The 72,089-nt window shown below is 38.7% G+C and overlaps 1 protein-coding gene and 1 non-coding gene across 2 annotated transcripts; one reads left to right on the top strand and one right to left on the bottom strand.

Moving 5' to 3' along the window:
• Positions 1-15,712: 15,712 nt before the first annotated feature.
• Positions 15,713-15,850, bottom strand: LOC131515651 (U4 spliceosomal RNA). Its single transcript, XR_009263692.1, has one exon. It is a non-coding gene; the product is annotated as a U4 spliceosomal RNA (small nuclear RNA).
• A 9,085-nt stretch (positions 15,851-24,935) lies between these two features.
• MCHR2 (melanin concentrating hormone receptor 2) lies at positions 24,936-52,603 on the top strand. The gene is made up of 5 exons (XM_058734812.1): positions 24,936-25,126; positions 34,228-34,437; positions 41,767-41,961; positions 44,334-44,453; positions 50,467-52,603. Exons 1-5 carry the CDS (start codon positions 24,945-24,947, stop codon positions 50,780-50,782), a joined length of 1,023 nt encoding a protein of 340 aa, XP_058590795.1. The 5' UTR covers positions 24,936-24,944; the 3' UTR covers positions 50,783-52,603.
• The last annotated feature ends 19,486 nt before the right edge of the window (positions 52,604-72,089 follow it).

Below are 72,089 nucleotides of genomic sequence, written 5' to 3'. Positions count from 1 at the left end.
TCCAAGGTAAGAACGGCAAGACAAGCTCCCCCTTGAGTTTACTTGGAAAAGACTCAAAGCCTGGTCTGGGATAATAATGTTGCACAGGGAAAAAAGCTTCAAGAATTTAATGTGGAGAACACATAAGGTGTATGAACTCAGTAGACTGTGTTGTTATATTAACAGAGAAATAGTAAAGGCTTTGAGACAAGGGCATTGCAGTGGAAGTTTCCATAACAGGTAAGAATCAGACTAAGAGACAGGTGGGGTGGGATTTTTTTCCCTCTTCCCTCAAAGGTGCTGTGATAAAATCTCAGATATCACATTTGCTAATAATCACACACCCTTCTAGGATCTTGGCTGCGAAGTCTCCCGCTCTGCACTCTCTTTAAGTTCTCTTTAAATTTCATTTCCCATACTCATCCTCTCGGCTTTTCTGCAAAAGATTTTAGAGCACATACTCATTTAGAGGCAGTATCTTTTTGCGTAAATACTAAGGCAACTTCCAGTTCTAAACTTTATGATCAATGACTCCATACTTGCTTTTAAAAATGCTGGTCTGTTGAATTTTTTAATCTTTCAAGGTTTCTTAATTTTTCTAATATGTAAATACATGACATTCACCACGGCACACTCACCACTCAGGTTATAGAAGGAAGGGGGATTCAGAAAGGTGCTGTAATCACTATTAATTATCATTGGGACTATTTATTCAACACTTACTACCTGCCAGGCATGGTTTAAGTACTTTGCATATGCCATCACAATGAAGCCTCCCAGCATGCCTAGGAGGGAGGTACTTACAACCCTCATTCTACCCAAGGCGCAACTGAGGATTGACGACATTAACAAATCTGCCCAATTTCATATGCCTAATAGTAAATGATAAGGCTGGGACAGAATCAGGGCTCTCTCTTCATGACCCTGTGTGACTCTCTTGGGGAAGAAGTGATCCAGGTCCAGCTGTATAAATGTCACCTTATTTGCTAAGTAGCAACTGGTCAGATTTGATCAATAGGAAAGCATGATGTTCCTGGTTACCATCAAGCAGCTTTGTTGGGTTGGGTTTACAGTTTGGGGGATACCAGAGAGATTTAATCCGGCTAAGCGAAAGTTCCTGAAAAGAAACTAGCTCCTTGGTGATATTGTAGGTTTCTTCTCCCTCCTTCCCTCTGAATCTTTGGGACATCAATAAACATTTGTTGAAATACAAAGTCAGAATTCTATTCTTTCACTCCTTAGCTGAAAACACCTACAAATGTTCACAGGAACCTATGTGATTACCGGTCACTAGAAACAACAACAGCTCCGTGAAGAGCAGAGGCGTTTTAACATTGTATTCGTTAGGGCCTCCCAAGCTCCTATAAGCTCTCAAGGCACACCAAAGGTGCTCAGTAAAGGTGCTGATTGAATAAAATGGCATTAAGTGGTAAAGTAAACCCCCGTTTGGGGCTGCGGCTGTTTTTCTCCTGACACGCCCTTTGGAAGTAGAGGTGGGTTTGGCTCCAGACCTGTCTTAGATCGCGCTCCCTCCCACTCCTCCCCACCTTTCCCCAGCTGGACCGCTGGCTGCTGGCGGCTTTGCATCAAGGACTTGTCTGCGAGGTCTCCAGTCCCGCACAGAAGGGCGCTCGGGCCGCTTGACGCCTTGTCACTCCATGGGGAAGACAGTGAGCACTCAGGTGACGTTTCAGCTGGCCGGAGCTCGAAGGCACAGGTGCCGAAAGTGGGAGCGCCCAGGGTGCAGCCGTCTGCGTTGGGGGTGGGGGGTGGGGGGCGGTCCCTGCCGGCTCCACCCACCCGCTGCTCCTCCCAAGGGGAGGGTTCAACTACAGGTGTCGGATCTCTGTGAGCATCTTCTCTTGGCGGAAGGTACAGAGTGTGCTTCTACGGAGGCATCTGCGGGACACAGGGGGCGGGCGGCGACTAGTTTCATACTCGGTAAAGAAAATGGAAACAAAAATGGGAAAAGAAATGCAGTATGGCTTTCAGGGAAGCGTCAGACTCAGCTCAGAGGGATGGAGCACAAGGAACTTGTGCACCTGCCTTTCCGGTAGTAAAAAGGATGGAATAGAGTGGCGACGGTGAGGAATTGATCACTGGGTTGTTTTCCTAACCAGGAGTTCAGGCATGCCTTTTCTGAACTAGAAAAGCCAAGTACAATTCCACACCCTTGGTAGATCTCCCTCTCTGCCTCTGTGTCCATGTTCACTCGCCCCTTTGGGCAGCCTTCTGTGAAGTCCCCGCCCCACTTGGTTAACTTTATATTACTCATTGGTCACATGAGGCATGCAGGGTCATTTGAACTCCTCTGATGGCCTCCGAGTTATCAGGGAACTGGGGTGAGAGGGAAGGAGGTAGCGTGGACTTTTGCACATCAGCCTGGGGCTTCTTAGAGCTGTTGAGAAATTCTTTCTGAAAGTTCTTTCTTTAGCAATTGAGAGAGCTATGTGCTTTCTTATGCTTCTTAATAAGGTTTTGCCCCAAAGTCTGGTATCTTCATGTGTAGTGGAATCTTATTAAAATGCCCCTGAAACTACTAGTAAAGAATCTGACATAAACATGAAATTGTTTTCACTTGAGGTATGCACAGAACTTTCACTGAATTTAGCTCAGCATAGATTTGGGGGTGGGGTGTTTTCTACCTAAATATGTTTGTTAGTATAATATAGTGGGTAGAGATGTGGGGAGGGGGGCGCTGACTGGCTGGTTATGACTGGGTTGGGTTGGTAACCCATTATTTGTATTTCATTTGGATCATGACATCTGTTTAAATGTCACAATTGAAACGGCATTTTGCAGAGCAGACATGCCCTCATCTATTGTCTCATGCCATGACAAGATAATTACAAAGGCTATATTGTTTGACTCTTAGCCTGGCACTGGTTGTTAAACTGCCCAGAGCAATCTCATTCCAAGAAAAGAGTTTTTCTAGCCTAGGGAATAAAGTACCATTGACACACAGGCCACCTAATGTTTCTGGAATGAAGATCAAGTTGGGAAGGTAAACCATCAGGCAGTTTAAAGAGAAGCCAGGAATAGTCCTGTGGGTCCAAGAGGCTATGACAGAACCGATTTCATTTTTAGTATCAGCTCAGCTTTTCCCAAACACCAGAAATGGATTTGGGGAGAAGGTCTACTGCAGTATAGTGCTGAGTACAGGCTCAATCAAGAAGTGAGCCTATAGCACTTAACACAAGTGATGAGCTAAATGCATAAGGTGCAGCAATGGTCCTCTCAGACACCCCAAACTCCCCAGCCTACTATGTTAGTCATAGGGTAGGATACAAGGCTTTCCCTAGACAGGACTTTTGGAAGCACATTAGATCTCATGGATGGGGCAGAGGCCCTAGGTGCCTTGGGAAGGACGGCATCCACGGCACCCACTCCACAAAGGACAGAAGATGGAAAATGGTCCTGTGCCCTGAAGACACCCTACCTTTCACCATGACAGCCTCTCCAGCACTGTAACACTCCCTTCTGCAGCCCACTGGGAAGGAACCAGAGGCTGTCACTTATCTTCTGTCTCATACGTACTCACCCCCAAAACTCTGCACACTTATTTTTAACATTCTGATCCTCAGAAGTGAAATGATATACATATAGGTGGGGAAAACTGAGGAAAGCTGGAGATGGTGAAAGATCACGATGGGGCAGGGTGGGAAGCCTTCTTAGTACTTCAGGGGAGGAAAAAAGAAAAGAACTTTTGTCAAGAGCCAACTTTGTGTTAAACAATGTCTGGATGCTTCATTTCATTAAATCTTCACAAGAACTGTGTAAGATAGAGAGTATCCCTGTTTCACCAATGGGGAAACCATCATTGGGAAAAAAAGAGGTTTGGAGAGGGTGGTGACTAGTGGGAGTTACACAGGTAGGAAGTGATAGGACTAGACTGGGCCCTAATCTGCCTGATTCCTCCAGAAAGGTGAGCATGCGAGGGCTGGTGAGAAAAACCCAAGTGGCTCTGTTCTCCTGGCCTATCCATCTCCCAGCTTTCTCCAAGAGGAAGAGTTATGCCCCAGGGACATGTATGGACATAGGGTCTCTCACAGAGGTAGTGAACCCCAGAGGCTGCTCTACTCACCTCCCTTCCCCCGTCCTTTATCTCCATCACTGTGCTCATTCCTCTTGCCCCAAACTGTCAAATGCATTGGCACAGACCCTCTCTCTCCCTGTTGTACCACGTTCTCACCCTGTGAGAGGTTTCTTCTTTCTGTCCCACACCAAAATATGGGGATGTCATAAAGATCCCTATAATAAAGCAGGAGATGTACATTTAAGGGCCCAAACTAGGCACAGCTTCAAGATCTGCAGAATCCAGGGCCTGGCATTTCCAAGCAGCTGGATCCCTGGATGAGGATGGGAAGAGGGAGGGAATGATGAGCGGGAATGCTGAATTGAGGGTCAGAATTGGGGGACCCTTCACCTTAGGAAAGGACAGTAGGAAAAGCAAAAGGAGACAGAGAAGAAGGGAGAGAATGATTCTTATCCAGGGAAAATTGTATGATTGTAGAGAAGCTTTTAGAAACTAGATTTGACTGTGTAAAATTAGTTAGTGCTGACAAAAAATTCATGCTGGCAAAATGACAGTCATTTTAAAATTTCTTATGACTCGCAGCTAATTACCATGCAGCACATTAACAATTGTGTATTGCGTTAAGTACACATCAAAGTAACTTTGGTACATTTTATTTAATTAAAATAATAAAATTCTTATCTCTCTCTATACTCAAGTATTTTTTATGTTTTCATTTAAATTCCAGTTAGTTGACACACAGTGTAATATTAGTGAAGGGTGTAGAGTACAGTGATTCAACAATTGTGTATATTACTCAGTGCTCATCAAGACAAGTGTGCTCTTCATCCCCATCATGTATCTCCCCCACCCCCACCAACCTCCCCTCTGGGAAGCATCAGTTTGTTTTCTGGAGTTCAGAGTCTGTTCCTTGGTTCACCCTCTCTTTCCCCCCCCCACCCTTTGCTCATTTGTTTTGTTTCTTAAATTCCACATGAGCAAAACCATATGGTATTTGTCTTTCTCTGACTGACTTATTTCACTTAGCATAATATGCTGTAGTTCCATCCATATCATGGCAAATGGCAAGATTTCATTCTTTGTTATGGCTGAGCAATATTCTATTGTATACATATACACCACTTCTTCCTTATTCATTCATCTATTGATGGGCAGTTGGACTGTTTCCATAATTTAGCTATTGTAGATAATGCTTCTATAAACATCAGGCTACTTTTATCCCTTTGAATTAGTATTTTTGTATTCCTTGGGTAAATAGCTAGAAGTGTGACTGCTGGATGGTAGGGTAGTTCTATTTTTAACTTTTGAGGAAACTCCATACTGTTGTCCAGAGTGGCTATGCCAGTCTGCATTCCTAGTAACGGAGGGAGAGTTCACCAATATCTGTTGTCTATTGCGTTTTTGATTTTAGGCATTCTGACAGGTATAAGGTCATATCTCATTGTAGCTTTCATTTGCATTTCCCTGGTGATGAGTGATGTTGAGCATTTTTTATGTGTCTGCCAGCCATCTGTATATCTTACTTGGAAAAACATCTATTCACCTCTTCTGCCCACTTTTTAATTGGATTATTCATTTTTTGAGTGTTGAGTTTTATAAGTTCTTTATATATTTTGGATACTAACCCTTTATCAGATATGTCATTTGCAAATATCACCTCCCATTCATAGGTTGCTTTTTAGTATTATTGACTCTTTATTTTTTATTTTGATGAAGTCCCAATAGTTTATTTTTGCTTTTGTTTCTCTTGCCTCAGAAGACATATCTAGAAAGAAGTTTCTATGGCCAATGTCAAAGAAGTTACTGCCTGTGTGCTCTTCTAGGATTTTTATGGCTTCATGTATCACACTTAGGTCTTTAATCCATTTTGAATTTATTTTTGTGTATGGTGTAATCAAGTGGCCCGGTTTCATTATTTTGCATGTTGCTGTCCAGTTTTCCCAACACCATTTGTTGAAGAGACTGTCTTTTCCCACTGGATATTCCTTCCTGTTTTGTCAAAGGTTAATTGACCATGTAGTTGTGGGTTCATTTCTGGGCTTTCTATTTGGTTCCTTTGATCTGTGTCCATCTTTGTGCCAGTACCATACTGTTTTGATTGTTACAGCTTTGTAATATAACTTGAAGTCTGGTATTGTGATGTTTCCAACTTTGCTTTTCTATTTCAAGTTTGCTTTGGCTATTCAGGGTTTTTTGTGGTTCTAGACAAATTTTAGGATTATTTGTTCTAGTTCTGTGAAAAATGCTGGTGATCTATATATTCAAGTCTAAGAGAATTGCTCACAAATGCAAATATTTGGCATGATCATCCATTACAATAAATTTACACATACGATAGTGTGTTTATTTTGTGACTCTAACATTCTGAGAGACCTAGATGGAAATCATGCTTCCTAAGAAGTTTTATCCTTAGGGATTTATATAAAGCATGTAAAACACTGGCAAAGCTTTTGCCACACTGAACTCTAGTCACATACATTTAGCAGCTCATTGCCACAATTTTAAAGCATGTAATGTGAGTACTATTGGGTTGCAAAGCCATCAAATACAGGAAGTCTCATCAACTAGTTCCCACTTTGTCCTAAATGTACCTGATGTCCCAAGCCTTCTAAAAAAGTTGAGCTACTCATTTTACAATCCTCTGATCACTCAAGTTCATTAAGATGGTAGTTTGGGGTTTTTTAAGCCTATGAACTTGCAAATAAACTGGCATAAAAATGCCTTTTAATCTTAAAATTTTTTAAAATAAATTCATGTACTGAAGCTCTTTTTAAAGTCCAGGTGAATATTTTCCTCCAACAAAATTATTCATAAATTTAAAAGAAAGGCTGCACTCTTTGGTGGAGATTATTTCATAGAACACATATGAAAACATCTTTTCAAATAGAAAATGGAATAAAATTATTTACTACTAAAGCATTTAATTGTATAAATTTTACCTAAAATATTTTATATTTTCAAAATCTAGAAGGGAATTTATAGTTTGTTCTTTATATAGAGCTTCTATATGAGATATGTGTAATTTTCTCAAAGTGTTTCTTGATTCTTTTCAAGCAGCAATGATCATGATAAGCTATTAACCCAATGTCCCATGGGCTCTTGGGAGCAGTTTGGGCTCCTAACAAGAAGGGAACATTTCAGGGGAAGTGTGTCTATTGTTCACCATCTTTTCAGTAGAGACCAGTCACCCAGCTTTGGAAGCCGACAGAAATAGGAATAATTTTTGACCCTACCACTCATTATCAGGGTGAACTGAGTAATGTCCTTGTCCTCTTAGTGTCAGTAGTCCCATTTGCAAAATGAAGGTAATAGTAGTATCTGCCATGAATGTGACTATAAGAATTAAGTGAGATAATATAGTAAGGAGCTAAGTACAATATATGGCACATTATACATATTCTATACATTTGCTTATTATTATAATTGACACTTTACTTCTCTGTGTTCGTTTTCATGAAAATCTAGGCAGTAATTTTAAATTTGGGGTGTATTTCTGTACATACGATATTGGACCCTCTTCAGCCATTGGAAATGCTTGTTTTTAACATGTACCTTATATTTATTTTTTCTCACTGGAGTCACAGGTGTGTTTGTAAATATGACTACACATGCGTGTATTTGTAAATATACATTTAGATCATGCAGACACTAAGCTTGGTCTCTTCAGTGACTCATAAATACCTTGATAATTTCACATTAGGGGTGCCTGGGTGGCCCAGTTGGTTGAGTATCCAACTCTTGATTTCGGCTCAGGTCGTGATCTCACCGTTCATCAGTTTGAGCCCCATGTCAGCTTTTGTGCTGACAGCACAGAGCCTGCTTGGGATTCTCTTTCTCCCTCTCTCTCTTCCCCTCCCCCACATGCTCTCTCTCTCTTTCTCTCTCTCTCTCTCTCTCTCTCTCTCTCTCTCTCTCTCTCTCTGTCTCCGTCCCTCCCTCCCAAGATAAATAAACATTAACAAAAAGAATTTCACATTAGTCATGGGTAAATATTTATTATGGCCATTCTTGGAGACAAATCAGTATGTCATTCATTATATAAAAAAATTATACAATTATAGACCTAATAATAGGAACTTGTGCCCCAATCAGCTGTTGCAAGCAAAAAAAAACCCAAAAAAAACATGAAGTTGTATGTCTTCACCCAGCCCATCCTGATCCTCACTGGTACTTGAGAGTCAAAAATGAGAGGCAGACAGGTCAAAGGGAAAGGGGAAAGTCTTTCTAGTGTTTCTACCTATGACAAATGCTGTTGGTTGATTATGCTCTTCTTGCATTGGGTTTGGATGGCTGTGTGCTTCTGGTGAGTTTATGTCCATCCCTAGACCCAGGGTGGACAGGAGGAAATCTAGATTATTTTAGACCAGTCACTGTAATTGGACTCCTCTTACTATGTATGAGTTTATCAATGAGCAAATGGTACATTTCCAGCCATTGATACTTGTGGGGAAGTCTGCAGGAGAGGTTGCTTGGAAAGGACTGCACATTCACCAACATGTCCACAAAAAAGACATGGTTTCTTTTCTGGTCTTTGTGGTTATGTGAGGATATGGTGTTTGGAGATGCTGCCTCCTTCTTGTATCCCTGAAGGGACCAGCCTTGGAGAAAAGCTCACCTGATGAGGGGGCTGCAGGGGAGAAAGATGGAAAGGACCTAGAACCTGATGTCAAATGAGATAAAATAGTTTAAATACTTGGCTAGAGTCTATAGCTGCCTTTGTTCAAGGAATGTAGATTACCTCTAATGATTTTTAACCTATTTTAATGCGTTTAAAAATATTAACCCTCTCTAGGCTTATTAATCTCTTGTTTGATTTGATTTTACTTTATTATTGGCTTGTGAATATCTTATCAAAATACATATATATATATATATATATATATATATATATATAATCATGTGTACCCACATATAATTTTTTAATAATTTTTATTGCTACATGTTTTATGCCAGTGAAGTGAATTTTAATCTCTTTCATATATCTATTTCTATTTTATCACGTTTCTTTTTTATCTTTTTATATTTTTGCTTACTTTCCCCATGTACTATGTTGATCTCTTTTGCTTTCAGTATAATTTATCCTTTATTTTTTTATTGTGTGCTTATTTTTGGGAGAGACAGAGTGTGAGCACGGGAGGAGCAGAGAAAGAGGGAGAAACAGAATCTGAAGAAGGCTCCAGGCTCCTAGTTGCCAGCACAGAGCCCAACGTGGGGATCGAACTCAGGAACCACAAGATCATGACCTGAGCTGAACTTGGACGCTTAACCAATTGAGCCACCCAAGCACCCCTGTTTATCTTTTAAATATATATGTGTTTCTCTTTTCAAAAGAAGCGGGATGTAGTAGGAAAAAAAAAACACAAAAATTTGTGTCAAACTTTGGTTTAAATACTAGCCCTGCCATCTACTTTTTGTAGGGCTCTTGGCAAATTCCTCACCTACAGCAAAGGAATGGCAGGAGGCCCAGAACGTGTTAAACTGTAGAACCAATCCTAAAGTTGAGTATAAGGGTTAGAATGGCACACTGTATGGCCTGAAAAATTTTAATTGCACACCTATCAAAAATTGGGAGAGGAAGGGGGAGAGAAAATGGGAGGTTTCACATGTGATACATGTGAGTCAAAGGGTAATATACTCAAGTGGACAAAACAAGAATCCAAAGTATAAAAACATTAAAACGTACAAAGCTAAAAACTAAGAGTATAATATGTGGACCAAAACGGAGTAAAGAGGAGAGGCCAGATACTTAAAGGCAAAGGGAAGGGAGAGTGTGAAGAGACAAAGATGAAGCCGTTTGTGGAAGGCTCCGGGAACTGCACAAACACTGTGTGAGGAACAGGTGCACACGCTGAGGCAGAAGAGAGAAGCACATGTGTGTCATGTAGCCACACTGAGGCGTAAGTCTCTGGCCTGTGGTCAGCGTGGAGGCACTGAAGGGTATTTAAGCAAAGCGTATCATCTGTTTAGTACTGGCTGCAGAGGGAGCAAGACAAGAAGCAGGGAGATCAGTTATGAAGCTATAACAGTGACATAGACGAAAGTAGCATCAATCGAGGTAGTAGCAATGAAGCTAGAAAAACATGGTTGGATCTGGGGAAAGGAAGAGAATGGAGAGAATCTGCTGTCTGATTAAAGAGCAGGTGAGAATGAAGGCAAAGAGAAGGCCAGCTGTGCAGCTCGGCCAAATGGGGGGAATTGGTGCCATTCTTGACATAGGGGACACAGGAGCAGGAGCAGTACATGCAGGATGGTAAGTTTAGTTCTTAATATATATTACTTATTTGAGGTGCCTGGGTGAAATCCAAGAGTGATATTCTGGAATAAGGACAGAAGTGTAAAACTGAAAGAGGCAGTGCATGATCCAAGGCCAGACGGTTTGGTCAGCTCCTAACTCTGCACTTACCTGTAAAACAGGATTAATAATCATTCTACCTCCTAGTCTTACTGTGATGATTAAATGACTTCATGCAAATGAAATCCTTAAAGTGCATATAACAAGAACTCAGTACATATCATCTTCATCAACACCATGATTATCATTTGGGCAGCAATACAGACACAAACACACACAGTCACTGACATCAGGAAGAGATAAGACCTTGCAGGGGATGAGGAGGGCTAAGAGGCAGTGGCTTAGGACCCAACATTAGGGAGTGTCAACACTTCAAGGACTGGCAAGCAAAGAGAAACCAGCAAAGGAGACTGAGCAGGACATTCAGCCAGTAAAAAGAGAACCAAGTGATATTAAGAAAGTCAAGAGCAAAAATTGTTTTAAGGAGGAACTATGCAATGATGCTAGCTATTGCCTGGAACTCAACTAAAATAAGAATTCACTGTATTTAGCCAACCTGACAAGCATGGTTTCATTGGAGTGATGACACAAAAGCTAGAATGAGGATCTCAAATTCTCTTTTTGGAACAACTAGGAGAAGGCTTGCTTCTAGAAGTACAGAGTAGCAGACACAGCTGTGTAATAAAAGAGGAGAGGGTCCTAATTACAGGAAGGATGGGTGCCATGCATATTCTGCTGGCTCAGATGGTGCTTTGAGACATAATTCTCTACTCATGACATCCTCTATGAACAACATCTAAGCATGAGGACCCAGGAGCGAGAGAAATCCTTTTACCAAGCAGGGTTGCTAACATCTACATAATGCTACATACACCTTGAGAAGGACCACTGTCACCACAAAGCACCTTTTGAGATGTAACATTTGTAATATGCATTGGTACTGTTACATTTCTAGACAGCCATCCTGAGTACAGTTGAAGAAAGGTGAGTTGGGGTGAGTCAGAAACTAAGACTTAACTTAGGAGGCAGCCTTGACATGGACTATGAAAAACGGAGGAGGGATTCTGCTGAGGTGGCTCAGAGGAAGCTACCCTAACTGAAGGAAGCAGTGGGGCTATGAGAAAGAGAACCCAAAGAAGGCCCATCTGAATAGAACACAAAGATGGGCGGGGAGCTAGGGGTCTCAGGGGCCATGAAATTAAGAGTCCAGAATATGAAAATAGATGCAAGGTATATGGGAAGTGGTCAGGAGGAATAAGGGTTGGAGAGAGAAACTGTTAATTCAGTAAAGAGTGGATGTTAAACATATGCCATGTGTTTACAGTAACTTACAGTTTGGGGGGAGGGACATGTGAACACAGCACTAAAAATCATGAGCACGTACAAAACCTGACAGCAATGGATGCAGGTGAGACTCACAGCACTGGAAAAAAATCAGAGGATAGTTCTCCAAGAAGGTGAGCCGTTCCTAAAAAGAAGAGTCCTCCACATCATCCAGGAGGAAAAGGTACATTCATGCAGAGAGAACATGAGCAAAGGCATAGGTAGAGAATTAATAGTAACAACAGCAAGAACCAGCACTTGTTTCATGGTTACTGTCTGCCAGGTGCTTCATCTGTACCATGTCATTTTCTCAAAACAATCTGATAAGATGGGCTGTATTATTCTCATTGAACAGGTAGGAATCTAAAATTAAAAGGAGTTAAGTAATTTGCCCATGTTCTCACTCCTGGCAGGGCAGAACCTGGATTCAGTCCCAGCATCCCCAGTCTTATACCCCCAGCCACTGGCCAGGTCCCCATCAAGGACAAGGATTTTTCCAGAGGCCAGACCACAGTTTTGAGGAAAACCACTCCAGTCACAGGCTAACACCCAGCATTAAAACATCTTTTCTTTGTGGCCACCCTCTTCTTTGTTCTTGAAACTCTTACCTCTGCAGGGGAGTGTTTAGCAGAAAAATACCAATCAATTTCATCTCAACTCTAGTAAATAAAACAACTATCAAACCTCCTAAATGTCATTCCCCAGCAATTTCCTAGATACACAGAAGAAGGAATTACAGAAGATGGTGATGGGGCAGGAGATGCTTATTTAATTGACTAGTCCCTTTTTGCCCTCTGAAATCTTAAAGCAACACAGTGTACTTGTGTAGGGGCAAGTGTGACTGAGTAAGAGAGGAGGCAGTGATGGTGACAGCAAAAGGAAGGCAGAACCCCAAAGTTTGGAGAAAAGAGGAGGCCACTATAACAACAGATATCTTCACATCACTGGAAATGCAGCAGATTAAGAACGTGTTACGGAAATATATTAAAGAAACAAATAGTTGTCAATTTCATTTTCTGCACAAATACTTTAAAGACTTGGGCATAGAGCAGTGAGAAGAATTAAATTATAGCTAATATTCATGAGCACTTACTCCACATCTGGCATGGGGCTTTAAATGCATTATTTCACTCAATCCTCAAAACAACCCTTATGAGGTAGGTACTATTATTATTCCCCAACTTACAGATGAAAATTCTAAGGCATAGAAAAGTAAAATGACCTGCCCAAGGTCACAGATAGTGTCAGAGTCAGGTTCAGTCTCAGGCATTCAGGCTCCAGAACTTTTAATAGTGACACAAGACTCTAAATCCTCTTATCCTTTGTGAAATTATTTTAATAGGTCAGTGGCTTCAGGCTTCCGAAATGTTTCCTAGGCTGTGACTGGGTTCATATCAGGAATTCTTTCCCATAAACACCCCTTATCAGGGGGCACCATTCAACTCACTCTAAAGACAGAAGGGTCCAAGTCTTAAAAAGCGGGGATGAAAATCAAATGTGTGCTAAACAACAACAACAACAACAAACACTATTTTCATATGAATCTACTTAAATAATGCTAGCAGATTTTTAGCAACAAGCAACTTTTTTTTTTCTTTCCAGGATGAGAGCTCAGGTGCCTGAGATGGGGAGGTTAGGTGCTCATGGTTATTATTTTATTGTTAAATAAAATATCTTTGTTTTCTGCCTTCAATATAGAATAATGAGTGATAGATATATGAACTGCTACCTTTTTATTTGGACCACAGCTTAGGGAAGTCTGTACTTTTGAAATTAAAAATAATAACAATAATAAAAATAAACAAGCAGATGAAGCATTACCTTTGACGACCAAGTAAGGATCAGCAGTTAGGAAGACCCTTGTTTTTACTGTAGTAGATTTCCGATTGTCAGACTAAAATGTCTCTTCTTCTATGAGCACCTGACCTATTTGAAAGAAGTGTAAATTTTTTTTAACATACGAAATTTCTTGTCAAATTGGTTTCCATACAACACCCAGTGCTTATCCCAAAAGATGCCCTCTTCAATGCCCATCACCTACCCTCCCTTCCCTCCCACCCCCCATCAACCCTCAATTTGTTCTCAGTTTTTAAGAGTCTCTTATGCTTTGGCTCTCTCCCACTCTGACCTCTTTTTTTCCCTTCCCTTCCCCCATGGGTTCCTGTTAAGTTTCTCAGGATCCACATAAGAGTGAAAACATATGGTATCTGTCTTTCTCTGTATGGCTTATTTCACTTAGCATAACACTCTACAGTTCCATCCAAGTTGCTACAAAGGGCCGTATTTCATTCTTTCTCATTTCCACGTAGTACTCCATTGTGTATATAAACCACAATGAAATAAGTGTAAATTATCTAAGGGTTTCTTTTGTTAAATTCACAACCCCATCTTGACATCTACTCAAATGCGTAATAACTTTTTATCCTAAAACCTAAAGCAGAAATGAATACTAAATATTTCATGCATCCCTTCTGGGATTGTACCATCTGAATGAACATATCTTTTCTTTGATGTTTTGGAAATTAGTGTTATGTGAGCATTACCTATATGTGGAACACTGAATACTGACACAATAAAGAATTCTTCTACATTGTCATTTCTGCTACACACCTCACTTCCAATTTTTAGGACAAGCCAGGGTTTGATTCAACCCTGAAAGTCCCAATATAGATGATGTTTTATTGGTGCTAATAGTCCTTAGAAAGATTATATCAGAAAGTTCTCTTTCTCTCCCTCTCCCTCTCTTCTGTTTTCCTCATCCAGTTCCTCTCTCTCTCTCTCTCTCTCTCTCTCTCTCTCTCTCTCTCACACACACACACACACACACACACACACACACACACAACTTCCACACAAAAGCAGCTTCAATCTCAGCCTGACCTGGCCTGGCCTGGCCTGGCAACCAGATACTCCCAGGCAAGGTTATCTCTACTTAGCATGAGACCAGTCCATATTCAATGAAGTATATTGACCTTCCTTTGGTCCATCTCACTCATGCCCTTAGGAAAAGCTGTGGTGCTGAGGAAAAGTCACATATCTAGAAGCTACTATTCAACAAAGATCCCTAGTTAGTTGAGTAAAGCTGGCTAGTATGCTTTTACAATGCTTACTTTCTCATCTTATAGATAAACTACAAAACAAACTATTACAAAATAATACAACTGTAAAACCATAATCAGTATATAAATTGAAGTGATCAAATTAAACAAAAATCTTATACCAAACATGAGTCACTATGTTCATATGAAGCTACTTAAATAATGCTAGCAGATTTTCAGGAACAAACAACACTCTTCTCCAAATAAAAGCTTGTAATTATCTGGGCAAAGTGCCAAGCGATAAAAAAATGATTTTTTTTCTTTTCAACTTAACATCTTTGCCACGAAGAAACATACATTTTTCAGAAATGTTCTTCTTTAACCCTATTTAAGATTATGCCTCATGTAACTCTTAAAAATAATATGAAGTGGATCAGAATACTATTAACCAAAGGGTACTAAATTGGAGATAATGTAAATGATTATTGTATACATTATTACCAAGGATTTTTTTTTCTAGTCAGCCTTCTAAGGCAGAGCTCTGTACAGCAGAAATATTAGCCACCAACGCAAGCCACATATGTAACTTAAGTTTCTTGTAGCCACATTTAACAATCTTTTTATTTTTTAGAGGAACAGAGCACACAAGTACACACACAGGAAGTAAGGGGGGGGGGGAGAGAGCAAGAGTGAGAGAGCAAGAGGGCGAGAGAGCGAGACAGAGAATCTCAAGCAGTCTCCACGCTTAGCACAGAGCCAACATGGGGCTTGATCCCAGTGCACTGGGTTCACAAACTAAGCGGAAATCAAGAGTCTGATGCTCAACTGACTGAGCCACCCAGGTGCCCCTCTAGTAGGCACATTTAAAAACTAAAAATAAACAGGTGAAATTAATTTTAATATATTTCATTTAACCCATTATATTAAAAATTATCATTCCCATGTATTTTCAATATAAACTTGTCATTGAGGAACTATTTTATATTTTTCACACTTTGTCTTAAAAATCCAGCGTGTTTTACACATACAGTGCATCTCCATCCAAACAAGCCATATTTCAAATGCTCAACAGTCACATTTGGCTGGTGACAACGATGGTTCTTGGGAAAGTTCAATTTCAATTAGCAATAATCGCGCCTCAGATAGACCTCATTGGCTACAATACTGCCACTGCACAAAGCTTGGGGAAAGTTCAGTTTCGTCGGTAAACTGTGCTCCTATATTATGTGATAGGAAAAAAATCATGGGGGCGGGGAACAAAACAAAACAGGACTCCTGTCCTCAATGAGAACAAAATGCAGGAATTTTTTCAAGCTAAGGAACTTCCTGAGGGGGTACAAGGATACTAAACAAAATGTGCCTTTCTGAAATTTAGAGACTCTCTTCTTCCCATCTGTCAGAAAATGGACAAAATATGCCAATTTAATTAAAACAAAGTACTCTACTACCATCAGCCAGAAAACTGTTTTAATAAATATACAAACTTATGATGTCTACAAATAAATAAACCGCCCTCCCTTAGATGTGGCACCCTTGAGCTGTGCACAACCTGCACAATTGTACCAGGAGCCCTGCTGGTTCTCTTGGCCTAATTTTAGTCATGGCACCTTCTCGTCTCCACAGTCCTATCCCAGTCTACACTCCAACCAACATCAAAAGACCAGGACTCTCTAACACTGCTTTAGAAAGTCCACTGCCCTCTTACTCTGATTATAGTATCAGTTGTGAAGAAGGGTACTTGTCCCCCTTTGTATCTTCCCCATCCCACCCCCACCACGCTATCTTCTTCCTTCAGGGAAGGCCAGTGGATGACCTATGCTTCTAACGAACCATCTTGAGCTCCCATAGCCTCTTCTAGATTCTAAAAGCTAGGCAAAACCAGAACATTTCCCCTCAACACAACCTGCTTTCAGAGAAAGTTCAGGTGGCGATCTTTAATTCTGCATCATACGTTTAGTACAATACTTTATTTTCTCAGGAGTTTTCACATTAGAAGCAATATTTTAACTATGGATTTGAAAGTCTGCATTCTCGGTTAAATTAGTTTCAAGCATCATCAAGCAAGTAGGTGGAGGGTCATCTTCCTGAGGCTGCTGAAACGTTGCCTTTGGTTGTAGCTCATCAGACAGGCTGTCCCATTGCTCTTTCTTCCTTCACAAATCTCCATACCTTTGTCACATAACACTGGAATCTGCTGAAGTTGATTCTCAGAGTGTGTTTTTTTCCCTGCCCACTCAATTTTTGGCTCTAATTATTGAGTTCACCACATATTAGAAGTGTTTACATTCAGTTTATATTTATTTCCAGAAATAAACCTATGATATGGCCCAAGACTGAATGTTAGCATTATAAATTTCACTCATCATCTAGTAAGCTTCATGGTGGCTCCATGGACTGGTTATAGCCTTGCTTTTAAGTGAGTCGTCTTCATTCAAAGCTGAGGGAATAGCATGGCATTTTGAGTTTCCAAGTCAATACTTTGTTGTATTTTTTTTTAAATATAAAGATAAGAAGAAATGACTCATCCATTAGGCACAGAAGCCACAATGCCCAGGGCCCACAAAACTTTTAGAGGCCAATGAAAATGTTTTTATTTCTTATAAATTCAAAAGGGAAAAATAAATAGAATCCAAACTGGATTATATTTGTATTTATACCAATACCATTATAAGGTATAATTTTAAGTTTTTATGGAGGAAGGGGCTCATGAAAGCAAAACTAGGTCCCATGAAAGTATTGACAGAGCCCTACTCTGGCTGATCCCACACGACAACTCCTGCCAACAATGTCATAGATACTCTGTTCTTCCTAAGCAAAGAGTAAATTTCCTTCAAAATGTATTTCCAACAATTGTTTAAAAAAAAAGAAAAGAAAAGAAAACCTTCTCTGGCAAAATGATAAACTGGAGTTTTCCAAATAATCTAAAGAGTTTAGGAGTCTGGACTTTCTAACCTGTTTTGAAATCTGCAAAGAACATTCCCTTCCAGTTAATACAGTTCAAGGTCAAAGGAGATTGTGAACGTGCTAATTAAAATGTTAGATAATGCTTGAGCAGAGGAAGGCTAATTTTTATTCACACATTTGGAGAGTGATTCATGAATGAGTGGGATAACATGTCAGAATGCATCCCAGACCTTAATCACTTATCAAAAGTTAAGCATTTACTTACATCAAACCAAGTTCACTAAATGTAACTCCATAATAAAAGTGAAATTAAACTTAAAATCAGTAAGTCAGTTAATGATTAGCGTCATGGTCTCTATAAGCCTAAGATCGCTTTTGATATGGAATATGTGAGTAGCTGACAAAGAAATGTGTGTGCCAAGGGGCCAGCAAGTGTATGAGGCGAGAACTAGCAAAGAAAGCAAATCCCTTAAGTTAAAGGTAAAACAAATTTGAGCAGCAGGCCTTGGATCCCAGCCAGCACTCCTTACCTTGGCCAGGCTTGAGCAGTCCAGATGCAGAGACTGAAAGGTGCCGGTGCAAAAGAAGCTGCCAGAAAGTGAGCTGAGGTAGGACCCAGGAGCTTGAAGGCAGCTGGAGGTCAGGTAGGGGCATCAGTAAACATGAGGTAGGTGGGGAGTGCTGTCAAAGAGTTACAGGTGATGCTTCATGAAAGATGAAAGCCTTGGCTGTCTTGTAGCAGCCACACCTGGGGTAGTGTTTTGGAACAAAAGCATGAGTAGGTGCTGGCTTGAAGGACTGAGCTGTGGAGCAGCTGGGCTACACGAGCAGCACCTCCAGAAGCCAGCCTCCCACACGCCAGTCACCACCATTAGTGGCTGTATCTCCTAGAGCCCTGAGGCCAACCAGAGATGCCCCAAATCCGTGCACAGTTGGTGCCCACCAGATGATAAATGGTTTTTCCTTAGGCTGAAAAAAAAACATCAGACAGGGGTGCTGGGGTGGCTAAATTGGTTTAGCATCCAACTCTCAATTTCGTTTCAGGCCACGATCTCGTGGTTTTGTGGGTTCGAGCCTTGCATCAGGCGCTGTGCTGACGGTGCAGAGCCTGCTTGGGATTCTCTCTCTCTCCTTCTCTCTCTCTCTCTCTCTCTCTCTCTGTCCCCCCCACCCCCACTCACACTAGGTCTCTAAGTAAATAAATAAACTTAAAAAAAAACTCAGACATAAAAAGTTGAGGCTTATGCAAAATCACATAGTTTCCTAAGGCTATAGATTCTGAACTGTGACACAGATGATATTTCATATGTGTTGTCATTTGAAGAGATAATTAAAGATTATGCAACCAAAACATGTAGGAGAAAAGTACTTGTTAGGCAATTAATAAAATATTATGTTATTTTCCTGGATTTTGTGTTTAGGGTATTTTTAGCTTTTTAACATTTGTAATGTGTCGTGTCTTTTCTCATTCTAAAGAAACATTTGTACTGAAATTTGTATTTGTGACTTGTTTTTTTCTTAAAGAGCACCCCTCCCCACTGTATAAGCTAATGGACCCACAAATCTGCATCTGCTCCTGACTGTCAGACCACTAGATGTGAGATCCAATTCCTTCATCACTCCAATGAAGAGAAGCTTCTCTCTGGTTAGTTAGAAAAAGAATTCAGATGAAAGATGGTATGAATGTTTGAGATAAAAAGTGAAATGCCTTTGTATCATTCAACTTTGAACATAAAGTTCAGTTGTTTAGGCTACGTTGATTACAGTGTTCAGCTCTACTTATTCAAAGTAGATGAGAGGCAGAAATATAGGGGCGGGTATGTTTAAAACACACCCCCAGCCTGTCTGACCATACTTTTTCATCATCATCACCAACTCATGGTATATTCTTCATTAGGATAAACTCTGTTAGTCCCTTCTCTCCAGCTTCCTTTGTCGCTTAGAGATATATGGGAAGCTGACAAGTGAGAGTAATCCCTAGAAGGTTTTCTTTCTAGCTGTAAATGGTGACGAAGCCTGGTTTGCCATGGTTAGATCAGGTCATTGTAGCTGCTGTCTAGATAGTCAATAGATAGAGACAGAGTCATGGGAGTGATCCCCTTTCTTCTGCTTCTCTTTATGGTCTGAAGTGTTTTGAGCTAAAACTGGTACTATGTTTTGTTAAAGTAATTAAACAAGGAGGCCATTAGACCGAAGTGCCCCTAATGCTTTGGTACCCTATGTAAGCAAATGAAACCCTATGCTGAAGTCTATGCCCTTGAATCTGAGAAAAATAACACTTAAGAACAACCAGTCACAAACAGCCAACTAGGCTTTCCCAAATAGGACAAGTGTAAGCTAAGCCAATCAAATAATTTTCTTGTGTTGCTTCTGCACCTTCTTTATAAAAACTTTTCCCCTTGTCCCTGTCAATGGGGCACTCCCAACCACTTTCAGTTTGGTGTTACTTGATTTCAATCGATGTTCATTCAAACTCTTGAAAAAAAAAATTTAATGTGCCTCAGTTTACCTTTCAACAGTTTCTAAAGGTCCTCACTGTAGATTAAAGATTAAGAAGTGGAGGGGCGCCTGGGTGGCTCCATCAGTTAAGCGTTTGACTTCGGCACAGGTCATGATCTCGCAGTCTGTGAGTTTGAGCCCCGCATCAGGCTCTGTACTGACAGCTCAGAGCCTGAAGCCTGTTTCAGATTCTGTGTCTCCCTCCCTCTCTGACCCTCCCCCACTAGCACTCTGTTTATCTCTCTCTCAAAAATAAATAAACATTAAAAATACATATATAGTGTATTTCTTACTCATCAGTGTGGGGGGTATGGAGCAGGGGTATAGCAGGTAAATGTAAGTGTTACTTTTTGTGCTTTATGGCTATTGAAACATCCTTATTAATTTTGCTAGGTATTAGCAGCAGGATTTTTCCCCATATAATTTTTTCCTGATATTTAACTTGAAAGTAGTCATGAGACAAGTAGCCATAAAGCTGGCTCATTAGAGCCACTTAATCCCATCAACATGATTATGTTCATTGAAAAATAGTTGAGGATTATTATGTTAGGATTTTTTTTAAATAATCGAACTTGTGTGAAATATGGCTGCAATGTAAGTGAACTCATCATCTGTTCTTTTGATTTATTCTCTACATCATGCTCTTCTTTGCCATGTACGTTTTCTTATCACTTTTCAGACTTCTTAACACTCTTTTTCTTTAAAAAAAACATCTAATTTCCTTTATATTCATTCCTCCATTTGCTTGTCCTACCCATCATGAATAAATTGTGTATGTATGAAGATGTCAGTGTATATAGATGAACAATGTGAATCAGAATACATTAAACTGACACTGTCAGTCTTCTCTCAACACCAACCTCACAAGCATAAATTTCCTTTTTTTTTCTTTTCTTAAGAAGAAAATCTTCCTACAAAAAGATGTCTTCAACTATTTAGGACCAGTTTTCTGGAGTTATATTTCAAATAAGCGTGAAAACTTGCAATTTAGTAAATTAAAAATAGTTTTATGCCTAGAAATTTCAAGGGGGAAGTACTGTCATGTAATACCTGGGTGGATGGGTTCACTCCAGAGGTACCATGAGGGTTGATAGAGATAATGTAGATAGTTTTCTGCAAAGGAGTATTTATTAAGTTAATCTTATTTAACACTGGTTTTCTTTTTTTTTAATTTTTATTTAAATTCCAGTTAGTTAACATAGAGTGCAATGTTAGTTTCACATGCATAATTTAGTGATTCAACACTTACATGTACAATACCCGGTGCTCATCACGACAAGTGCCCTACTGAATCCCCATTCCTATTTCACCCATCCCCTCACCCACCTCCCCTCTGGTAACCATCAGTTTATTCTCTATAGTTAGAAGTCAGCTTCTTGATTCGCCTCTCTTTTTTCCCCCTATGATTGTTTTGTTTATTAAATTCCATATACGAGTGAAAGGCACCCCAATGTTTATAAAAGCATTATCTACAATAGCCAAATTATGGAAAGAGCCCAAATGTCCACCAACTGATGAATGGATAAAGAACATGTGGTATACATGTAGAATAGAATATTAGAAAAAGAATGAAATCCTGCCATTTGCAACATGGATAGACCTAGAAAGTTTTATGCTAAGTGAAATAAGTCAGAGAAAGCACTGATTTTCATTATACCATTAGAGGGAGTTGTCCTGGATGAAATGGCGCTTAGATATAATGAAATGTTACCTAAGAATTGAGAGATTCTTGGGGCACCTGGGTGGCACAACCGGTTAAGCGTCTAACTCCAGCTTAGGTTATGGTCTCATGGTTTGTGGGTTCAAGCCCCATGTCAGGCTCTGTGTTGACAGCTTGGAGGCTGGAGCCTGCTTCAGATTCTGTGTCTCCCTCTCTCTCTGCCCCTCCCCTGTTCGCGCTCTGTCTCTCTCTGCCTTTCAAAAATGAATAAATGTTGAAAATTCTAAATAAATAAATAAATAAACATTAAAAAAAGAAAAGAATTGAGAGATTCTTTGTATGAAAGATTGTAAAAAAACTTTCTATGTAAATATTAACAATATTTAAAATATGAACATAATTTAAATAAATAATGCTTAAAATTTCTAATAGCTAATATTTATCAATGATCAGTGAATTAATATTTTGTTTCTGTATATTTAACTAACAAGCAGTGTCTACTAAGGTATAAGAATAAGAAATAAGAATGAGAAAGATAAGATTATGGTATTTTCTAAGCCTTATGAAGCACAAAATATTGTTAACAGTAGCTTTTCATGTTTAGCTTTTTTCATGTTCATATACCTAGAGGGAAGGAAGGCAGCTACCTGCCACAGCTAACAAGACAAGGTAAAGGACAAGAAGGTTATTTTCATTGATATGAATTTATTATTCAATGGATGAATTTCTCAAATTGGAAATTAGGTGAATTAGTAAAGCAAGAAACTTCTTATAAATATTACCAAAGGATTCATAAAATTTCAATTGTATAGAATTTTTACAAATACACCCATTTGCCTTTACTTTAAATTGCAACATTTACAGGAGATGCTCAATAAAGGTTTTAATCGACCTCGGGAGAAAAACAGTAACTGCCAAGGTCACAGGGTTCTTACCTTGTCTAGTTTGTAACGACATGAACAAAGGTTTTAGATTAAGGTTTACAGTATACTTTCAGGGTTCTTTCCACACATCGTATTCTTTTACAGATAACTCCTTTTCCCACTCTCTGAAGTTCCTATCTTCTTCAGAGAATTCAAGAGCCAGGAGTTGAATAAAGGAAAAGGTATAGGGAGATAGAAAGGTGGAGCTGAAGAGATTTGGGTTAAAACTTTAATAGCCTAGGAATTGTCGATCACAGGCGAGCCTTCTGACTTAGCAAAAAATTTTTTTGTTAAACGTTAAAAAAAAAATAATATTTAGCCTTATCAATTATACTCCCAATCTTAGACACAAGGCCATTAGCCTTAGAAACATACTTATTAGCATGACTGTTGACTAAAACTTAGGGAGTCATATACCTATAGATTATATTTGGAGAAGAGATATTTAAATACATAAATGATTTGGGAGGTAACAGATTTTGCTATACATAATTCATTGAAAAATGTTTACCTATGTCTAAAACTTAAATCATCATTTCCAAAAATGCATATATGTGCCCAAACCTATTATTCTGAATATGTAATCCATATTTTCCTTATTGACCTTGTGGAAATGCTTAAAAAGCAATTGTCATAAAAGTTCATTTTTACCTATTAAACACTATTTTTGTGTATCCCCCAAAATCTTTATTAAGCATTGGTTTTTCATGATCTAAATAACAGAATGAAAACTGAAATAAATTAGTCATCTTGGCTTTTTCAAATAGCCACATTTGTTGTTTTTAAAACAACACGAGGTGCCTGACTGTGAATATGTTTCTCTGTATGAGATTATTCAATGAGTTCAGCCAGTCATATATAACTGTTTTGCCTGAAAATGGCTCTTTTGCAAGATTTTTGCATATATTTTGACATCGAAATTTCAGCATAACAGAATCACAATCAAATTTAACATTTATATTAGCTGATTTTTAATGTTTGAAGTAACTGGATGAAAAATAAAAGAGAACAGAAGCAAAGTAGGAAAATTAAGCATAAGGTAAGAATTACTAAAGAAGAAAGAACAGAGATTTGGATAATTGTCTTCAAACCATATGATTAGATATTGGACTGCATTTTTGAAATTTTTACTGTTAATATAACTGGCAGAACCATACATAAAAGCCTCCCATCTTCTGACTTTTCCACTTATCACTCTTGCTTTTCTTTCTATTTTTACCATGATTAAATCTATCCTTAATAATATAGATTAGTTTTGCCTGTGTTTTTAAATTCCGTGTAAATGTAGTCATACTGTATGAAGTGTTGCTTTTGCCTAACCTTAAGTCATTAGATTCATCCACGTTACTCTGTGTACTTGTGATCTGTTCCCTCTAGTATTGTGAAGTATTTCGTTGTATGACTATATCACAATTGATTTAACCATCCCATTGTTAATGGGCATTTTGACTATTTTCAGCTTAAGACATTTAAAATAAACATTTCTGTGAACACTCAGGAGCACTCATCCTGGTACATATAAGCGTGTATCTCTAGGTATATCCCATCTTGGGGGAAGTTTGTGGGTCATGGGATAATATGTATTCTATTCAACTGTAATAAATAATGCCTCCCCGTGTTCCACAGTGGTATATCAATCTACACTCCCACCAGCAGGGTTTTTTTCTGGGCTCCAAATCCTCACCAACACTTGAAACTCTCAGACATCATCCCCTACTAGCTACGGTACTTTCCCTTCCTACATTGTCCCTTACTGAGCTAACTCTTATTCATCCTTTCAGATAGTCCAAGAATCATCTCAGGAAGTCTTATTGAATTCCATTCATAAATAATCAGAGTTGGTGTTCCCCATGCACTTTATTGCAGAGACAATGTATTTAACAACTTAAGTATTGCAGGGGTTCTAGCCAATACAAGTAGATACACAGACCAATAAGAACAGATACCAGCTGTAAACAACCAGTATCAGGGAATACTGAGTAAATATCAGCAATGTTCAAAGAATGCACCACAATAAGGCATGATAACATATGCATACTATCACAGTACACTGTTCTGTAATTTCCTATTTACATATCCCCTCTGGTAATCTGTGAGGCCACTATGGACAGGGAGTAGTAATATTCACCTGAAATCTTATGGCGCATCAATTCTTGTTGCAAAGAAGGCCCCAATAAATTTTTTTAAATTAAGTTAAAGAAAAGCTGTGTTCACGGAACTGCCTCAACAATTCATTAAATAAATCACGTCCTATTCCTTCACAGCTTTAACCACTGGAAATTCATGAACAATGAATTCACTTTATTCATCCTGTTGGAACACCTCTGCTGAACTTTTGAACAAATCCTGCAATAAAGAGATTGCTTATCAAACCCTCAGCATTGTGGATACAATTATCCTCCCTTCTATGATTGGGGTTATCTGTTCACTGGGGCTGGTTGGCAACATCCTCATTGTATTCACTATAATAAGGTAAGATCTTCTTATTCTTTTCCATAATTTAGGCACATTCTATACTCCCTAAATGAATCTCTTTCCCTCTATAGGATTTTTCTTAATGAAATCGGTTTGGAAATATTTGGTTAAGATAATTAAACAGGATTCTACAGATATTTTCATCATGTATTAAGTAACATCTGAGTTGTAAAACTCAAAATGAAAAGACCTAAGCCAATGCTTCCTGCTGGGTTAGGGAATTTTCTCAATCTTAGCACCATATCAGATCACCTGAGGAGCTTTTAAAAATCTTAATACAGGGGCGCCTGAGTGCCTCAGTCAGTTAAGCATCTGACTCTTGGTTTCAGCTCAGATCATGATCTCCTGGTTCATGGGTTCAATCCCCATGTCGGGCTCCATGCTGACATCATGGAGCCTGCTTGGGATTCTCTCTCTCTGACCCTCCCCTGCTCATTCTCCCTCTCTTTCTCTCTCTCTTTCTCTCTCTCTCTCTCTCTCTCTCTCCCTCATTCCCTCCCTCTTTCAAAATAAATAAACTTAAAAAAAAAAAAAACTTAATACATAGTTTCATCCTAGACTAACTAATTCAGAATCTCTAAAGGTGGAGCCCAGGCATGGAATAAAACTTCAATGCAACCATTCTATTTTCTGGCAATAAGAGTTATCCTAACAAATTGCCCTGGTCGGTTGATGAAAGAGACTCTTTTTCACTCATTTGAGCAAGAGAGATACTCTACCTGATCACCCAAAGATTCAGGCAGTCATAGATGGTAGGCTCTTCCCTTCAGTGTAGACTATCCCCATGTAGGCCAAACTGAGAGATATCTGCTCCCTAGTACCTCCTGCCTTTGCTTCTCATCTCCCACCTCCTTCAGGTAATTTCCTCGTTCCTCTCAAACCCAGGGCATGAGGTTCAGCCTGGAAAATAGGAATAGGTTACTTATTTCCTATGGGTTTTGACACAAGGATTCAGAGTTCGTGTACATGTGCCCCATCACTACTTGATATTTTTGCTATCCTGATTATTTTCACATTTAAGTTTTACTTCTTTTAATCAATATAAGATGTTTAATTATCCTGGTCTCCAATCATGCTTATAACCACCATAAAAAAAATTGTCCATGTTCCTATATAAGAAAACACTTTTGAGAGTAACACTTAATAATAGTGTTTTCAGCATATTAACATATAATTACACCAATCTTTTGTGTAGCATATTACACTTACAAAGCACAGTTGTAAACCCACTTAATCCAAAATAGCAGTACAATTACTATACCCATTTAGGCAAAGAGACTTAGGAGAGAAAATAACTTGCCCAGCATCACACAGTTAGTGACAGTCCTGGCATTGAACTCAGATCCCAAGATCCAGAATTCCCATGAACTCAGATTCCAAATTCTAGGTTATTTTCTCCACATTAATAAAAACAAACAGAGGAGCCTGGGTGGCTCAGTTAGTTGAGCATCTGACTCTTGATTTTGGCTCAGGCCATGTTCCCAGGGCCATGAATGGAGCGCCGTGTCGGGCTCCATGCTGAGTGTGGACCTGTTTAAGATTCTCTCTCTCTCTCCCTCTGCCCCTCACCCAACTCGTGTGCTGTAAATATATATATAAAAATAAAACCAAAAGGGGCTGCTGGGTGGCTCAGTCAGTTGAGCATCCAACTTCAGCTCAGGTCATGATCTCGAGGCTTGTGAGTTTGAGCCCCACTGGGCTCTGTGCTGACAGCTCAAAGCCTGGAGTCTGCTGTGGATTCTATCTTCCTCTCTCTCTGCCCCTCCCCTGCTCGCGCTCTCTCTTTCAAAAATGAATAAATATTAAAAAATAAATGAAAACATATAAACAAGTCACCAAAACTAGAAAGATGGTTGGATTTACTATGTACATAGAAGAATTTTCACAGAATCAATTAAGAGCAAAAGCAACCCAGAGGATGGTGATGCAGATGACTTAAACTATTCCGGAGAAAGTTCATAACTGGTCACATTCCCCAGGTGGCTTCTTATCAGCCAGCCCACTTGCAATTTTTTTTTTTAATGATTGCCTTTTTTTTTACTTTATTTACTTATTTTGAGAGAGAGAGAGTGCAAGTAGGGAAGGGACAGAGAGAGAGGGAGACAGAGAGAATCCCAAGCAGGTTCGGCACTGTCAGCAGTGTGGAGCCTGACACAGGGCTTGAACTCATGAACTGCAAGATCATGACCTGAGCCGAAATCAAGGGTCAGATGTTTACCAACGGAGCCACCCAGGCACCTCTCAAATTTTTATTGTCATTATCTCTGCAGTTAAGTGTAGCACATCAACGGTATTTACACCATCCATAATTGAAGATTTATTTGGTATATTAGAATTCTACTCTTAATGAATTCAAGCATTTCGTATTGTGTCCTGTAAAGCCATTTGTGAACATCAAGCATTTTAAAATAATTTTTTAAGTGCTGTAAGTAGTTCAACTCAATACATATTGCTAATACCTATTGCAAACCCAGCACTAAGTATTATACAAATACCAAAGAAATGCGGTAGCATCTGACTCTAAAAAGTTCAAAGACTAGCAGAAAAGCTAAGATTTAAACACATAAAATAATTTGAAAAATAATACAAGACATTAAAAACAATCAAGTGAAAAAAAAAAAAAGATGCTTCAAATATTAAGTTCCAGGAAGGAAAACAGAAGTAATCAGATATTCTCTGGAAGCATCAAGGAAACAATAGTGCCAACTAGAGAGTTTATAGTCAGAAACGGGAATGTTTCTCGCTCTCCCCTGTTTGCCTGTTGCTCCTGCCCACTTCTCCTTCTATCTTCCCTCATACCCCTCAGGATCTTTACTGTCCTCTCCCAGAGATACATATAGGATGTCTCACATCCATAGAGCCCCACTGGTGAGAAATCAAGTTATCATGTGTTGGCCCTACAGAAATGGTTGCATTTTTTACAGGCAATTTTTATATGCAGAGACTCTTCAGTGTTAGATTTCAGGCCCTGTGACAAGCTGTTGAAGAGATATTTGGGGCTGGAAAAAATTCTTGGTTCCCCTCTAATTACACCAATAGACAATGGCCTGATCTTATCTACTTAGCTGGAGAGAAAGCTGGAAAAAAGAATAAATGTGGAATGTGAACTCTTCTAAAAGTCAGTACTTGAGCTATAATTCCTGGGAACAGATTCTCAACATAAAGCAAGTAATCATTTAACTGGAAAAAAAAAGAAAACCTGAGCCATCATACTGACCAATTTATTTGCAATGGTTGTGGAAAATCTGTCCTTTCTTCTTATCATTACCATTTTATAGATAATATGTGAGAAGATACGTTAATGGAGCTTTTAAGATGAATCTTTTAATCTTTCAAAAAAAATTTGGGAGCAACTTAATTTTAATTTTTATTACTAGGACTTTAATATTTTTCTTTGTAAATTGCTGTCCAAAAATGTATTAGTCTTTCAAAAATCATTTGAAAGTAAATTAATTTTAATTTTTTTTTTTGGCTTGGGATTTATCTAACACTTTGTTTTTGGAAAATTGCTCTCCAAAAATTTTAAGGCAATTTGTATTAATATTTTCATCATGCCTTGCCATGATCTTTTATTTGTTACCTTCTTAACAGATGGGTGGCTTAATTAAAATATTAAGATTACACTAAAAATAAGGAGAAGTAGATACATTTAAAGAAGATTTAGTGACTTTTCCATTTATGATGAATATTTGTATCAGGAGAGGATGAATAGAACTGAAAGTCAGTAAGATCATTAGCGATACTAGGAAACAAGAAATGAACTAACTTCTGACTTTGCCAAAGGAAGACTAAAAACATATAAGAAAAAAAATAAGTTTAAGAAATATGGAGTTTCCAGAATAAGAGGTTCTATGTGGCCATTTTAAAGAGTAAGAAGCAAATTGTGCATTAGGAAAGTGACTATAAAGTAGTGAAGCCAGATCATTACCAGTTGGTCACACTTTAAATTCACAGCAGGTCAAAAGAAAGCCAGATTAGAAAATGTAGGAGGGAAACTGGGCCAATTATAACACAATCATTTCCCCCTTTTATTCTTCAGTGGGAGACTAGTGAACTCAATCCCATTACACAACTCTGCTCCACAGTCACAGTGGGCCCTGGGAAGCTACTTCCATAAAGGGGAGGATGTTCTTCTCCATCAGATCCCTACCCCCACCTCCTGAACACATCTTTCACCTGTCGACTGACAGTCTACTGGCAGAGACTCTCTAAGGGATGCCCTGTTTCCTGATAAATAAAAAGTCCTTGTTCTGTCATTCCCTGACACTGTCAAGTCAATGAATTCATACTAAATTATGAATTCTGAAACACCTTACTTTTAGCCCTCCCAGTGGTATCTACATTTTATACAGAGGTTACAAGAGGGTCAGTACATTAACCTGAAGCAATATTAAGAATCTAATACTCTTTTTTTAATTTTTATTTATTTTTGAGAGAGAGCAAGAGCACATGCACATGAGTGGGGAAGGGGCAGAGAGAGAAGGGGGACAGAGGATCCAAAGCAGGCTCTACACTGACAGCAGTGAGCCCAATGTAGGGTTCAAACTCACAAGAGATCATGACCTGAGCCAAAGTCTGACGCTCAACCCACTGAGCCACCCAGGTGCCCCAGGAACACAAATGATCTAATGGTGGAATACCAGTTGCTAAAACAGACAGGAAGATTAAAAAGTTAGAATAAGACCCCTTCATTTTTCTACCCAGCTTAAATCATAACTACTGGTTCCCTCTGACCCAGCCCTCAGCCGTTCTCAGAGTGTCAGCCATATGTAAGTTCTTGTTGGAGTTAACCATACTCTTGCTGCACACATATCCTATATTTCAGATGCTATAGAACCTTTCAGCCACATCTGTTCACCCGACGTGGAAAGTTGTTGGAAGAGCCTCATTGCAATGGTCCAATGAGCCAAGAAAACTCTGGAATCTAAAGGGGTTGAATGTCTTTTCCTAGGACATAAGGAGGGCATAGAAATGAAAATGGAATTGCCAGTTAGGTTCTCTTTCAACTGTATCCCACTATGTATCTAGAGCAGCATTGGCAAGTATGTCATTCTACTCTCCCATTCCAAACTCTCCCATTCATACCAGCCATCTCTAATCTGTGCACAGATCTGTCCTGTAAGTAGTGACCGTGCAAAGATTCAGAATTCTTCTCATCACAGTGCTTCACAAAATCACTACTAATACATTGGGGTTTTTCCATAAGTGGGATTTAATTCAACTAGAGTTAAATGTCAGACATCAACCCGAAGATACACAAAAGCAGGAAGCTTTGGGGATACCTGGGTGGCTCAGTCAGTTGAGCATCCAACTCTTGATTTTGGCTCAGGTCATGATCCCAGGGTCCTGGAATCAAGCCCTGAGTCAGGCTCTGCACTGACAGCATGGAACCTGCTTGGATTCTCTCTCTCTCTCTCTCTCTCTCTCTCTCTCTCTCTCTCTCTCTCTTTCTCTCTGCCCTTCCCCTGCTAGCCCTTAATCTCTCTCAAAATAAATAAACATTTAAAAATAAAATAAATAAAATTTTTAAAAATCAGGAAGCTTCTACCATGTCCTACCACCATCTCCCACCCTAACACCACCACCCCTCTCCCAGCCCTGAGCTGGATGGAGAAAAGAAAATAGGTAGTTTTATAGACCCCAGGAATCTAGACTGCCTTGTGGGAGCTGTAGCCATAAAGGGATCTGGGATAATGGAATTGAGGCTATAGGAGGAAGATGGGGCCATGGAAGATGTGCAGCCACTGCCAGAGATGCCAATAGCTTAAAAGGATAAGAAAATGCCTTGACCCCTCCTCCTCTCCTCCCACCCTCCAATTTCCCTCCAACAGTGCTTCCTACTGGCCAAAACCAACCAAAAGCCAGTTGGCAAGGACACCTAGGAACAAAGCTGGAGAAGAGTGGGAAAAGGATTTGAAAGCAAGTTGATCAGCAAAGCAGCCTCCCGCATGTGTGGTGTTATGTGTTTTATTTAATCCATAGCATATGTTGTTATTTATGACCATAAAATGTAAACATGTTATTAACAGTCATACTACTGTTTAAACACAAATAATAGTTATACTACTATTATCCAGTAGATAATCATTGTAATCACTTGGCATGATTCCAGAATATTTCTAAACAAATGTTGAAATAAATTATTTAAATGTTAAATAAATGTATGCTATATACATAATTGGGACTTTTTTACTTAATCAGTATGTTTCCCTTTTGATTAAATATTCTCGCAAACTATGATTTGTAACAACTACATAATTTATTGTAAGGTACTGTGCAATACCATAATTTATTTTATCATTCTCCAAATTAGTGAGCATTAGATATGGCCATGTTAACCATATGGAAAACATGTTAGCTAAAAGGATCACTAGTCTACATTTTTTATTTTAAATGTTTGAGTCATGACAGAAATTTAATGAAGTCTGGCAACAGAAAATCTGGAGATGAATTAGACCTAAAAAAAAAAGAATGCAAGTTGTATAGGTAGAAATTTTACAATTCCTCCTTAATTTTTTTAAAATTTCTATGCTGTCACTCTTACCACAGAAAGCAATGATAAATATAATGTGTTATTTTTATTGCCCTATCTATCATCTTTTGCCCAGATCATCATTTGCTTCAGAATTCTCTTTTTCTATACAGAATATCACCTAGAAACACTTTATTTAATTCATTTTAATTGCCACTTAATGGCTTGCACTGTCCTCCACAATGGTACTACCATAATTCATTATCAGTTGATGATGGGTACCTGTCTAGAGAAGAGCAAGGGCTGTGAATCTAATTGCTGCAATTAGACCCTAAGCAACCACTTAGAGTTTATATCCTAATTCAAGTGGAAATAACATCTGTTTATAGGCTAAAATTTATGGGGGATTTTATGGTGTTTTGCTTTGTTTTTTGTTTTTTTTTAATGTGGAACTCTTTCTACCTGACCTCTGGGAGCTATTCTCCTCCCCTGTCCCCTCCCCATCTCCCACTGCCAGTGGCCTGGTGAGGACAGAGGATGAGAGACCAAGGACAGTCACTTGGCTGATCTTTTGGTTGACATCATCTTTTCCTCAAATCTCTTCTCATTCTGGGTCTTTCTGATATGAGTCACCAACCTGCTGGGGACAGGGAACCAACATGCTTTATAGTGTCATCAACCATGCCCGAAGTGCGGTTGCTGAGTAACTATTCGATGGCAGTAACTTCCCACACAGTGTGTGCTTGCCAGGATCTGGAGAAAGCATCCTCTCTGATTTGTTGTACACAAGGATTTTATGGCTTAGAAATAAAGTTCACAGGCTGTAGAATTTTCAGCTCATGGATAATAAAGACACACATTAGCTTCCAAACCACAGAGCAAAGCCGTGAATTCAGAGTGAACTAGCAATTGTGGCATAATCTTAGGGCTAATTTTTATGTGCTCTGTACAGTCTTATTTGTCCTCAGTTCAGATGCCACTTCTGCCAAGAAATCTGCTTTGACTGTCTCCAGGGGGGGGTGCAGGGGCCCCTTTTGTGTGCTCCTTGCGCTTGCTCTAGCTTTCTCTCACCACACTGCAGTGATCTTTATTTATACACATCTAGACTACAAGCTCCTTGATGTTAGAGTTTATAGATTATTTAGCTTTGCAGCCCCAGAGCACAATATGATGCCTGATACATAATTGGTGCTCAATAAAATCTTTGTTGAAGTAATGAATAGCATCTCCCAAATAAAGATGTTACCTTTTTATTACTGAATGTCCTAACACGTTGAAGATAGGGACCAAATGAATTTTTTCAATGTTTATTTTATTTATTTTGAGAGCAAGAGAATGCACACACACATGGGAGGGGCAGAGAGAGGGAGAGAGAATCCCAAGCAGGCTCTTGTGCCATCAGCTTGGAGTCCGATATGGGGCTCCATCTCATGAACTGTGAGATCATGACCTGAGCCAAAATCAAGAGTCAGAGCCTTAACTGACTGAGCCACCCAGGTGTCCCATGGGACCAACTAAATTTTAAATTTAAATTTCTGCCCTTAGAAAATTCTTTTGCCTACAGAGAAGAGAGCCACATCTAGACAGCATCGAATGCACTCCCCCCAGCAGGGGTCATGAGATTATTCTCCATGCCCTCTAACAGTTTACTCTTCAGATTTCTTCTCCACACTGTCTGGATTTCATGATCTTAATTCATAGTCTTTGCTATTGGGTTAGATATTATTGGAATATTTCTAAGTAATGGTTGAAACTTTTTAACAATGATCTGTTACTATATGACTTAAGCTTCAGTGGGGAAAAAAATGCATTGTATAATGCAAACCACTTATTTTCCCTGTTCAGCTGTTTTTGGTGGCAGGGATAAGTAAGGAGTAAGCCTTTTGCCTGATGGAGCTTGGAACTGGTATAATTTGTTTCTATGTAGAAATTACCCCCCAAAACTTAGTGGTTTGAAACAATCAACATTTATTATCCCACACAGTTTCAAGCGTCAAGAATCCAGAGGCAGCTTAGCTGGGTGGCTCTGGCTCAGGGTTTCTCATAAAGTTGCAGTTAGCTGTTCTCCAAGGCAACAGTCATCTTGGTGGGAGCTGAAGCGTCTACTTCCAAAGTAGCCTACTCACATACCTGGAAGACTGATGCTGGTTGTAGGCAGGGGGCCTCAGTTCCTCTCCATGTGGATCTCTCCAGAGTTGCTTGAGTATCCTCCCAAGATGGTAGCTGGCTACCCCAGAGAAACTGATTCAAGAGAGAGCAAGGAGAAAGCCTATAATGCCTGTATGCTCTTATGTCACACATTGTCATTCCCACCATATTCCATTTGTGAACAGTTGGTTACTAAGTTTAACCACACTCAAAAGGAGATAATTAGGCTCCATCTTTTGAAAGCAGTACCAAAGAATTTGTGGACATATCTTTAAGCCACCACAGAAAGTTATCAGGTATATAGTTCAAAATGTTTAAGTACACACAAGACTAGACATTCATACATGAATTTGTGTAGGTTTTCCTTTAATTTCTTTTAAAATTCATTTAGACAATTAAAAATTTGTAACAGGTGGCATAAATTGAACAAGGTGCATAATTTCAGTATCAATCCTCAGTTTCCCTGCTTTTCTTTCAGGTCCAGGAAAAAAACTATTCCTGACATTTATATCTGCAACCTGGCTGTGGCTGATCTGGTCCACATCATTGGAATGCCTTTTCTTATTCATCAGTGGGCACGGGGAGGAGAGTGGGTGTTTGGGGGGCCTCTCTGCACCATTATCACATCCCTGGATACTTGCAACCAGTTTGCCTGTGCTTCCATCATGACTGTAATGAGTGTGGACAGGTAAGTGATGAAACTCTGAAATGACTTAACATAATTCAGAAGTGCTTGTGCTTTCCCATGTTTATCCCAGTTTAAGCAACATCTGCTGGTTTGTAACAGCAAAGTTCCTCTTACTTTGCTTATTTCATTGTAGGACTTCAGAATATTTTTTCCAACTTTCATAGAATTATATTTTTAATGGAAATTTTAAAACACTAAAATCTTTTTCCTATTCATTCTTTACTTCAGTATTATTTCTAATTCACTGCAAGATAAAAAATATCTTGAAATCATGAAATGTTAGAAACAAGAATGAGTGCCCCCCATCATTCTTGCATTAAGGAAACTGAGGCCCCAAGAAGTGAGGGTATTTTCTGAAGGCACACAGGAAGTCAATGGCAGAACTGAGAACTGAAGTATGTCTCCTTACTCTCTGTCCAGGGCTATTTTTGGTATGTTCAATGTCTCACAGACTCTTGTTATCACCTGGCAGTTTGAAGGAATCTGGGAAATAAATTTGGGCTCCTGGATAGCTATGAAGAGACATTACAGTACCAGGAAGACCATATTTTACATCTTTTACACCCATCATTATATGAGTTAACACAAATGCTGATATTTAATTAACATCGTTAGAAATGCATTAGACTGTGACCTGGAATGTACCATAGCCGTATTCACCAACCATATAAGCTAATGTTATTCGAGGAGATGACAGTGATGGTGAGTACTTATGGAGCCAGGGAGTGGTGGAGCCCAGTTCCAAGCTGTCTCTAGAGATGGCAGATGGCTCATAACAACTTTATCATCTGACCTCTTCAGGAAGCAGGCAAGCTAGGATGTCCCTGCATTATCTAGATGCAAGGACCTCCAGACTAGGTCTTAGCAACATTCCCCAAATAGAAACAAGCCCTAAAGATACAGTAACATGCAAAACAGGAATGGTCTCAGAGAACAACTCACTTAAAATCTCCATCCACCTTCTTCCCACACCAACCCCAACCCAGCATACTTGACCCCCTCTTGCTCTGATCTACTTTTTCTTTCTCCTTTGTTTCCAATATATTATATAGTATAATTTGCTTTTTGTTTGGATGTGTGTGTGTACTGTTTATTGTTCAGTTTCCCCTACCCCTCAAATGTAAATTCCATGAAGTCAGGGTCTTTGATCACTAATAAATCCCAAGTGTCTATGTGACAGTGCCTGGTATATAGGTGCTCAAAAAATACTGACAAATGAATGACTGTCAGTCTTGAGTGCTATGTTAAATTTCCCTGGGTCCTTCCAGGACCTCTTCCTGAGCTCTGCCTCTTTTTCCACTCCATGTGTGTCTTTGGGTTGAGGATGTGATGATCAGTTTTTCAAATGAAAAAACAAAGGAATAGTGAGGTTCATAGAAATCATTCAGTGGATCATTATTCAGACATGAATAATGATGGTGATGTTTAATGCATTTTTTATATCCTACTGCATTTCTGCAAAAGAATTCTCAAAATATAGATTGTGCTTCTCAATTTATAATTAACAGCACATTTAAAAATCAATGTAGGTCTGTTTGGTTCATCTGATGCCAGCCATTGCTGACAATGTCTTAGGTAAAGCCTGGTGAGCTTGGCCGCTGTTCCAACGCAGGGTGAGGGCTCAGCAGAGGACAGGCCCACTGAAAGAAAGCAATCTAAAGCACAGGTATTACCAATCATAAGCACAGGTATTACCAATCATAATCCCATTCTCAGAGATAATAAAAGCTTATTCAGACCCTGTACCCTGAAGGCAGGAGAGTTTTTGGCTTTTTCTTTAAAGAAAGGAAATTGTACCTCTTCTGTAAACCTCTTACTGCAAATAAAGTGAATGGACGTGGTCTGCACTGGAACAGACCAACTGTATACATTCCCTAATGTTCACCGGTTCTTTTCTGTGAGTGTATGTGTACATGTGCATGTGTGTCATATATATGAATGTCACTTTTTAATATTTTCATTCTTTTTTTAATGTTTACTTAGAGAGTGAGAGAGAGAGAGAGCAAGTGGTGAGGGGCAGAGAGAGAGAGAGAGAGAGAGAGAAAGACAATCCCAAGCAGGCTCCACGCTCAGCACAGAGCCCAACATGGGGCTCAATTTCATGACCATGAGATCATGACCTAAGCCAAAACCAAGAGTTGACACTAAACTGACCGAGGCACCCAGGCACCCCTTAATGTCACTTTTTTAGTCTAATGGACACAGTATGCTAAAATTTTATTTTAGAATTAAGGCACTTGAATACTTACCCTTCTCTCTGTCCTCACTCTAGAGATTACATGGCCAGAGAGAAATTAAGAGTCTGTAAAACTGAACCTTTTCCTTCTTGGCATTTCTTATGGTTCCAACTGTACTAAATGCATAAAACTTCAACAAAATCTGAGATTTTGTAAAACAGAAATGGAGTTTTCTTTGCAAGGCCATAACCATGGCATTGGCCATGTCAGTGCCAAGAGTAAGCCTTATCACTTACACATTTAAGTCATTTTAAATATTTATTTATTTTTTGAGAGAGAGAAAGCACATACATATCCACATGCAAGCAGGGAACATTTAAGCCATTCAAGTATTGCCGGTTTAACAGATCAGAAATTTCAAATGCATTTGATAATTTCTCTCCTTCTTTCTCTGATTAATAATAACTACAGGTGTGTGGAATATTTCAATAGTAGGTTCCTACCTCCAAACAATACCCATATTTATTCTTCCAATCCATGAGCACAGAATTTTTTTTCCATTTCTTTATGTCTTCTTCAGTTTCCTTCATAAACTTTCTGTAGTTTTCAGCATACAGATCTTTTACATCTTTGGTTAGGTTTATTCCTAGGTATTTTATGATTCTTGGTGCAATTGTGAATGGGATCAGTTTCTTTATTTGTCTTTCTGTTGCTTCATTATTAATATATAAGACTGCAACTGATTTCTGTACATTAATTTTGTATCCTGTGACTGTGCTGAATTCATGTATCAATTCTAGCAGACTTTTGGTGGACTCTATCCGGTTTTCCATGTATAATATCATGTCATCTTCAAAAAGTGAAAGCTTGACTTCATCTTTGCCAATTTTGATGACTTTGATTTCCTTTTGTTGTCTGATTGCTGATGCTAGAACTTCCAACACTCTGTGAAACAACAGCGGTGAGAGTGGACATCCCTGTCGTGTTCCTGATCTCAGGGAAAAAGCTCTGTTTTTCCCCATTGAGGATGATATTAGCTGTGGGCTTTTCATAAATGCCTTTTAGGATGTTTAAGTATGTTCCTTCTATCCCAACTTTCTTGAGGTTTTTATTAAGAAAGAATGCTGAATTTTGTCAAATGCTTTTTCTGCATCGATTGACAGGATCATATGATTCTTATCTTTTCTTTTATTAATGTGATGTATCACACTGATTGATTTGTGAATATTGAACCAGCCCTGCAGCCCAGGAATGAATCCCACTTGATCATGGTGAATAATTCTTTTTATATGGTGTTGAATTCGATTTGTTAGTATCTTATTGAGAATTTTTGCATCCATATTCATCAGGGATATTGTTAAAATGTCAATACTACCCAAAGCTATCTACACATTCAATGCAATCCCAATCAAAATTGCACCAGCATTCTTCTCAAAGCTATAACAAGCAATCCTAAAATTTTTATGGAACCACAAAAGACCCCGAATAGCCAAAGTAATATTGAAGAAGGAAGACCAAAGTGGGAGGCATCACAATCCCAGACGTTAGCCTCTACTACAAAGCTGTAATCATCAAGACAGCATGGTACTGGCACAAAAACAGACACATAGACCAATGGAATAGAATAGAGACTCCAGAATTGGACCCACAAAAATATGGCCAACTAATCTTTGACAAAGCAGGAAAGAATATCCAATGGAAAAAAGACCGGCTCTTTAACAAATGGTGCTGGGAGAACTGGACAGCAACATGCAGATGAAACTAGACCACTTTCTCACACCATTCACAAAAATAAACTCAAAATGGATAAAGGACCTGAATGTGAGACAGGAAACCATCAAAACCCGAGAGGAGAAAGCAGGAAAAAACCTCTCTGACCTCAGCCACAGCAATTTCTCACTCGACACATCCCCAAAGGCAAGGGAATTAAAAGCAAAAATGAACTATTGGGACCTCATGAAGATAAAAAAAAAACTTCTGCACGGCAAAGGAAACAATCAACAAAATTAAAAGGCAACCAGTGGAATGGGAAAAGATATTTGCAAATGACATATCGGACAAAGGACTAGTACCCAAAATCTACAAAGAACTCACCAAACTCCACACTCGAAAAACAAATAATCCAGTGAAGAAATGGGCAGAAGACATGAATAGACACTTCTCTAAAGAAGACATCCAGATAGCCAAGAGGAACATGAAAAGATGCTCAGCATCACTCCTCATCGGGGAAATACAAATCAAAACCACACTGAGATACCACCTCACGCCAGTCAGAGTGGCTAAAATGAACAAATCAGGAGACTATAGATGCTGGAGAGGATGTGGAGAAACGGGAACACTCTTGCACTGTTGGTGGGAATGCAAACTGGTCCAGCCACTCTGGAAAACAGTGTGGAGGCTCCTCAAAAAATTAAAAATAGATCTACCCTATGACCCAGCAAAGCCCTGCTAGGAATTTACCCAAGGGTGACAGGAGTGCTGATGCATAGGGGCACCTCTACCCCAATGTTTATAGCAGCACTTTCAACAATAGCCAAATTATGGAAAGAGCCTAAAATGTCCGTCAACTGATGAATGGATAAAGAAATTGTGGTTTATATACACAGTGGAATACTACTTGGCAATGAGAAAGAATGAAATATGGCCTTTTGTAGCAACATGGATGGAAATGGAGAGTGTTATGCTAAGTGAAACAAGTCATACAGAGAAAGAAAGATACCATATGTTTTCACTCTTATGTGGATCCTGAGAAACTTAACAGAAGACCATAGGGGAGGGAAAGGGGGAAAAAAAGTTACAGAGAGGGAGGGAGGCAAACCATAAGAGACTCTTAAAAACTGAGAATAAACTGAGAGTTGATGGAAGTTGGGAGGGAGGGAAAAGTGGGTGATGGGCATTGAGGAGGGCACCTGTTGGGATGAGCACTGGGTGTTTCATGGAAACCAATGTGACAGTAAATTTCATAAAAAAAAAAAGAGAGGTACATTAAAAAATCAATACCAAAAAAATTTTGTAAACATCCAAAATATTAAATGTATATACCTCCAGATGAAAGCTGCCTAAACTCTCATAGATGGCTACTTTTGTAAATATATTCTCTAGAACATCAAAAGTCAGTAAGTAGGAGCCAAATCCCCCATTCAACAAATATTTATTGAGTATGACCATAGGTCAGGAACTATGCTGGATACAAATGATACAAGAGCATTAAACTAATAGTCAAGGTTCCTGCTTTCCTGGGGCTTCCATTCCTGAGATGTAGACAGACATTAAGTGAAGAGTCACACAGCAAATGTGTGTTTCCACACAGTGATACATACTAGGAAAGAAAAGCAGAGTTTCCCCACCATCTGCATTTATAGTCATGGGCCCTTGTATAGAGTAAGTAGTCAAGGGAGGCTTCTCTGAGACACACAATTTTTTTAAATAATATTTTAAGTTTATTTCTTTATTATTGAGAGAGAGAAAGAACACAAGCTGGGGAGAGGCAGAGAGAGAGGGAGACAAAATCTGAAGCAGGCTCCAGGCTCTGAGCTGTCAACACAGAGCCTGATGTGGGCTCAAACCCACAGACCCACAGACCATGAGACCACGACCTGAGCCGAAGACAGACACTCAACCGACTGAGCCGCCCAGGCGCTCCGAGACACACAGACTATTAAATGGAGACTCAAAGGAAGAGCAAGAGGAAACAGAGGGAGATTCTGCCAGGCAAGTAAGACAGCATGCACCTGGCCTTGAAAGGGGAGAGAGCTTAAAGGAAGGCCATAGTGAGACTGGAACAAGCTGCAGCCTGAGTGACAGGCAGGGCCAGGTGAAGAAAGACTTGGCAAATAATGGTAAGAATTCTGAATTTTATCTGAAAGGAGATGGAAAACCAGTGAGGGGTTTTCAGGTGGGAGAAGGGGGGTGTTGGGGTGAAGATACAATCAGAGAAGATTCCCTAATCTATTGATGCCATGACTCCATTATCCTTTCATCCCAGACAAAATGATGGTTGGGCTGCTGTACAATCACTACCTCGTGATTGTACATGAGGGAGGGAGGGGTCCTTCTCTCCTCAGCCACAGGTAATGAAGGTGCAATGTGCAGGAGAGGAGCAGCTGGGGTACCCTGGGCCACAAACGTCTCCCTGAATGCCAAGGGGTCCCTTAACTAAGTGTCCCTTAAAAAGTTCTGCCTCTCATGCAAAATTGAAAGAACAGGGGACAAGCAATTTTTTTTTTTATTTTTAGAAATCTTAAGTAGCTCTACAAAAATTAAATAACCACCAGAACATGTTTTACATTTATTTGATGTGTATGGATACTGCCTCCCAACACCCCCACCTCCAGCAAAACTGTGCTTTCACAGATAACCTTCCCTTTGGGTCTAGGCTGTTTCTCACCTTTTAGCTTTCAGTTGGCTCTGAAACATTCTTGGACTTGCTGGAGAACCAAATATATTTAATATGTCAGGACTTCAAGCTTCATTAATGATTATGCTTTTTTTCTGAATTAAAAATGGGGGGAAAAAAGAAAAGAAAACCCCTTCCCCATGAAATTAGCCCATTTCCCCTCTTTGGCCTGCGGCCTAAATTCCTGGAAATCTGCATTGTCTGCACTAGTCATGTTGGTTTATCCTCACTGTGATTCCCATGGACTGCTTTCCAAGAGCCTGGGGCCCCCACTGGAAAGTCATCTGGGCAGAATGTCTGTCCCCATGGGCCAGAACCTCATCCTGCCTGGGGACTCTCCTACCAGCCAGTGCACTTGCCTCCTTCCTGCCTCCATGTCAGTAAATCCTACTGGGAAGAAGGCCCCTCTCTCCTGGAGGAAATCCCCGCTCAGAAGCAAAGTTTTCCAGAACCCAGCCTACATAGGAAGCACTTTTGTAAAGACAGTTTTCACAGGGCAGAATTTTACCATTATCAGTGTGTTCGGGGAAGTGACAGCTATTTCAGTGAGTGGTTTATTCAGACTTGCAGGGTCAAGAGTTGTTTTCTCTACAGGTACCAGCCAGCTCTTAAAAAATAGAACTTTCTTTTACCCTGATAGAGGTGTGCTTCAGGGAAGATAATAATACTAATAATTTACTCTTGTCATGAACCTTTCATCCTGGCAGCTCAGCGTTTTATTGATTGTTCCCAAACCCTTCTTAACTGGCTTTGCAGGTACTTGGCTCTCGTCCAACCATTTCGACTTACAAGTTGGAGAACGAGGTACAAGACCATCCGCATCAATTTGGGCCTTTGGGCAGCTTCCTTTATTCTGGCATTGCCTGTCTGGGTCTACTCGAAGGTCATCAAATTTAAAGACGGCGTGGAGAGTTGTGCTTTTGATTTAACATCCCCTGACGATGTACTCCGGTAGGTTGTTAAAACTTAAGAAAAATAGAGTTGAATTAAGTTGTGAAGTGCTTCATCCTCCTTGTCAACACGTGGGCAGCTGCACACAGTGTCCTTGGGGATCCTCTAAGGGGCAGTCTCCCCGCTTCGCTTTCTGCTTTCCACAATCAAGTTGGTAGCCTGATTTTAAGGAGAGGGTAACCTTTAGAAAAAGATTTGGAGTTTAATTATGTAGCCTCAGTGGACACAAGTATATTTAAATATGGGTTTTAAAGATCCATGGCAACCAGACACAGCAGGAATGCAAAAATCAAGGGAGGGGCAAAATTTCCAAAAGGGTCTAGGCGTTACCAAGATTCCAACCTTAACAGTGTGCCACTGGAGTTTGGTTTAAGTTTGCCCTCCCTCCCAAAAGATATATTCAAGTCCTAATTCTTAGTACCTATGAATGTGACCTTATTTAGAAATAGGGTCTTTGCAGATATCATCAAGTTAAATGAGGTCATACTGGATTCGAGTGTGCCTTAAATCCAGTGATTGGTGTCCTCAGAAGGAGAGTGAGGTTTGAAGAGACACAGAGAGGAGGGAGCCTGTGAAGACAGAGGCAGGGATTGGAGTGATGTGTCTACAAGGGAAATAACACCAAGGATTGCCAGAAACTACCAGAGAGGCATGGCATAGATTCTTCCTCAGAGCCTCCAAAAAAAACCCAACCCTGCCAACATCTTAATTTCATACTTTTTTTTTTTTTGAGAGAGAGAGAGTTGGGGAGAAAGGAAAAAAGAGAATCCTAAGCAGGCTCTACGCTCAGCAGACCCCAACTTGAGGTTTGATCTCACAACCGTGAGATCATGCCATGAGCTAAAATGAAGAGTTGGACACTTAACTGACTGAGCCACCCAGGTGCCCCTTAACTTCTACCTCCACAACTGAGACAATAACTTTCTGTTGCTTTAAGCCACCCAGTCATTTGTTACAGCACCCCTGGGTAACTAACAAGGCAGCTTATTTCTCACATTTTAATTTGAAAAGAAAAATTAAGTCAAAAATTTTTGTTCGAAATTTTGAATATATCCTTGGAGTCTATGACTAAAATTTTTTGACCGCCTACTACAGGCTACGTATTGTGCTAGGTGCTTTTCACATACATTATCTCCGGTCAATTTGGAAGATTCCTTTTTCCCATCTACCACTTGTCAAATAGGTGAGTCATTTCTGCGTCATGTAGTCACAGCCCAAGAGGGATGGAGGTAGAGGCCCTTGCAAGGCTACAAATCCAGTAACAAAAATCTCCAGAGGACCACAACATCAGTAGGAGTGATTGTCAATTCATTATTTTCTCCCACCAGTACTGGCAGCACTCACAGACAAAAACCATCTGCCAATCTAAAGGTGAAATGATATTTAATCACTGGTGGCTGACAGATTATTCATATGAACCCCAACCTGTCTAACAGAGCAGCACAACCTGAGATGTCTAGAGGACTCAGCCTGTGTCAAAGAAATAATAGTGATTATTTTGTACCAGCAGCTGAATCTGCTGGTTTTGGTTGGTTATCATAAGGGCAACCCTGAGGTTCTCGCCTCTGTTGTTACTCCCCAGAATTAAGTTCTTATGGTGAACTGAGACTGGAACCAATGTGTGGCTTTCAGTGTCCCTCTGCTCCCAGGTGCTCTCCCTGCGCCACCCTGTGCACACCTACCCAGTGTGGGCTGCCTTCTTTCACCAACACCAAGCTTCTTCCAGGCAGGAGGATACCTGGAATCCATGCAAAAATGGAATTGGCTTACCTGAGAATTTTCCCCAGGGGATCTCAAGGAAAAGACTGGCTCATTTCACAACAGGCCCTTTGAGAGGCCATCGGGGTCTTGATTACAATGGTGGGCTGTGCAACTCAACTCTCTTGTGGATTCAAATCCCACCTCTCCTACTTACTAGCTGGATACCCTCAGGCAAGCCACTTAACCCCTCTGTGCCTTAGTTTGCTCTTCTATAACAGGAGAATACTAATGGCAATTGTAATCAGGCATTGAACAGATTCAATGGATTAAAATATGTCAAGTACTCAGATCAGCATATACTATATAATAAATGCTACTTGCTGTTCCGTATTGTTGTAGATAACACTAAAGATAATGGTAATAATATGTATTCTCACCTGTTTGTACTCAGTAGTGCTGGGCTTGGCTAGAGAACAGATGAGCACCATTGTTGGCAAATAATGAAGAGCAAGACTTCTCTACATAAAAGCAGCAAAGATCCTTAACTTTTCCCCCAAAGACTTTTATCCTGAGCCCTGAGAAATTAGAAAATCATGCCTCATAAACTGTAAAAGCCAGTTCCTGGCAATGTGAATGTAACAGCCATGTCTTCTCTCTCTCTCATTTTACAGGTATACACTTTATTTGACAATAACAACTTTTTTTTTCCCTCTGCCTTTGATTTTGGTATGCTATATTTTAATTTTATGCTATACTTGGGAGATGTACCAACAGAATAAGGATGCCAGATGGTAAGTATTTACCCTATTTTGTTTTATTTGTTGAAAGAACAATTCAGAGATCCTAAGACATCCACAACAGAAATTTAAACAACAATCACTTGAAACATACCACATTTAGACATACGGGCATTAATGTTTATATGAGGCATTTTCTGAAATAAGATATGTTCTGAAGCAGCTATTTGAGGACCTCCCAGTGATAAATCTTGCGATACTAATGTTATAGTTTCATAAAAATCTAAACAGAACTCAATATACCATTAAAAGAATAGTTTTATATTTATCAACGTTACTTAAATGTTTTGTTTGTACACTTTGAAGAGTTGTGTACACATGGAAATATCCTAGATGCCATGTATAACTTTCTAATTTTGTGCTTAATCTTTTAATTTGGAGGAAAAGAATCTCATTAATACTTGAATATTTAGGACGAGATTAATTAGGACTGAATAAAACCAAAGATTTACCTTAAGACAATAGACTTGGGAAGAAACTTTAAAAATAGTTGTCAGTAAAACTGTATGAATAAATCTAAATTATTTTCTACTTGAAACTGTCTATATCAAGTTAAGTAAGTCAGTGAACACATAACATGTTGGATTTTAAGACAAATATTAAATTTTGTCTTTAGAATAGATTACTGTATTTTGGAAAGACAAGATCACTAGATCTCCCACACATCACCCCCTCTTAATCCCCTTTACCTATTTCACCCATCCCTCCACCCACATCCTCTCTGGCAACCAACAGTTTGTTCTCTATATTTAAAAGTCTTGGGGTTTTTTTCCCCCTTTAAAAAAAAACAAAAAACGTTTACTTGTTTGAGAGACAGAGAGAGAAAGAGGAAGTGAGATAGAGACAGAGAGAGGGAGAGAATCCCAAGCAGGCTCTTTCACTGTCGGCTTGGGGCCTGATATGGGGCTCACAAACTGTGAGATCACAAACTGTGATCATCACAAACTGTGAGATCATGACCTGGGGCCAAAACCAAAAGACAGATGCTTAACTGGCTGAGTGCCCTAGTATCCCAAAGATTTGGGACCACTGTGTTATCATTTTTATTTGTGTCCACATTTTTTTATTTCCTGTTTGATTTCTTGATTGACCCACTCATTATTTAGTAGCATGTTATTTAACCTCCATGTATTTGAGCTCTTTCCAGGTTTTTTCTTATGGTTGATTTCTAGTTTCATAAGTATATGGTTAGAAAAAGATGTATGATATGACTTTGCTCTTTTGAATTTGTTGAAACTTGTTTTATGGCCTATTCTGGAGAATGTTCCATGTGCACTTGAAAAGAATGTGTTTTCCACTCTTTTAAAATGGAATGTTCTGAATATATCTTAGATCCATCTGGTCCAGTATGTCATTCAAAGCCACTATTTCCTTGTTGATTTTCTATCTGATCTACCCATTGATGTAAGTAGGGTGTTAAAGTCCCCTATCAGTGTATTCCAATCAATTACTTCCTTTATGTCTGTTAATAGTTGCTTTATGTATTTGGGTGCTTCGATGTTGGGTGCATAAATATTAACAATTGTTATATCTTATTGGATTGTTCCCTTTATGATTATGTAATGTCCTTGTTTGTGTCTAGTTAGAGTCTTTGTTTTAAAGTCTATTTTGTCTGATATAAATAATGCTACCCCAGCTTTCTTTGTACTTTCATTTGCAAGGTAAATGTTTTTCCATCCCTTCACTTTCAATCTGCATGTGTCTGTAGAAATGAAACGAGTCTCTTCTATGCAACATATAGATGGGTGTTACTTATTTATCCATTCAGTCACCCTATCTTTGATTGGAGCATTTAGTCCACTTACATCCAAAGTAATTATTGATAGGTATGTACTTACTGTCATTTTCTAATTTTATGGTTGTTTTTGTACTTCTTTGTTCCTTTCTTCTCTTGCTCTCTTCTCTCATGGTTTGATGGCTTTCTTTAATGATGTACTTGGATTCCTTTCTTTTTTAAATTTTGCATATCTATTACGGGTCTTTGATTTGTGGTTATCATCAGTTTATATATAACATCTTATGCATATAGCAGTCTATATTAAGTTGATGGTCACTTAAGTTTGAACCCATTCTAAAAGCACTAAATTTTTATTCCCACCTCCCCAGTATTTTAGGTATATGGTGTTATAATTTACATTCTTTTATTTTGTGAATCCCTGGGCTGATTTTTATAGATACACTTATTTTTTCTGCCTTTCTGCTTTCTACTTTTCTTATTCCTACTTTCAGTTTTTCCTTTACACTCAAAGAATCCCCTTTAATATTTCTTAGGAGGTTGGTTTACAGGTGATGAATTTCTTTAACTTTTGTTTGAGATATTCTTTATCTCTCCTTCTACTCTGAATGATAGCCTCACTGGACAGAACATTCTTGGTTGCAGGGGCTTTTTCTTTCAGCACTTTGGATATATCATGCCACTCCTTTCTTGCCTGCAAGGTTTCTGCTAAAAAATCAACTGATAGCCTTATGGCACTTCCCTTATATGTAAATGTTTTCTTTTCTCTTGCTGCTTTTAAAATTCTCTCTTTATCGGGGCGCCTGGGTGGCGCAGTCGGTTAAGCATCCGACTTCAGCCAGGTCACGATCTCGCGGTCCGTGAGTTCGAGCCCCGCGTCAGGCTCTGGGCTGATGGCTCGGAGCCTGGAGCCTGTTTCCGATTCTGTGTCTCCCTCTCTCTCTGCCCCTCCCCCGTTCATGCTCTGTCTCTCTCTGTCCCAAAAATAAATTAAAAAACGTTGAAAAAAGAAAAAAAAATTTAAAATTCTCTCTTTATCACTGTTTTTGCCATTTTAATCATTATGTGTCTTGGTGTGGATCTCCTTGGGTTGATTTTGTTGGGAGCTCTCTGTGCCTCCTATATCTGGATGTCTGTTTCCTTCCTCAGATTAGAGAAATTTTCAGCTATTGTCTCTTAAATAAATTTTCTGCCCCCATTTCTCTCTCTTTTCTTTCTGGGATCCCTGTTAATACAAACGTTATTTGTATGCTTGACTGCATCGTTGAGTTCCCTTAATCTATTCTCATTTTTTATTATTCTTTTTCTCTCTCTCTCTCCTGTTAAGCTTGATTGCTTTCTATTATTCCATCTTCCCGATCACTGATCCATTATTCTGTTTCCTCTATTCTACTATTTTATACTCACTTTGGTAGTACAAATATCTTTATTCTGCTATTAATCCCCTCTACTGTTTTTTTTTAATTTCAGTAATTTCTCAAGTCCAGTGAGTATCTTTATAACCATTACTTCAAATTCTCTATCAGGCATATTGCTTATCTCCATTTCATTTGGCTCTCTTGCTGTGATTTTGTCCTGTTCTTTCATTTGAGATCTATTCCTCTGATTCTCATCTTGTCTAGCACTCTATGTCTATTTCTATGTGTTAGGGAAATCAGCTACATCTCCTGCTTTTGAAAGTGATGTCCTAATGAAGAACGGGTTCTATAGTGCCCTGCAGTGCAATGTTCTCTGTTCATCAGAATCTGCTGCTTCACGGGTGTCTCCTATGTGTGTTGCATGTGCCCTACTATTATGGCTGAACTGCATTTGACTTTAGTCCAGTCATTTGCAATGGCTCTCTGTTGGTGGTGGGCAGAATTTGGGTCCTGTATTGTTAATGGATCAGTATGGGGCTATTGTGGGCTTGAGTTGGGTCAGACCACGCATCTGCCAGAGATGCAATAACATCAAACTACAGGGGACTCTCCCTGTGTTGTCTCCTGAGAAGCTTTCATTGGTGGTCAGGGACTATAGTCAGACCAGATGTCTGCCCCCAGTCCACTGCTGGAGCCACAGCGAAACTTCTGTGTGTGGTTATCTTCTTCTCTCTCCGGGACACAGTCACTTTGTTTTTGTTTTTGTTTTATTTTTTAATGTTTATTATTATTTTTTTTTTTTGAAGAGAGAAAGACAGAGTGTGAGGGGTCAAGGGACAGAGAAAGAAGGAGACACAGAATCCAAAGCTGGCTCCAGGCTTTAAGCTGTCAGCACAGAGCCTGATACTGGGCTAGAACTCACGAACCACAAGACCATGACCTGAACCGAAGTCAGACACTTAACCGACTGAGCCACTCGGGCACCCCAGACAGGAGTCATTTTGGAGTGACGCTAGCCACTGTCAGGGCTGCTTACACACTGCCAAGCTTGTGGCAGTGCTTTGGATGGGCTCCAGCCAAAGGCATATTGGAGGAGGCAGGTCTGCAGGAGAACGTGGGGGTGGGGTACACTTTTAGCAAGCTAGGTAGAGAGTGTTCATGTTGGTTCCCCAGGTGTCCATGCTCTTTTATTCTTGGATAAGTCTCCTAATGATTTCTGCCCCTCCAGCACATGTTCTGAGATTAATAAATAAATCACAGATATTTTTCAAACTGCTGCTTCTGTGCTGTATCTACGAGGGACTGTGGTTGTGCTGTCTCTTTAGGGATGGGAACTCAGTTTCCTTCCGCCCTTTAACTCTCCCAGAGATGAGTCTGCTGATTTTTAAAGTTCCAGGTATTAGGCCTCACTGATTGTAAAAACTTGTGAAGTTAAGCCCCTCTGGTTTTAAATCCAAATGTGGAGATTCATCTTCCCAGTTCAGATCCCCCCTGCCTAGGATGTCTAGTGTAGGCTCTGCTCTTCTGCCTTCTTCATGCTTGCAGCTTCCTGCCCTCCTGTGGACAGCCTTACATGTCAGTTTTGCTCCTGACCACACCTTTGCCCTTCCTACCATTTTTGATGTGGCCTCTTCTCTATGATTAAGTATGTAGAGTCTGTTCTGCCAGGTTTTGGGTCATTTTCTGGGTTATTTACAACTGATGTGGGTGTTATCTAGTTGTATCTGTGAGATGAGGTGAGTTTAGGATTCTCCTAACCCACCATCTTCCCTGGAAGTCAAATAGGTGATCAATTTAACCATGAGTCAAAATCTGTGGCAAACTCTGGTGCCAAAGGTTTAGGTGTTTTATTGACCCATGACATTTTTTCCCACTTAGCTTCCTGAAATTCTCTGGAAATGTTGCATTCCCATTTAGAATGGAAAAGGGAAGCAGCCACAGTTATAGAAAAATAATTTAGCTTCTAAATGTATCACAGGCAGCTGAGCTGGGAAGACAGTTGAAATGGAATCACATGGAGTATTAAGACACTGACAGTTGGAGAGGATGCTTCAGCCCTTTTAAGACCATTCTCCAAAACAGATCACTTTGTTCCCAGCACTTTCCTCAGAAATGCAAAGAGCATCTTATGAAACAAATCTCATACTGTCCAATTATCCCTCAAAATGCAAATAATTAGAGGAATGATGGTGCCTACTCAGATAAGCTGCAGAAGAATCATTATCTTACAAAGATTTTCAGTTGCCATGTTTTTTTTTTTACTCATTCCCTGGGCTTTTTCATCTGCTTCAACTACATCCCTGGGACATTTCTATTAAATATCTAAATATAACATGATAAAACTTGGGAAGTTTCAAATTTTATCTGGAATAATTTTAAATTAATAGAAAAGTTCCATAAATAGTACAGAGTTCCTATACAGTCCTCACTTTGTTCCTCCATGAATATACTATCCTGCCATGATGCATTTGTCCAAGCAAAGAAAATGGCATTGGTACATTACTACTAACTAAACTCTACCCTTAATTGGATTTCTCCAGTTTTTTCATTAAAGCCTCTTTCTGGCCCAGGATTCAATGCAGAATACCAGATTGCATTTAGTTGTCATGTCTCCCCAGTCTCTTCTAGTCTATGAGAGTTTCCTGCTCTTTCCTTGTTTTTCATGACCTCGAGGGTATTAAGGAGTACTGGTCAGGTATCCCATAGAATGTTCCCAATCTGGACTTGCCTGATATTGTATCACAATTAGACTGTAGTTATGTGCTTTGGGGAAAGATCAGTTCTTCTCATCACAACACATCAGGGGGCTCATGGTAACTGCATGACATCTCTGTTAATGAAAGCTCTAGGAAATCACTGCCCCATAATTTCTATGGTTGTTTATGTTCTGTCTATCCTGATGCTTCCTTTGTAGTCATAATCCCGGTGTTCCAAAGCAACGAGTGATGAAGCTGACAAAGATGGTGCTGGTGCTGGTGGCAGTCTTCATCTTAAGTGCTGCCCCCTATCACGTGATACAACTGGTGAACTTACAGATGGAGCAGCCCACGCTGGCTTTCCATGTGGGTTATTATCTCTCCATCTGTTTCAGCTATGCCAGCAGCAGCATTAATCCTTTTCTCTACATCGTGCTGAGTGGAAATTTCCGGAAACGCCTGCCTCAAGTGCAAAGGAGAGTGACTGAGAAGGAAATCAACAATATAGAAAATACCTTGAAATCCAGCTTTTAGGAGAGCACACGTATCACCAAAAGTCTAGATAGGCTTGTCTATGTTATTGGTATTATTGAAAGAGCAGGTGAAACAGTGTGCTTATGTCCATCCTTCCAGTGTATTTGTGACTCTCAGTAGCATGGAATGGAAGTGTAACCATTCAAATGCAATGAGTTTAATATGCTAACTTTAGTAAGATGTAAAATATTTGTTCACGTTGGGAGTATAGAAAGGGATAGTCTAAGATCCCTGAGTTCCATGGTTATGGGTGTTACTTCAGCATATTATAAACTAGTCACTGATAAAAGGGCCATGACTATTGACTGAAAATTCACCAAGGAATCTGGCCTTGCCATCCATACTTTGGCTTCACAGCAATAGTGCTCTTGAGATTCCTAGGAGGGAAAAACCTTATCAGGAAGTCTTAAATTTGGCCATTTTTTATCTACAAAATTTCACATGATTCAATCTAATGCCTTCAATAATCAGCTCCATCTGTTAGCATAACAGTTACCATGTATTGAACATATGCAATATGTAAGGTTACATGTAACAAATCCATGAGGTAAGTATCAACCCAATTTACTTAGGCTCAGAAAGGTTAAATGATAGGCTTGATGTTGAGCAGCTTCATAACAGCTGGGCTAAAATCCAGGTCTGCCTGTTTCTGTACTTTGAAAGCACACCTTGGCAACCTGTACTATCATACTGGAGAGTGTCAATTATTTGGGAGGGGGGAGGATTTGCTTTCTCCTACAGTGCCATAAGAAAAGAACTGATTAAGAAATTGGTTGATGGTTTAAGAATATTCTTTTGCATTTAGCTTTGTTCTCATGCTTATGAATTACAGAAAGCAGTACATGCGTTTTAATAATAGTATTCTTCAGGATGTGAGGCATACACTCAGATACATTCTCTTTAGGTTACAGTATGTTTGCTCAAGAGTCCAAAAGTAATTAGCCCTTAAATGTGTACATGTTCATTATAGCTACCTTTTCTTCTTTGGGTTTGTATAAAACATGCATTTTGTGCAGAAAGAAAAGAAAGAAATGATTTTAAAGCCTGTATTCTCAACAAAGGTAAACACTGCTATTTTATTTGTGGATGAAATCTATAAACCCACCCACTTCATCTAAATTCATAGAATCACTTGCTTCATGAACGTCTTAAACTCACTTTTACTCAACCCTTTACATGAAAGAGTCACAGAGACCAACTTTTTTAACAATCTGATTTCCATTTTTATATATCAATTGTCAAGACATATGACTTTTAACCCAATGTATTTGGTTCTAGATCTTTTAGAGACCATTTTGAAACAAGGGAATATATAAACGCACATCTCGATGAAAGTTCACATAAACAACGTGATACATACAGGTCACATTGAGGCATTTTAGTTCTGTAACTGAGCTCTGCAGAGCTACACCCAGAGCCTAGATGCTCCTTTACAACTTCAGAAAAAGCTGTATCATGGCTACAATTCCAGGGGCCTTTATTCTCACTTTCCTATGGTGCAACAGTCAGGGTTCAGTGAATAACCCTGACATCTGAAGACCCAAAACCATGGGTCATCAACAGATGTTGTCATTTGGTAATTGAAAAATAGTTGAAGAGTTTATCTCCATCATCTTTTTTATTACAAAATATATTATGATTTTAAAGATTAAAATTATTTTAAACCAACATACATTTTTCTAATAGCATCTCCAATAGATATCAAATAATTCCAATATGTAAATTGGTCAGTGATTTCTTTTAATTTACATTTATTAAGAGTTGTAAAGAACTTTAGCATTTAATCAAAGTGCAAAGTAAAAAGGATGACTATTAAATTCATTTTTGTGCTTTATATACTTTTTCTATGTATAAGTATACACACACACACACACACACACACACATGCAAATTTGCTAAGGTTGTTTGACAGAGATTCTCTGTCTTGTATTTTTTGCCCATGATATGTATACATGTTTATTTTCAAGACAACATAATGATCAGTTTCCCATATCTAATTAATACCTGGGTATTTGTTATTACTTACAATCATAACTGCATGCCTCCTCTATGCTTATTCAATTTTAGGTACCTCATTTAAATTTTGACCAATTAATATAAATCAGTGAATGCTTGAATATTAATTTACTTCTAGCCTACAGCTTGTATTTTTTTATATGAAATTTATTGTCAAATTGGTTTCCATACAACACCCAGTGCTCATCCCAATAGGTACATATTCCTAAGGATTTCATATTTCCTTAATATAGTTTCTCATGAACAAAGCATAAAGAGTTCAGGATTAGTAAAATGTACCCTAAATATGGCTAATAATTAAAAGGCACCCATCATACCAGATTCTCAGAAATCTAGGCACCTGAAGTCTAGATATTACTGTTTTTCATGGGTTATGATGTCACAGGGGTCATGGAATCTGGACTTGAAAGATGCTTTAGAGATTATCAGATGTTACAGATGAGAAAAATAATCCCCAGAAAGACCAAGTTATTTTTAACACAGTCCAGTGTGTGTCCAGAGACCCAACCCCAACGGGCTGCTAGAAACCAGCCCTGAGTTCTTGCCACCAAACTTCCCTCCCTTGTGGGGACAGTAAAAAACTGCTAGTAAGAAAATTAAAGTTAACACTTAATGGCTATACCAAATTCCTGAGAGTTCAGTGAATAAATCAAGATCATATGTTTTAAAAGTTGTAGTTAGAAAAAAAAATAGCTGATTCTTCATAATTTGCTTTGACTTCTTTGTCAGGATGGCAGAGATTAATTTTCTATTTATTTAACAGAGTTCTTTTTTTAAAATATTTTTGAGAGAGAGAGCGGGAGAGAGAGTGAGGAGGTGAGGGGGGAGGAGCAGAGAGAGAGGTAGACAGAGGATCTAAAGTGGGCTCTATGCTGACAGCAGGGAGCCCGATGTGGGGCTCTCGCACCCTGAGATCATGATCTAAGCCAAAGTCAGAAACTTAACCAACTGAGGCACCCAGTCATCCCTTTATTTACAGAGTTCTATGGAACAAGCCCAAAGCAAAATATAGAAATTAACAATATATTTTTTTACTATCCCCAGTTCTTTGTTGACACCTCTCTACACCAAAAATTTAGTTCATTGTACAGATAGCCTCCTCCTTTGCCTAAGGCTAGGAACAATCCTATAGCTATGAATCCTTTATGACTTCACCCCCATAGAGATAGTATTGTTTCATTTGCCCTTTCAGTAATTAGCTCAAATACAGCAATGTCCATCCAAAAACCTATGCTAAATTGGTATCTTGATTTTTGATGTTTGTATATTCATTATTTAACATACATTTACATAACAATATCTCCAAGACGTTATTCTGGGCTCCACTGGGGGGAAAAAATAAAATTTAATGCCTATGGGGCGCCTGGGTGGCTCAGTCGGTTAAGCGTCTGACTTCAGCTTAGGTCATGATCTCGCGGTCCGTGAGTTCGAGCCCCGCGTTGGGCTCTGTGCTGACAGCTCGGAGCCTGGAGCCTGTTTCAGATTCTGTGTCTCCCTCTCTCTCTGACCCTCCCCCATTCATGCTCTGTCTCTCTCTGTCTCAAGAATAAAGATTAAAAAAAAAATTTTTTTTAATAAAATAAAATTTAATGCCTAAAACATTACCCAATCTCAAGAATTGAAAACCCATTGTCTCCTGTGTTTCCTATAGATCAATTCTACCTACTTGGGTGAACCAGAAAACAATCTCCAGTGATTTCTCAATTCTAAAGTACAATTGATGGTAAAATGCACAATGAATTTAGAGGCATCTGGATGGCTCAGTTGGTTAAGCATCTGACTTCAGCTCAGGTCATGATCTCATAGTTTGTGGGTTCAAGCCTCACATCAGGCTCTGTGCTGACAGCTCAGAGCCTGGAGCCTGCTTCGGATTCTGTGTCTCTTTCTCTCTCCCCCTCCTCTGGTCATGCTGTCTCTCTCTTTCAAAATTAAACATTTAAAAAATGCACAATTAATGTAATAACTTTAGGAACCAAAAATACAACATTAAATATTCATATTAATAGTAAGGCACATCCTAGTTATTAGTTTAAAAACTAACATGTGGGTAAAGTGCACATCACTGAATTGAGGAAAAAATACACTGACAACTCATCATTGCATTTTTTTCTAAAATTAAATGTACCCATCTCTATCATTCAATGAAACAAGTCTCTACCAACTGACTTCCTCCCTACTAATAAATGCCTAAATCCAAATACATAAATGAATCATATAGAAGGATCAAAATTAACTAAATACCTCACAAAATGTTTTACTTTTTTTCACACACAGGATTGAGAAAAAAAAATATACAAATAATTTTGAAATAAATTGTACTGTTGCGGGATTTTTTTTACCTTAATACCTAGGATTTATTGTATTCCCACTTCAAAGAATGAAGAGGTGGGCACAAAATAAAATGAGCAGCAGGCAACAGTTTATTAGAGTATACAATCAGAAAGGAAGAACAGTATAAGAGCTTTCTAAACTGAATAAAAGGATCTTTTTTCAGCTATATTAAAGTATAACTGACGAATAGGGATAGTATTTTTTAAGGTGTACAACTTGATGTTTTGATATATGTATACATTGTGAAATGATTACCACAATCAAGTTAATTAACATACTCATTTTATTTATTTATTTATTTATTTATTTATTTATTGGTGAGAACACTTAAGATCTACCCACTTAGAAAGCTTCAGGTATACAACACAGTATTGTTAATATAATCAGCATACTGTACATTAGATCTCCAGAACTTACTCACCTTGAAACTTTGTACTCTGACCAACATCTTCCCCATTCACCCTTCCTCCTGACCCCTGGCAATCACCATGTCATTCATTGCTTCTATGCATTTGACTATTTTAAGTTCTACATAAATGAGACCATGCAGTATGTATCCTTCTGCATCTGGCTTATTTCAGTTGGCATAACGTCCTCCAAGTTCATCTATGCTATCACAAATGAAAGGATTTTCTTCTTTTTAAAGGCTGAATAGTGTGTGTGTGTGTGTGTGTGTGTGTGTGTGTGTGATCTGTGTGTATCACATTTTCTTTATCCATACATCTGTTGATGGACATTTAGGTTGTTTCTGTATTGACTATTGGGAATAATGCTGCAATAAACATGCAAGTGCATATATCTCTTCAAGATAGTATTTCATTTATTTTGGACATATACTCAGAAGTGAGATCACTGTGGCGCCTAGGTGACTCAGTTGGTTGAGCGTCCGACTTTGGCTCAGGTCATTATCTCACCATTCATGCGTTCAAGCCCCATGCCAGGTTCTGTACTGACAGCTCAGATCCCAGAGCCTGCCTGGGATTCTGTGTCCCTTCTCTCTCTACCCCTCCTCCACTCATGCTCTGTCTGTCTGTCTGTCTCTCTTTCTCTCAGAAATAAACATTAAAGAAAATTTTCTTAAAAGACGTGGGATCACTAAATCACATGCTAGCTCTATTTTTAATATTTTGAAGAACACCATACCATTTTCCATAATGGCTACACTGATTTACATTCTCACAAAGGTTCTCTTTCTCCACATCCTTGCCAACGCTTATCTTTTGTCTCTGTGATAATAGGTATTCTAACAGATATGAAGTGGTATCTCATTGTGGTTTCAATTTGCATTTCCCTGATGACTGGTGAAGTTGAGCAGCTTTTTCCCCACGTGTTGTCCATTTGTGTATCTTCTTCAGAGAAATGTCTATCCAGATCCTTTGCCCCAATTTTAATTAGGTTATTTGTTTTCGTGCTATTGAGCTGTTTGATTGAGTTCCTTATATATTTTAGATGTTAACCCCTCATAAGATTTATGGTTTGAAAATATTTCCTCCCATCCTATAAGATCTTTATTCACTCCATTTATTGTTTCCCTTGCTGTGCAGGAGCTTTTTACTTTGATGCAATCCCACTTGTCTATTTTTGTTTTGGTTACCTGTGTATTTGGTGTCATATCCATGAAATCAATTCCAAGACCAAAGTCAAGAAGATTTTTCCTTATGTTTTCCTCTTGTAGTTTTACGTCAGATCTTACATTAAGCCCTTAATCCATACTAAGTTGATATTGTACCAATTATCTCACTTTTTACATGGTGTGGGATGAGTCCAATTTCCTTCTGCATGTGGATATTCAGTTTTTCCAACACTATTAAAGAGACTATTGTTTCTTCATTGTGCGTTTGTGGCACCCTTGTCAAAGATCAGTTGGCCAAAAGTGCATGGATTTATTTCTGGACTTTCTATATCCCATTTCATTGGTTTGCATGTCTGTCTTATGCAAGTACTGCACTGTTTTAATTACTGTAGCTTTTTAACTATATTTTGAAATCAGGATGTATGATGCCTCCAGCTTTGTTCTTCTTGCTCAATGTTTCCTTGGCTATTTGGGGTCATTTGTATTTCCAGGTGAATTTTAGAGTTCTTTTTTCTATTTCTGAAAAGAATTCCATTGGGATTTTGATAGCACTGAATGTATAGATCACTTTGGGTAGTATAGACATTTTAGCAATATTATTTCCAATCCATGTATGAAGGATATATTTCTATTTATCTGTGTTTTCTTTAATATCACTTATCCATATTTTATATTTTCAGTGCATAAGCCCTTTACCTCTTTGATTAAATGTATTCCTATTTTATTCCTTTAGTTGGTATTGCAAATGAGATCATTTTATTAATTTCCTTTTCAGGTGGCTTATTCTTAGTGTACAGAAATGCCACTGATTTTTGTATGTTGATTTTATATCCTGCAACTTTATTAAATTTATTTATTAGTTGTAACAATTTTTTGCTTAGTCAGGGTTTTCTGCATATATATATATATATATATATGTATATATATATATATTATCATGTCATCTGCAAATAGTGATTAATTTTCCTTCTTCCTTTCCAATTTGGTGTTTTTTATTTCATTTTCTAATTACTCTGGCTAGGACTTTAAGTAGTATGTTGAATAGAAGTGACAAGAGTGGGCATCCTTGCCTCTTACTAAATCTCAAAAGAAAAGCTTTTAGTTTTTCACCATTGAGTATGATGTTAGCTGACAGCCTTTCATATATGGGCTTCAGTGTGTTGCAGTAAGTTCCTTATAAACCTATTTTGTTTAGAGTTTTTATTTTGAATGGATGTTGAATATTATCAGATGCTTTTTCTGTATCTATTGAAATGATCCTGTGGTTTTTATCTTTCATTCTGTTAATTTAGTATATCACATCAATCAATTTATATGTGTTGAGCCATCCTTGAATCCCAGGGATAAATCCCATTTGGTCATGGTACATGATCCTTTTATTTTATTTTTTTTTTTTTTAATTTTTTTTTTTCAACGTTTTTTAATTTATTTTTGGGACAGAGAGAGACAGAGCATGAACGGGGGAGGGGCAGAGAGAGAGGGAGACACAGAATCGGAAACAGGCTCCAGGCTCCGAGCCATCAGCCCAGAGCCTGACGCGGGGCTCGAACTCACGGACCGCGAGATCGTGACCTGGCTGAAGTCGGACGCTTAACCGACTGCGCCACCCAGGCGCCCCGGTACATGATCCTTTTAATGTGCTGTTAAATTCAGTTTGTTAGAATTTTATTGAGGACTTTTGCATCTAATTTTATTAGAAATATTGGCCTGTACTTTTCTTATTGTATCTTTGGTATCTGAGGATACTGGCCTCATAAAATAAGTTTGGAAATATTCTCTCCTCTGCTGTTTTAAGGATGATTGATATTAATTCTTCTTTGAATGTTTGGTGGAATTCACCAGTAAAGCCATTTGGTTCCGGGCTTTTCCTTGTTAGGAATTTTTTGTTTGTTTTTTGTTTTGTTTATCGACTTGGTCTCTTTACTCATCAATGGTCTGTTTAGGCTTTATATTTCTCTTGATTCAGACTTGATTGGTTGCATGTTTCTAGCAATTTCTTTTAGGTTACCTAATTTGTTCGCATATGATTGTTCATGTTCATTGTTCTTATGATTCTTTGTATTTTTGTGATATCATTTGTAACGTCTCCTTGCATTTTTAATTTTTTTTTTCATTTTTTATTTTAGAGAGAGAGAGAGAGAGAGAGCTTGAGCAGGAGAGAGGGGCAGAGGGAGAGAGAGAGAGAATCCCAAGCAGGCTCAGCATGGAGCCCAATGTGGGGCTTGATCCCACGACCTGAGATCATTACTTGGAATCATGACCTGAGCCGAAATCAAGAGGACACTCAACCAACTGAGCCTCCTAGGCACCTCTCCTCTTTCATTTCTAATTTTATTTGCCTTCTCTCTTTTTTAAAAAATGTGGATTCTGATTTAGCAGTTCTAGGTGCAGTCTGAGATTCTGCATATCTAATAAGTTCCCAGTTGAGCCAATATTGCTAGTGCACAGACCCCACTTTGAGCTGCAAGGAGTTATGTCCAATGGAAATGCAAAGGAGGAGACAGACAGGAAAAACTTTCCAAAAATAAAGTTGGTTATGCGGACTGAAGAAGAGGAATTGTTTTGAGATTTCTAGCCTATGGGAAATTTACCAGCTGAAATGATAACCCAGGAGGAGGACCAGCTGCAATCTGTATTCATTAAATAGAGTTTCTGCCTGTCTGTTCTTGAGTCAATTTTAAAAATAAAAAAGACTGAACCCATTCTTTTAGCAATTATGAAAATCAGGCTACCAGTAGTAGCTAACAGTGCTAACAGTAGTAGCTAACACATCAACTTATGTATTCAACTCTATTGTTTATTAGCAACCCACTGAAAACAATCATCTCTGGTTACTTAAATCAGGATTGATGTTGACATGGAAAGACATAACACAGACAGCAGGGACTAATTATTTCATTAAGAGTTCAGAGAAAGGGAAGGGGGGGGAAACTATAGGCTATAAAGTTAATCAACCTGTGTTTGCATCCCTAAATTTCTGCCTACTAGCTGTAATACTTTGAGCAAGTTCTTTAACTGTTCTAACCCTCAGTTCCCCATCTATACACTGAGAATGATCATATCACCTAATTCACAGTTTTTTGTGCGTGAGCCGTAAACAGCGCACTTAGAACACTAGTTAGTGTAAATATTTAGTACTTTTAGTACCATCATCGTCTTCATTATCATCATCACTTTTAAATACTCTAGAAATTGAAAAACACATGAACAATATTTTACAACCTCTCCTGTTGAGAAGTACAGTCTATTTCTCCATCCCTTTAAGCTAGGTTGATCTTGTGACTGCCTTTGACCAACAGACTAGCAGAAGTGACATTGTGTAAGTTCCAAAGTGTAGGCCCTCACGAGCACTTGCAGCATCTACCTGTGCCCTCTCGAACCCTGCAGTAAGACACCATGTTATAAAGCCAGTCTAGCCTACCAGAGGATGCGAAACTATGTGGAACAGAACTGAGGCACTCCAGCTGGTTGCCAACACCAACTCCCAGATGTGGCTGAGACCATCTTGGACCTTACAGTCCAGCTGACTGTCCAGCATTCAGTCACTTGAGTGACCCAGGTAAAAGCAACAGAGGAACCACCCAACCAACTGGGAATTGGGAAAAATTATAAATTGTTATTTAAGTCATAAGCTTTGGGGCAATTTGTTCCACAGCAATAGGTAACTGAAATAGCATCCATGAAGGTAAAAATTAGTAAAATGGTCTTGGATGGGGCGCCTGGGTGGCTCAGTCGGTTGAGTGTCCGACTTCAGCTCAGGTCGTGATCTCGCGGTTCGTCAGTTCGAGCCCCGCGTCGGGCTCTGTGCTGGCAGTTCAGAGCCTAGAGCCTGCTTCGGATTCTGTGTATCCTTTTCTCTCTGCCCATCCCCCACTTGTGTCTGTCTCTCTCTGTCTCAAAAATAAATAAATAAATGTAAAAATAAATAAATAAATAAATAAATGAAATGGCCTTGGTGATTTAAAAAAGTTGTAAGCCTCTAAAGTATTACAATTATTATGAACCTTGATTCCTTCCTTTCTTCCTTTATTCTATAAAGATTTATTGAGCATCTAGCATATTCCATATAGTATATTAAGTTTCAGTTATGGATTGATGAACAAAACATTTTCCTGCCCTTACAGAGTTTATGGTCTGGTTAGCATCACAAATGTGAACACAGAAATACATATATAATTATAAATTGTGATGAGTGCCTAGAGGAGACAATAACAGAGACAAACCTTAGTCCTACTGGACAGTTTTTTATCAGTGCTTAGACACAGAGATGCTGTGAAATAAATTCTTCCCCATTGATTTTATTCTAAAGGAAATGGCTGTTGCATCAAACTCAAAATGCTTAGACTATGAGGAAACTGTTGTTCCATCTCTTTTCTATTTAAAATAGTAGATATAAATAAACTATCTCCAGAGATGGAGAAACCAGATGGATTTGAAAATTCAAGCTCACACTGAATATAATTAACTTGGAAAGGGAGAGAATCTAATGACGCCTGAGATTATAGGTGCCCAGGAGACAGGCAAAGGGCTAACTTATTTTTAACACTACACTAGTCTCAGCAGTAAGGAAAATTCAAACTTGATTAAAGTCTCTGAGGAGGTGAAAAAGCAAATGAAGAGAGAGAAAAAATGTGGCTATTGGAGAGTAATTAACATTTTGACCCGGTTGCCAGCCTGAGTAGGTGTTCACTGCTTATCAACAAAGCTGGGTTTCCTGGGTCATTGCAAACGAGAAGGTCTCGTGAAAGCACTGTGGGTGTTGTTTACTATTTATTTCTGAAGAATGTATACCTTAAAAGATAAGTAAGTTTGGGTAAAGCACTTTCTCAGCAGGAATGGAGGATTGCTTTCTGCACAGAGGAGGCCTTATTTGCATTCCCAAATGGAAGCTTCTGGGATAACTGGATCAGACAGATGACAAAATGACCCTTAACCCTGAAGGGCTTGATAATGGTCATGTCCCAGGTGACTGTGATTGAGACTTAAATATAGCCTGGTCTACAAAGCCCGTCACAATTGAACCCTAATGGTCATTCCCCTCTACTTACCTTAAAATTTGGTCATATACATAGGGTATACATTCACTTATCCAGGCTTTTTTATGTGCCATTCCTGCTACCTAGAATACCCTTTTGCTCTCCACCTGAGAAACTCTTGTTCTTCAGACCCAATGTAAATGTCATTTCTTTACACTCCTACTCCCAAAGTAAGCCAAATTAATCATTTCTTTGTTGGTACTTACATACTACTCTGTGGTGTCCTCTATTATATGTAGCATAACCAGTAATAGCATTTATGTACTTGTCTTACCCACTACACTTGTAAGCTCCTCCAACCAGAACAAATCTAACTCATCTTAGTACTGGTGAAATTTCAGTAGCTATCACATAACAGGTGTCCAGGTAACAACTGAGTGAATAAATAAATCAGAAAGGAAAGAAGATAAAGAATACTTTGAAGGGATGTTGGGGTGTCTGTGTGTATGTGTTGTGTGTATATATATATATTTGAAGTTGCCATGCCCATATATGACTATGGGTATAAATATATGCATACACACATATATACACATATATTTATACCCATAGTCATATATGGGCATGGAAAGATATATATCTAAATGTTAACATATAGGAAGATTTCTCATATAAACCACGGAAAGACTTGTGATTGAGATACCTTACAAATCTCTTTAAACTTCTCCTTTTCATTTTTTTTTTACTTTGAATGTAGCAATAAAGCACTGGCATATCACTTGTGTATTAAAATGCTTGCAGACATTTTGCCTTTACTTAGGTTTTAGCTAGGGTTTTCTAAAAGGCATCTGATTTGCACTTCTTAAGATTTAATGTGAATAAAGAAGATTATATATATATATATATATATATATATATATATATATATATAAACTGAGGGTTGCTGACGGGGTGTTGGGTGGCAGGGATGGGCTAAATGGCCAATGGGCATTAAGGAGGGCACATGTTGGGATGAGCACTGGGTGTTATATGTAAGTGGTGAATTACTAAATTCTATTCCTGAAAAAAAAATAAAGATTTAATGTGAAAAAATATAAATAAATGAGACAAAAAGATTTAATGTGGTTTCAAATGTCTTACTATGAATCTATGAGAACAATATTTGATAAATGTTGCAAGTGCTTAATGTAAAACTTGGACCTCTGTAAACTAATTTCTAAACTTCAAAAAATTGTAGTACATTTTAAGAATATTTGAAAGTTCAAAGAATAATACTCAATTCTATCTTCTTTTCAAATGAATCGAAATCCCATAAATGTTATCAAGCAAATAACTACAGGTTCTAAAGACATCTGGTTGTACCCAGTGTCTTTTCTACCTGAATAAGTTCATCCTTGCTTCCATAGAATTATTATAATTTGATGGGCATTTGAATATATTCTTGCTTTCAAGATATGTTTTTAAATAATGCTTATTTCTTCTCTGAATTTATAAAGAATATAAAAATGCTTAGTATAGAGAATTTGGGAAGCAAATATGTAATTTTTTAGAAGAAAATAAAAATCATCCCAAATTCAGCAGCTTGAGATAATTATTGCTAATATTTTATCATAATAATATTTTATTAGAAAAATAATATATATAGAAAATTTAGAAATAAAAAATAAAATGAAAATCACAGTATTTTATATATTGTGTTTTCCTAAGCATATACATTATTTTAACATATATTGGGCCATGGTATACATTTTTAAATGTTTTAAATGTAGATTACTCCCAGTTTTGTTTTTTTTTTAAACGTTTATTTATTTTTGAGACAGAGAGAGACAGAGCATGAACAGGGGAGGGGCAGAGAGAGAGGGAGACACAGAATCCGAAACAGGCTCCAGGCTCTGAGCCATCAGCACAGAGCCCGACCTGGGGCTCGAACTCACGGACTGTGAGATCATGACCTGAGCTGAAGTCAGACGCTTAACCGACCAAGCCACCCAGGCGCCCCTACTCCCAGTTTTTTTGAGGTTATAACTAATACTGCAGTGGTGGACTTTGAATATAGGTATTTGTCTGAGTTTTTAACTACTTTTTCAGAACATGTTTATAGAAGAGAAAGAAATAGATCAAAGAGTACCCAGTTTTTAAAACTTTTAATATATGCTGCAAAAATACTTTCCAAAAAGCTACCACCGTGGAACTTCCTACCTGGAATGGATAAGAGTATTTGTTCCCCCATCTCCTCAATAACCCTCGGCATTATTACTACTTGTCTCTGATAAATGACAGGCCAAAGTTGTTTCTCAATAATTTTGCATATTTCTTTGATTATGAGGTGAAGTTAGGCATTTTTCAAATCTTAACTGGTTATTTGTATTTCATTTACTGGGAATTAAGCCCCTCGAGGACAGGGGTGTTTTCCTGTACCAAAATCCTCCGTGTCTGCCATACTGTAATCACTTAATAACTGCTGGAGAAAGAATGGTATTTTCCCACACTCTTACCATTCATTACATTGGTTTTTAACCTTTGTTTTAATTTCCAAAAGCTAAAAAGTATACTAGATGCTTATTGCAATTATTTTCCCCCAATTTCTCATTTCCCTTTAATCTTGTTTATAGTGTTCTTTGATGAACAGTCTTTGATTTTTATAGAGTCATCCACTGGCTTACTTTGTGATTTCTTCTATTGTTTTTACGGCTTTATGAACTCCTTTTCAATTCCGAGATGATTTTCAGTGTAAACATAGTTCTTGTTGGATAGGAGAGGGTATTTATTACTTCTGTTAAGGTATTTAATTTGCAGACAGAGATTCAGAGCCTCATGAGAATGACTTGAGGAGTAATTGGTGTGTTCAGGCAGTCCCTAAGAAGTGAAAATGTGAGACTTTGGAAAGTATACATATTTCCTTACAAGTATTCTTACTCTGGGGTGAATCACCTGAGCCTATAAAATTCAGTGTGCACTTTTCTGGGTAGGATCTGAACAGATCTGTGATTCCAAAGTGGTTCATAAGAATCATAAGATGTTCTTCAAAGAATTTTCACATTTGACACTATCCCCAACGTTTAAACTTAAGCAACTTTTCTTCAAATCCAGAGTTTGACGTCCCACAAAAAGAAGAATAGACTGAAGAACAGCAACTGAAGTTTTTAAGTTGAAGAATAAATTTAGCACGAGCTTTTCTGAAGATGCCGTCATGCTGAACCCAAACCTAACTAATGATAATGTAAAACACTGGGTGCCAGCATTATATGGGAACCAGCCCATGTGTATGTCATTGAAAATTCAATGGACCCTATGGTCTAACATGTCAATCTTTTCACATAATTTAAAATCATAAAAATCTCCCAATTGGATAAGACCATATAAACCTATGAGCCTTACAATCCTACCTCATCATCTCTCCAAAATATCTCCAACAGCAGTCACCAAATTTATGATTACCGATATCTAGGAATGGGAAGCTCTTTGCTTTTTTTAGACAGTTTATTGCAGAATTTCTCCCTCCAGGCCTTATTTCCTGAAGATCTAAGTTTTCCATTTATCTTCCTGAAACAATGGAGCACAGGTAACCAGGAACACAGGTTATCTGCAGGAAATCTGCTGAAACAACTTCTCAGCCTTCTTAAATGGATAAGCTGAGACATAATCAAAACAATATGTCACTGCTCTGTACAGATTTCTTGCTGAAAAAGTGTGAGATTTTGAACACAGAGTGTTCCTTAAAAATGAAGGCAGAATTTAAGTTATAAAAAGAATATAGTAAAGTATAAGCTATATTGGTGTTTAGACTTCCTAACTTGGGGAAACATATATGGTAGTTAGTTTTCTGTGTAGGCAAACATTAAAGTATAAGGTCGGTCTATTTCCACAAAACTGGCCAGTTATTTTGACAAAGCTAAGCAAATGAGCAGAGATATTGTAGATTTTGCCTTGGAGAAATTCCCAATGCCAACATGGGCAAATGTCTCTGGGGATTGCCCAACACCAGACTGTGACTTAGAAAAAAATCCTGCCATCTAGATTCCTATAACAATGTAAGGAGCATGTAGAACTGAATGTGCCATTATCTTTTAGTAAAAATGTGCATATGGATGCAAAAACACATATGAAATAACTTCAGCATCTTTAAATACTTATTTTCTTTTTTTTTTAATTTTTTTTAATGTTTATTTATTTTTGAGACAGAGAGAGACAGAGCATGAATGGGGGAGGGTCAGAGAGAGGGAGACACAGAATCCGAAACAGGCTCCAGGCTCTGAGCGGTCAGCACAGAGCCCGACGCGGGGCTCAAACTCACGGACCGCGAGATCATGACCTGAGCTGAAGTCGGCCGCTTAACCGACTGAGCCACCCAGGCGCCCCAATACTTATTTTCTAAAAAAAAAAAATTTTATTATTTACCAAAAAAAAAGCACATAGACTAGATACTGGAATTAGCCTGTTAATTTCTACATCACTCAGGGCAATAAAGAAAGTTCAATCAGAAACCTATGGGGAAGGCAGTGCTCAATTAGGATGAACTCAAAGGTAACATGTTATGGACTTTCATCACCACATCTAGATCTCTAAAGAAAAGAATTCTGCTCTAGTTAAAACACTCTTTTGAGTCTTGTGCTCTGCTTTAAGTTATTTTTATGATGGGTTTTGGCATATAGCTTTTTTAATGCTTGTCTACTTATATAAAATACTACTAACAGTGCTTTTCAAGGTGCAGGTCACAACCAGAGAGCCATGAAACCAGGTTAGTGGCTCTCAACCAGCTGTTTTTTCTCTTTCCCCCCTTAACTGAGTTGTGTATTCATGTGTATGCTGCATGTCCACATACATGCACTAGTGTGTGATATAAAATGTATTTCTTATTCTAGGTCAAAATAAAATATATTTGAAAGACATTCTTCTATAGATTAGAGAATAGAGATCAATAAATGATAGATTGGTGAAATCTATTTTGGTGAAAATCTAGACATGATAATATTTTTCTTAAAAGTTGTTTCTACCATATGCTATTAAAGAGTTTTTTTAATGGCTTCATCTTCACAACTCTCCTGTGTGGAAGAATTAGACTTAATTAAATGGTGCTGTCAACTTTACCTTAAAGGAATGGGTTTCTACAGATAGTAGCTGCCAATTTTTATTTGCCAAACCAAAGATCTTTCAAGAACGCAGAGTAAGATTTCTGAGTTGTGACTAAGAATGAAATAGCCATGGTAATTTTTTTAATGTTTATTTATTTTGAGAGAGAGAAAGAGAGTGCACGTGCATGCAAGCAGGCTAGGGGCAGAGAAAGTGGAAAGAGAACCCCAAGCAGGCTCCACACTGTCAGCACAGAGCCAGACATGGGGCTAGATCTCACGAACCATGAGACCATGACCTGAGCAGAAATCAACAGCCAGATGCTTAACTGACTAAGCCACCCAAGTGCCCCAATTATAATTTATTTCTGATGACAACAATTTAGATCAGGTCAAAGCACAGACATAGGAAGCATAAAATATCATGTATACAGCATGCTTCTTAACTTGCTTCTCTCAACAGCCAAGTCCCAATTATCTATAAATTGACTATCTACAGTGTGAATTGTTCATGTAAAATTCTCACAGATAAAACCAGGGCATGCATAGATATTCTCCATTGCCATGCTCCTCTTGCTTCTTTGGCTTAGACACAAGATGCCAAATGCTTGCCTAAACCACAGCTGGGAATCCAAGCTCCTAGATCACCATCTCAGATTTGCCTGATTGAGTCTCTGACATTAGCCAACCCCACTTCCCACCTTACCTCTGCCTGTCCACCTCCAGTAAAGAGATCTCTGCCAACCCTGCAAGTCCCCCTTCTTGATTATCTTCTTTGTTTATACCACACTGCTTTTCAACAATAAATCCCAATCCATAATGGCCATGCATTTAATTTGGAGTCTCATGGTAAATTACAAATTTCATGGACTGTGAGACTCATCAACTACAATAAACTCCATCTTGTGTACTGGTCCAAATGCAGCTAGAATTTTTCATTACATTATTCAGGCACTCTGACAATTTTCAAGAGACTTAGTAAGGGGGAAAAAAGTTTTGTGATCATTTGACTGTATGGTGGTATGCTTAGAGAACAGAATTAAACACACTCAGCATGTTTCTACTTTTCCCTCAACTGCAAGAGATCTTCAAGGCTACAACCAACCCCACTAATGGCACACACACACACACACACACACACACACAAAGCTCTTAATTGGGAGTCATGATAATATGATAGTTCCTATTTTCTATAATGGTAGACCCTAAGTCCTGTTCCTCTATCACTAAAATGATGCAGAATAGAACTAAGTGTTCATAGATAGGCACTGTAGACACCCAATTGAAGCAAAAGTAAAGCCAAGCAAAAGTAGGGGGAAGACAGAAACATTATGAAGGACAAATACTGGAAGAATATTGGACTTAGAAGAGTTGATTAGAGATACTGAGCAAGATGGTGGAACAGCATGGAAGTTTTTTGTCTGTCTCGCATCCATGATATACAGCCAGACCAACACTAAACCATCCTGCACACCTAGAAAACTGATTTGAGGACTAACACAACAATCTGCACACCTGAACCACAGAATTCATCAGGTACGTGGTGCAGAGGTGAACTTGGGGAGCGAGAAGCCCAGCAGGGAGGGAGCCACTTTTGCCGGCCGAGACAGACGGAAACGGGGCCAGGTGGGGGGGTGTAAATACGGGAAAAGCACCCCTCCCCAAAAGTAGATGGAGAGAAAGTGGAATATTGGAAACAGCCACAGGGACTAAACTAAAAAGGGAGAAAGGAGAAAGGAGAGGGTTTAAATTCCATTAAGACTGTAAACAAGTGGAGCACAGAGTCTGCAACTCCATAGCTCTATACCTGGCAGTGCTCTGGTGGGAAGGGCAAATCACCAGGAGCAGAGTGGAGTCCAGGAGGTTCTCAGGCCATACGGGGAGAAGCGGTTCCACTTCTGGAAGGACATTTGGTAGAGGCTGTGAGGCAACCTGGGCCCAGCAGACCCCAGAGAACAGCCACATTCACTGGTGCTGGAACAAGGTCGTTAAGGGTGAAGCCTGATGCCAGATGTGTGTTGTAATTTTCCATAATCCCTGAAATGCTGCTGCTACACTATCTTGCAAACTTTTTCTGGGGCGGGCTGGGACCTGGCTGCAACATCGGGGCACCAGCAACAGCAGGGTCCCGCAAGCATTCCTGAGTGCAGCTGGCATTCAGCCATTGCTCGGTGAGACTGTCCCACAGAGGGTTGGAACGGGTCAAAGCCGCAGTCCTTCAGAAGTAAGGGGCTGGGGAAAACAGTCACATCTGAGACAAAACTTGGGAGAGAGGTACTGCCTGGGGCCTGGTCACGGACAGTGAAAAAGCAGGGAGTGGACGAAAGCAGAAGACAGAGGACAGATGCACAATTGCGGAATGGGGAGAACAGAGTTCCGATACTAGACACTGGGTAGCTGGGTGACACCATTTTCACCGCTCCCGCGCATATGCATACGCACCTACAAGCACCGCAACAATCCACCTCAGTAGGCTAGTAGCACCATCTAGTGGAAAATGGAGCCGTAACACTAAGCCCCGCCCAACTGGGCCAACCTCACTCTTCAAGAACACAAGTCTCACCGCCTGCTTAGTTTATGGACTATAAAGTGCTTCATAGTCTGACTTCTAGGGGAAAACAAAGTAATTTCAGTCATATTTCAATCTGTTAGCAAGTCCATCTATTCAATTTTCTTTTTTTTTCTCTTTTTCAGTTCTTTTCTTTTTCTTGAATACAGAAAAACTTCATTTTTATTTTCAATTTTTATTAAAAATATTTTCCTTTAATTTCTTACTATATTTTTCATGTTTATGTAAATTTTTTCAAATTCTATTTTACTTCCATCATTTTATTTCAGTCTACTACAGTGTATTCACTTTTTCAAATTTTCAAACTATTTCCTTTTTTCTTTTTTCTCTTTTTCGTTTCCTTTTTCATGAATACAGAAAGAGAAAAAATTCATTTTTATTTTTAATTTTTATTAAAAATATTTTTTAGTTTTTTTCTACTATATTCTTTACTTTTTTTTTACTTTTTTATTATTTTCAAATTCTATTTCTTCCATCATTTCATTTTAGTCTACATCAGTGTATTCATTTTTTCAAATTCTAAAATGATTCCCTTTTTTTCCGCTTTTTTCTCTAATCTATCAAACCACTTTCAACACCCAGACCAAAACACACCTAGGATCTAGCATCATTTATTCGATTTTTTGTATCTGTGTGTTTTTAATTTTTTAATTTTAATAGTTTTTTTTTAATTTTGACTTTTTTAATTTTAATTTTTCTACCTCATTAATTCCTTTTCTTCCTTCAAAGTGACAAAACAAAGGAATTCACCCCAAAAGAAAGAGCATGAAGAAGCAACAGCCAGGGATTTAACCAACACAGATACAAGCAGGTGTCTGAACCAGAATTTAGAATCATGATAATAAGAATACTAGCTGGAGTCAAAAATAGCCTAGAATCCCTTTCTGTGGAGTTAAAAGAAGTAAAAACTAGTCAGAATGAAATAAAAAATGCTATAACTGAACTGCAATCCCAGATGGATGCCATGGCGGCAAGGATGGATGAGGCAGAACAGAGAATCTGCGATATAGAGGACAAACTTATGGAGATTAATGAAGCAGAAAAAAAGAGGGAGATTAAGGCAAAAAGCACAATTTAAGAATTAGAGAAATCAGTAACTCATTAAAAAGGAACAACATCAGAATCATAGGGGTCCCAGAAAAGGAAGAGAGAGAAATAGGGGTAGAAGGGTTATGTGAGCAAATCATAGCAGAAAACTTTCCTAACCTGGGGAAAGACACAGACATCAAAATTCAGGAAGCATAGAGGACGCCCATTAGATTCAACAAAAACCGACCATCAACAAGGCATATCATAGTCAAATTCACAAAATAGTCAGGCAATGAGAGAATCATGAAAGCAGCAAGGGAAAAAAAGTCCCTAACCTACAAGGGAAGACAGATCAGTTTTGCAGCAGACCTATCCACAGAAACTTAGTGGCCAGAAAGGAGTGGCAGGACATATTCAATGTGCTGAATCAGAAAAATATGCAGCCAAGAATTCTTTATGCAGCAAGGCTGTCATTCAAAATAGAAGGAGAGATAAAAAGTTTCTCAGACAAACAAAAATTAAATGAGTTTGTGACCACTAAACCAGCCCTGCAAGAAATTTTAAGGGGGACTCTCTGAGGGGAGAAAAGATGAAAATATAAAAACAAACAAACAAACAAACAAACACCAAAAACAACAAAGATTAGAAAAGACCAGAGAGCTCCACCAGAAACTCCGACTCTACAAGCATCATAATGGCAATAAATTCATATCTTTCAGTACTCACTCTAAACATTAATGGACTCAATGCTCCAATCAAAAGACATAGGGTAATAGAATGGATAAGAAAGCAAGATCCATCAATATGCTGTTTACAAGAGACCCACTTTAGACCTAAAGACACCTTCAGATTGAAAGTAAGGTAATGGAGAACCATCTATCATGCTAATGGTCAACAAAAGAAAGCCAGAGTAGCCATACTTATATCAGACAATCTAGACTTTAAAATAAAGACTGTATCAAGAGATGCAGAAGGGCATTATATCATAATCAAGGGGTCTATCCACAAAGAAGACCTAAAAATTGTAAACATTTATGTGCCAAATGTGGGAGAACCCAAATATATCAATCAATTAATCACAAACATAAAGAAACTCATCGATAGTAATACTATAATAGTAGGAGACTTCAACACCCCACTCACAGCAATGGAATGACCATCTAATCAAAAAATCAACAAGGAAACAATGGCTTTGAATGACACATTGGACCAGATGGACTTAACAGATATATTCAGAACATTTCATCATAAAGCAGCAGAATATACATTCTTCTCCAGTGCACATGGAATGTTCTCCAGAATAGACCATATACTGGGACACAAGTCAGCCCTAAGTAAGTACAAAAAGATCGAGATCATATCGTGCATATTTTCAGACCACAACGCTATGAAACTTGAAATCAACCACAAGAAAAAATTTGGAAAGGTAACAAATACTTGGAGACTGAAGAACATCCTACTAAAGAATGAATGGGCTAACCAAGCAGTTAAAGAGGAAATTAAAAAGTATATGGAAGTCAATGAAAATGATAGCACCACAACCCAAAACCTCTGGGATGCAGCAAAGGCGGTCATAAGAGGAAAGTATATAGCAATCCAGGCCTTCATAAAGAAGGAAGAAAGAGCTCAGATATACAACCTAACCTTACACCTTAAGGAGCTGGAAAAAGAACAGCAAATAATACCCAAAAACAGCAGAAGACAGGAAATAATAAAGATTAGAGCAGAAATTAATGCTATTGAA

The sequence above is a fragment of the Neofelis nebulosa genome, chromosome 6, assembly GCF_028018385.1.
Source record: "Neofelis nebulosa isolate mNeoNeb1 chromosome 6, mNeoNeb1.pri, whole genome shotgun sequence".
Classification (NCBI taxonomy): Eukaryota; Metazoa; Chordata; class Mammalia; order Carnivora; family Felidae; genus Neofelis; species Neofelis nebulosa.
Note: the sequence above shows the minus strand (reverse complement) of the source record. Positions and strands in the feature narration are given on the sequence as shown.

Excerpts from the sequence above, each read along its gene's own strand:
- MCHR2 (XM_058734812.1), top strand. The coding sequence starts at position 24,945 with ATGAATTCACTTTATTCATCCTGTTGGAACACCTCTGCTGAACTTTTG. Across the intron at positions 25,127-34,227 it reads ATTGTATTCACTATAATAAG|GTCCAGGAAAAAAACTATTC; the intron begins GTAAGATCTTCT and ends CTTTTCTTTCAG. Across the intron at positions 34,438-41,766 it reads ACTGTAATGAGTGTGGACAG|GTACTTGGCTCTCGTCCAAC; the intron begins GTAAGTGATGAA and ends CTGGCTTTGCAG.